Consider the following 72,089-nt stretch of genomic DNA (forward strand, 5'->3'; position numbering starts at 1 on the left):
TCATTTGCACCCTCAAATGTATTACTAATTTTTATGTATGTAGAGGATGGGATCAGCTTCTCCAGAACATAAAAACTTCTGTTGATGGAACAACTTGGTTACCGTAAGATCCAAATACATACCCCTTTGTCTTCTACAGCATACACCATTCTGCAGGAGGGTGATATCACTTCATAGTCTTCACCTTTGTGCTCCCCATCCTTCTTGGAACAATGCCATGCACGCTAGTCAGACAAAACTCCCATTGAAAGCACTGGAATTTTGCTCGAGTCTAACATTAAGAACCAGCTCTTGTTTTGTCTCAAGGACAAAAGGACAAGGAGGATTCTCACTGGTTTTTATTTAACTTGGGGCCACATTATAATGGTCAGAACTATTCATGTCTTTCTCTAAGCAGCAAGGAGACTATGCAGTCTGTGTATCCTTTTTGAGGTTCAGTCTTGTCTCCATGTGAGCCAGTGCTATCCAAATGGCTTACACACCTTTAGGAACAAAAAAATAATAATAAGGCTGGTGTAGATTTTGTATGAGCAAATAGCTGTCCACATTGTAACTTTAGATTTTCTTTGGAATTTTCTTCTTCTGCTCCCTTCATTTGCTTGAGTGGATCACAGCTTCATACAGTATGATTTTATTCCATCTTAATTCATGATGGCTCACATATGTAAGCTCACAATACTCAAACTCAGGTGTGGCTGAAGACTGTGCTACTGTGTCAGTGTAATTTGCTGCTAATCAGTAATTTATGGATGCATCTGTATAATTTGTCACTTTGTGGTCTTATAAATCGACCCAAAGTTAGAAGTAAATGATATGTATACACAGTACTTGCTAAAAAATTAGATATATTATTCCTTTGCTTATTTTTATTTTCTGTTTTTTGGTGAATAACATTGCAGAAGCAAGCACAATGATAGGAAGTGGAATTGTGGGTTTGTAGGTGTCAATGACAAAATTCTCATTGATTATATTAAGGACAGATTTTTTCCATATATGTAAATTTAATAAGATTATGTGTTTGTGACAATAAGGTTATTTGTCTGCCGATGTGTCTACTTTATATTTGTTTTTTTATCTTTTCTCATTTCTATCAGATACTACTCATTTTAAGGCTCAGTATCGTCCCAAAATGTAGGTTTGTTTAAATTAAGAACAATAGAAACACATGGATCAGAAAAAATAATCAGCTAAAATAATAAGTCTAGTGGTTTGAGAAGGCCACATAATAGCCATACATTTTATTAATGGTCATTTTAACAATGATGTGGTGTGCTCAAGGCCTAACACATCCTTAATAACAGAGAAGAAAAACTAGCGGCATGCATACATGGCGAAATGTGAAAGTGCTATCTCAGAGTCATTTTCAGCAGCAGTTTGTTACATTTCCACACTTGATTTTGCATATGAATCGTGTTCTGTATTTTGAGGTGTGAAATGCGAATTACAGATGCACTGAGAGACTGAATGATCCATGAGCAAGTCCTGTGCAACTGGATCCTCACGGCCTTTGGCTGAATTCAGGGGACAGGGCCTCTGGAGAGCAGCGTGGAAGACTGGGATTAGGTTACCTGACAACTTTTACTTTAAAATGTATTTTTCTGGGGCCATGATGATCTTATAAGCACTAGTTATAGGAAGATATAATAAATCCCTTGTTAGGAAATATGTGGCAAAACAAGATCTTTTTTTTTTTTTGAGAAACAGCCATAGTAGGCTTTCAAGGTGATAGTGGTACCTACGTTTTTTGAGCCAGCCTTCGAAAACTGATGCCTTTCTCTCTACATTCATCATTCAGAGCTATTCCCAAAAGTTATTCTTAGTCCTACACAGTGGCTTACAGCTGTTTATAGGCAGTGATACCGCTGCCTCAGAGCTTGCTACTGGAATGTAGTTTGTGTAATATGCTGAACTGCACAATATAAATTGACAGTAAAGCAGTTGCTCCCATGTAGACCCTGCATCTAACAGGGAGATCACATTAACAGAAATGAGTAGCCCAGAGAATTCCTATTTTGCAAGACTCCTTAGACCACCTTGAGTTTAAATGGGTATATATCAGCTTTGTATTGCATTGCAGGAGGAATAACTCCCCAGACACCTTCTTCTGAAATAATCTTTTTTCATGTTAGGACAACATCAGTTGGCAATTTTTGTTATAGATGTGAAGAGGAATATACCTGGTCTCTACTATTGCACTGCTAGGTCAAACTTCAGCTTAGGCCAAGTCTTCCTGGGTGATTAATAGACACTGCAGTGATAGATATACTTGAATGGTACCTCTGAAGCAGCAGAGTGACAACAGTATGCTGTTAAGGACACAGTGCTCCAGAGTATTAAATGACTAACACTTGACACAATATTTATTCACTTGTCGTTTATCATTCCTGAAGTGTTTCAGGGAATATCTTGTCATTCAAGCATCTTGCAAGAGATGATTAGTATTTTTAAGAGTTTTCTCACTGAAAGTGATTTGTTCCTGTTTGTGACTTTGATTCCAGCTCTCTGGAGATCAGTGCAGACAAGACCTCCCTGAGTATGTAAAGAGCCTCATGTTGCCTTTCTGCTCCCGTGATCCCATTAGCTCTGATGGAAGGGTTCTTACATGCAGACTCAGGTGATGATAATTATTGAACTCAATGGCACGCTGTCACTCTACTTTACAATATCACTTAATATGATGTTGTCTTCATAACACCAATACTAAGGCAACTGAGAATTTCTTGAGGCTAATAGAGTTTTGCTTATTGCTTTGAAGTAGTGCCAGAGGGACTAATAAAAAAGTTTTGGAAGTGTCTCATGCTGTTAGTCTGTCTATTTAATATGGCCTTGGTCATACTTCTGTTTACAATTTTTCTGTAAACAAACAACATCAGCAATACAGTATAGTCTTTCTTAGCCCTCTTTGCCTGGCTTTTCTTTCCCTTAGCGATGCTGCTGAGAGCTTTGAGGCCCTTTGGTCTTTGTGTCTGTGGGCTGTTGTGCAAGGAGAGCTTGCTGTGAAGCATGAGTTTGAAGTTTCTTCCTGACTTGCACCCAAACAACCTCTCTTAGATAACGAGCAACCATTTGGGCTGATATGATCACAGGGCATGTCTGGTTGCTCTTAGCTATAAAACTAGTTTTCTAGTTTTCTTTTACTTTTCTATTACGGTGCCCAAACTTTTACTTCATCCTTTTTTTCCTACCCAGAGCAGCTGATTCCTTACTATGTTATTTCTTCCTTGTCTTGGCTGAATTTCAATACTAGAAGATCTGGCTTATTTCAAATGATCAAGACTTCTCTAAACACGCATGTCCATAGTACAGTAGTATCGACTACAGAAAACCCGTTCTGGAATGGAGAAGAAGATGGGAGTGCAAAATAGATAGCAAAATGTACACATATCACTCTTCCTGAAAAACTGCCCAGAGATTAATTTCCTTGAGCTTTTTAGGATGTTGTGTCACTTCACACAACTTTGGATTTTGTGTTCTTTCATAGTGTTATCACGAAACTACATTGATACCACTAAGACATCAAAAAAAGGTTTGGAAGAATGTAAAATGAGCACTAGTTTCAATAGACATGTCTCACCATATAAATAAACTCAAGAGAATAATAGCATCAGCTGTGCTGGGATTCCTTAGTGGGATCCACTAGCATGACCATGATGGATTATAGCCTTGGTGTTGTAACACTGTGTATAATAACCACTTGGCATAGGATTTAGGATATCTGCCATGAGCAGAATCATTTGATTGCTCTGAGGTTTATGCTTAACATGAAAGCAAAACTTTCTTATCAGAGATGTGGTGTTTGTTAATACGCTAATAAATGTAGAATTTTCAAATATAAGAGTGACAAGGGTTATACAACTAGTGTGTTAAGATAGTTCACAGCCACTTCCATTTTACTAGAGTATTATAGGCCTGTGAGCTGCAGAGATGGCTGAATAGATCGTCACATGTCATTACTGGACATTTGAAAGAAAATAATTACACTTGGAGAGAGACAGAGAGTTTTATGAAGAATGGTTGATTTTGTCTATCAATATTTTCAGAGAACAATTTATTTGAATGTAATTGTATGAGTTCTTATCCTTTCTTAATTGTACTTTGAGCTGCAGACAAAAGTAAGGTCAGAAGCTCCAGGCCAAACGACATTTTTGTTTAATTCCATTTGCATAAAATACACTAATTGTAACTGTTCATGTTTTTGCTAAGGAGCCTCAGTGTGATTTTGGAGTTTAGAACTAAACCTGAAGTCACATGAGTTTCATTTGTGGATTTAATGTGAGCATGCTCAAGCCTCTTCTTCTCTAAAAAACATTGTTCTGGTACATTGTCACATACCTAATGTAACATCTTAATATGATGTAATACCAGCTGCATGTTGTCATATTTTGGATCAAAGGTAATATAAACACTATTATGTAAATGTCATAGAAACACTGAATACCAGAGATAATGAAAATACCTCAGGGAATTTTTTTATCATGGCAGAATTTTTATCCTGTTTTGACTCTAGTAGTTAAACAAATGTTGCACTTCTTCAGGTTATTTCTCTTAAAAGGTAGAATTGATGGTGGAACTAGACCCCAGTGGTGGAGTTATATTTACAGTGAAAGCACATGTTTCTGCTTCTCCAACTGCAGGACATCGCAGCATGGCGCTTCTTGGCACAAACTCTCACAGTCTTGTAAGACCACATTCAGGTGGTGCCTTCAGGACATTCCCACAACCCAGTCCCTCTCTGTCTTCTGGGTTGGCTTTTATACTCTTTTTCCCTTTTTTCACAGACAGCTGAACATACATAAAAGCAGTTGCAGCAAAAGATCTGGTCTCATGTTGTCTTCCTTTTGGGCAGTGGTCCATTCCTGTTTCTTGGGGAATGCGTGTGGTTTTTTCAGCCATCTTTTTCCCCAAATGAATTTCAATAGGTTCTCACATTTACTCCTCAAAAGGATGGCAGGTTTACCCACTGTCATCAACATATTTTAAGTCAAAACACAGCAGTATTAAGCTTGCTTTCTTAAGGGACTGATCTAACAGTTCTTAGACAGATGAGTAACTCTTCCAAAATACCAGTCTGACTCATTACGTTCTGCCCACATAAACCCCCTTCTAGTTTCATTCGGCTTAGTGGCATTTTTCACTTCCTGTCCTAAACTATTAGACAGTGTTTCTGTGAACTGTAAACAGTGGAATAGTTTCCACCTGAGAAACTTCTGCGGTGGGTGATGTGTAGAGACAGTTTAAGCAGAGCATGCTGGAAGGCTTTGCAGTGTCAGAGGTAAAGTAGCTTCCAGGTGAGGGGTCAAATTAACTTCAAAATCCTGCAAGGCCTTTTTTACAGGAAACATTAAAATAGGACTGTCACCCATCACAGATGGTCATCCTGATGAAAAAGCATATTTCCCTGTTATTTTACAATACAGTCAAGGCAGATATTTCATCCGTTTCTGCATTTGATTGCAGCGACTCTTTCTTTGTGCTTTGTTGCCCGGAGAGTGCTCCTCTCCCCAGACCACTGTCACAGGCCACTAGTCTGTGACAAAGCTCAGTCTCAACCTCCCACAAAGCTGAAAAAGGGAAAGTCACAAAAGAGCCCTTTTTCCTTCCTTTTGGGTTTTGCCTTTTTCTTCACCCAGGCTGCAACAGGGACTGTGCACAGCATGGGGATAGCTTGCAGCAGATGAGAGAGGGAGGCATGTCAGAGGCAGGAGCTGGCAACAAAGCTCCTGCCCGTGATGTACAAGCTGAGTGTCTCACGTCAGAGATGCTGCTGCTGTCTCTGCCTTTGCCATTTCTGCCCCACTCACCTTTGCCTGCATTGCTGCCAGTTCTTCCCCTACCTGCACTGTTTTTCTTTGACCCGCAGACTTTCTGAAATGTGCCAAGCATTTTGTTTTCCTCCTTCACACTTATGAGATGATTGATCCTTTCACTAAACAATCATGTAAGCAAGGCTAAAGACTCCAACTATTTTGGGACAATTAATTCAAATAGAAGTAGCATTTTTGTTCTGTTCTTAGAAATATATAAATCAACTGAAATTATGTTTACAGGAATAATTAAATGAATATTACAGAATTTTATACAGCCGTTTTCAGTTGACTGACAGCTCAAAAGTTCACTGATGCCATCATCAGAGCTGAAAGCTAGCTAAAGCTAATTCATTACTACTAATGACATAATCTGAACTTCACAGGACACCGTGAGAGAGTAGAAAATCCACCTGAAAATCTGAGGCTGGGATTGTAGCTCACACTCACCTTCAGGTTCCTCAGGGGGTATTGCTTAGTGATTGATAGTTTCACTTGGCATACTAAGATTGCTTAATGTCAGTCTGTTGATACAGAATTTCACTGCAGTGAAGACACAATCTAGACTAAGTCAGGGCTATGACAGAGCCCAAGAGTCAGAGGCTTCCAAGCATCCTCATCTCCTTTCCTTTCTCCCATGAAATATTCACTGAGCTTCTTCACTGACAGGGGGATGGGATTAAATAGTTAAGGTTGGATCCAGTTGTGAATGAGAATGTCTCAAAGTTTAGATATCTCTATAGTTGTGTTCTGCAAGTGATTTGCTGCACGTGCAGAGAACTACCTCTCTCCCAGGGTACCCGGTCGATGATACCCATCTCCTCTTTGCATCCTACCAGGGTCTTCTGCTGTGCTTTGATGTGGAGCTTTACCTGGCAGACATGCACAGAAACCATCCTCTAACAGGGCAGAGATGATCACAAGCCTCAAATGATGTTTGTGCATTTGTTCTCCTTTTCTTAATACTGTAGTATTGCAGTTAGAACACCCAACAAGGAAATGGGAAACTGAGGTAAACTTCCTTCTCTTTCTGATGGTCAGTGGCAGAGTGGTATTGGTGTAAATTCAAATGATTAGATAGGATACCTGCTTCAGTTGGGTACTAGTGTTTGTCTCTGCCTTCCATAGTCTTCATGACCAATCATCTTGAGACTTCTGGACTAGGAGACCTCAGTGCATCTAAAGGGCCCAGTGTTGAAGATATTCAAGCTGACATCACCTTCCTGCATAAGCATTTCCTTGTAATCAGAAAGATGAAGATGTTTTATTGCTTCATTCAAGGAAGGAGCGAGAAGGGAAACAGTCTGTTTCCCTCCTGAAGGCAGAATGGGAGAGAAACTAACTTTATTCCAATTGATGTATTTGGCTGGGGAAAGCTGGAGTCTCGAGGTCTATTCCTCACACCAAGGACCTTCTCCAATGGCTGTTTCATTCAAACATCAAGAACAGCTAGATGCAGACACAGAGTATACCTATCTCAACTTGTCTCTTGAATCAAAGTTTGATTTTTTTTTACTAGTCTGATTATTACCAATCTAATTTCTTTATAAGGAAGCACCACTTAAAACTCTAAATGAGTTATCTGTCTATATCATCCATGTTTTGGAAGTTAGATTATGTTTAGGAGCCTTAAATGTGACAAGTTGTCTAGTTGTTCTTTGTATGCATTTAATTCTGTGCTACAGTTGTGTATGGAAAAATATGATCATGATGTACTTTATAATCTTAACCTAAGCAAAGCAGTATGTTTTTTGGATAAGTTCTGTTATTACTTAGCCTCACATGGTGGAGAATGCGACTTCACTAAGCTTTTTTTTCATCATAGTTTTACACAGTTAGCTGAAGTTAGTCCTGGAGAAACTCCATTAAATCTAATGAAATTAACTTCAGCATTGGTTTGGCCCAGTGTGTTTCTATTTTGAAGTGATAAATTGTCCATAAGAAGCATAGTCTTTTACTTTGCATGTGTTTAATTTCACAAGAATGGCAACAATCATTTCTGAGGCTTAACATCCTCGAAAGTATCTTTGTGGGTCATGCTGAGAATGAAAAATGTTATGTAGACATAGCATCAAAGGCACCAACATAAAGCTATAGTTTAAAAAGTCAGCATTCCTGTGGTATTAAAAGGAATTCATCTGAGGAAAATGGCAGAAATCATTCCTCTGAGAGAGGCAACACTGAGCAAATGTATGCACGTTAAAATGTCTAAATGTTTTACTGTTGTCTATAATTGAATTAGGTTCCAAGTGAATGAAGGGAAAATAAGACTGTTTGAAAAAGAGCAATCAATTACACTAGTCGATGGGGGATCAAAGAGGGAATGTGACAAACTGATGAACCTGTGGCTCTCCTTCATCTGAAAATAAGGGGACACTGGTCATGTTCAAATAAAGACATCAAAGAAATTTTCTTCAGAATAGCATCCAGGGCATTTTCACATGTACAAATCATAGAATCATAGAATGTCTCAAGTTGGAAGGGACCCATAAGGATCATCAAGTCCAACGCCCTACTCCTTGCAGGACTACCTAAAACTAAACCATATGACCAAGTGTGTCATCCAGATGCTCCTTGAACCCTGACAGGGTTGGTGCCCTGATCACTTTCCTGGGGAGCCTGTTCCAGTGACTGACTAACCTGATATATGCTCTGACCACAGAGATGTACAAATACATCTTTGACAGGGAGTTATCATTGCTATTTGTGAGGGGAGTGACCAAATCAATAGTTTATTAAAAAGACGCGAATAACCTCACTTCATACTGATTCCTTATGTGGTTTTCTTACCATGCCAGGAAATTCTGTGCTGAAACCAGGACATACAATGACATTCCTACTGACTAGATTCAGTTCAGAATTAAAATGCATTAGTGAGTGCTTCTATTTACTGAATGAGCCATGAATTACAGCTCTGTTCTCAACACTCTTTCAAATCAAGGAAATAAGGCACAGAACTGTTAAGCTGCTATCTCTCCTATTGAACTATTACAATACAGGTGCTAGAACATAGATACTGTGATAAACTCATCTGAAAATTACGCTGCTCCTGTGGTAGCATTGTTCCACTTTGTAAAACTCTTCAAAATCCATGCAAAGTATAGCAAACCTAATGGTAATAGCTCTCTAGTCCAATGGCTAGTGTATTTCCTGGGGAGATGCAACACCTTGGTTTCTGTCTTTGGTCCAAAATGCAGTTATTGAAAATGGAAAACCAACAGAAGATATAAGAGCAAAATATTCTACAACCTGATGACTAAGGCACTTTCCTGAGAAGAAAAATTAATGAATAAAACCCAGATGTCATAACTATCTTCTACAGTGTTTTTCTGAGTGGAGGCTTTCATTTTTTTTGTCTAAAATGCAGTGCATTAGCTTAGTTGGAAAGCTTCAATAAAATATTTCTTACAGAAACAAACATATTTTTTTGTTTGGATTCTTTTCAAACTGCATTGTATTCTGATTTAATTTTCCTAAGATCAATGAGTTTAAAATCTGTTCTTCACAAGTTCCCATTCCAGTCAAAATCATTCGATTACAGAATAATTTACGTCATAAGTGACCTCTGGGGGCCATCTAGACTAATCTCCCGCTTGAAGCAGGACTAACTTCAAAGTTATATCAGGGTGCTGGGGCCTTATATCAGGACCTTATCTAGTCAAGTTTTTAAAATCTCCCAGAAGAGGATTTTGCCTTAATTGTTCCTAGAAAAGACTATTAGCTCCTGATTTCTTTATTCAAATATTTTGGGCTGATATATGATAAAAAGCTGTAGTGATAAGGCAGTCTGACTTAAAGGCTAGCCATCAAGGACAATTTTAGCTTGAAAAGGCTTGGGTCTCTATACAATGAAGAAACAAGATGTGTCCTCTGCCTGGTGTTTCAAGATAGCAACCTACACTAGCTGTTCTGAGCCATCCTCTGAAGGAGTCTCCCTCTGTGAGCCTAAAGAACTTTCCTAGGTTTGAGTTACCCTTTGATCTTCCATATTTGCAGACTGTTCTTCAAAACAAGCTTTCAGGAGACTTCCTGTTTCATTATTTTGAGGTGTTTTGATCGTATTTATCCTTATACAGGAGTGCTTGTATGACTTCACCACATGGGTTCATTTTATGCTTACTGTATAAATTAAGACTTGTTTTGATTTTGAGCCAGGCAAGTCACCATTTATTTGTGTGTCACCGTATATTTGTATGTGCTTCCAGAAATTACATTGTAATCAGTACCACTATTTATTTTGAAATTCATTCTTCGTTCATTTGTTTGTGTCACCAAGAAAAAAAAACAACAAACTTTTATAGGCTTCTGTGAACATTTACCAAGAGAATTAAGATAGCAGTTTGTCTCTGCCTCACAATCAGAGCTTTAGTCTTCAGTTTCTGTTCTTGAACAGATTCTGATTTTGATCTCTGCCATTCCTGCAGAAAATCATATGGACTCTGCAAGACATTTGCTTTCTTTACAAGACATGATACCCCACAGCCTGATGCCCTTGTGTTGTGACTGCCTCCACATTTATTGTGTTTGCTGTTGCTGTCTCTACAGTTTATTTACCCTTGCATTCAATCTTTCTGACTTTGCATCCACTTTGTATTAGATATATCTCAGTCCTTCAACTATTTGCAAGCACTTTGGTTTCCAGTTCCATTTCACTGAAAACATTCACTCATTTTTTGGAAAAGTCAGGTCAGTTTCACTCAGTGACATTCCTGTTGACACTGCTGCTCCTAAAATAATTTTGTTTCTAATTAAGGTCTTCATTAACCATTGCATTCACACTACTTAGTTCAATTGGTTAGATTTGTAATGTAATAGTCAACAGTATCAGCTGCCTGCTTTTTGCTTTTAAAGAACATGTGTCTTTCCTTTCTGATCTGCTGTTTCTCCTCTTTCCTGGTATCATGCACCCTAGATGTGAAGTCTCTCTCAAAATTTGCTGTTATCTTTTCTGGCCAAAGGAATATTTATTCAATCTTATTGCACTTCCTGTTTTGAGCAATTGGGTTATGCTCCATGTGATTTCTCCATTGCCCCTTGAACCAGTCAAGAGGCCTAAACTGGAGGAATAATTTTTCTAGAGATTCTTAGTTGGTGTCTGTCATCCTAACTCTGAGCCCTACCCTAAAGATACCGAAAATTTCAGCTACCTCCTATATTTGATTCCCCATAGATTTCATGTAAATTCTTTTTAGGCTATCTCACATACTATTTAAGTTCTTTGCCTTCCTGTAATACTTTAATTTTAAATGTATTTGATTTATTCCTTCTTATTCTGTGTATTTTTCTTCTACTCTGTGTCCATTTCTCAAGTCTACATAGAATAATATACTTTTATTGGTGTCAAATTATCTATAGCTTGGTCTTTCTCAGAGTATGGCTCCATTTTGATGGTAGAGCAGACCTAGCAGCTCACTGTCAACAAAACCCAAAATTTCTCTTTACCTTCTCTGGACTGTCTGTGCCAGCTCTGTTTCTTGTTTAACTACTTGATTAACGGATTCAGCTGATTAAAGAAGCTGAAAAATTATTCTTTTCCCAGGTTAGTTTTCCTTCACCTTAGTGATTGCAACTGACTTGCTGAAGTACCAGATGAATACTGGATCTAGGGAAAAGAAAGAGGTAGCAGGTGGAAGATGGTAGCAAATGCAAGAGTCTACCTCTGTGATGGTGGGGAATTATTGGGACAGATCAAATATGCTCATGGAACTGCAACTTTCATAGCTTTTTTAAGCTAGGCACTCTGCCTAGCAAAATGTAACATGCTTTTCTGCTCTTTCTTGTGCCTTAATTTCTTGCTTCATAAAATTTATTACCTATTATTTAAGATTTCTTGATATCCATGGTCACAATGTGTTGATGTCTATGATGACCATTTCATAGATCTTCAAATTTCATTTAATGCTGTGCATTTGATTTTATACACAGTGACTGAAATCTGTTTTTCTTGATACTTGTTAACACAGTGTTAATGAGATTTATTAAATCTACAGCAGATTATCAAAGATCAGATTTTGTAGGTTACAGGTATTTGTTATTTGACTACTCTCTTCTCTTTCAAGCTTTTCCAGATCTCCTTTTCCTCCTGTGATTTAGTTTCTCAAGTCTGGTTTAGGTCATTCCTTCCTCTTCATAAATATTCAAGGGGAGCATTAACAGTTCTTGGTATGTTCTTGACCACTTTGACTATTTTCCACCTATCTTCATTGTCTGAGTCTTCCACAAATATATCCTCTCTCTGAAGATTGACTGTGCTTTCATTTCTTTGTTTTTTTTTCCCCTTTCTAACTCATTATATCACTCCATCTTTATAATCTAAGAAACAAAAAGCTTTATTTTCATCCTTTCTTGCTCTCAATCTGATACCTTTTTTCCTCACATAGTTGTCTTTCAAAAACCTTTTTCAATTATTAAACCTTATATCTCCTCCACCATGACATACAAATAATTTATTTTTGTTTTAAAAGTCTTTTGGCTCTTTTTAAAAAAAAAAAGAATTATGTCTCTCAACAGAAGATGGACTTAAATTCTGAAGGCAACCGGTCTTTGATGCATGTTCACTCTGGGTCATTTTCCTACCATATTGATTGCATCACATTGTGAGTGATATTTATAGTCACTTTGTCAGCTCTCCTTATCTCATCTCTGATAGTCTTCTCTCTGTTAACACCCTCTGCGGTTTTAACACAATCTTTTAAAGTTTCAGGCTTGTTAATCTGTTACACCAGCCTTTATTCTGGCTATCTTTGATACCTTGTGTTATAACTGACTCACGCCTCTTTTGTGTGGTTCTTTCATATTGCAAGTTTTGTTTTCTCACGCGTTCTTATTTGCTCTTATGAAAGTGTTGTCAAAGTCACAGTTGGCTTTCAACAGTCAGATATTACTCCTGTCTCTTGAATCAATAAATATACAGGGCTGATCGTGGTACTTAAATTTTTTTTTTTCAGTGACTTTCTTTAGCATTTTCAGATCTCCAGTGAGTTTATTGACTCCAGCTTCTGATCAATAAAATGTACTTCCAGGAAAATCTGGAATTGTTACAGTCATCTCTACCATTCTGCACCACATTCCTCCATCATAAGACTCTCAGAGAGATTTTTCCCCACGATTGTTCTCTTTAGACATTCAGTTTTCTTAGGCACCATGCAACACAACTATGATGAAAAGGGCTATTGCTAGGAGACTGTTCTGTGTTTCTTGGCCATGCTCACCTGACATGTGCCAGTAAGATTACCAAATCTCATATTCCCTCATCATCTGACAGGAGTCAGTATCTGCTTGAAACAAATGGCTACTAGCTCAATGTAGCTCTTGGCAACATTTTATTTTGTAAGTGGAAAATCATTCTTTTTTCTTTTGTTATTCATTGTAGTAACATAGAAGATGAACATTTTTTTTCTTTTGGCATCCATTGAAGTTTTATGGAAGCCATTGCAATTTAGTATCAATTAATATCCACTTATAGCAAAGTGTTGACAATAACTTTCCAAAATTGTGAATTTGACATTTAGCAGCATCATTTAAGAGAGCAAGAGGAGCTTTCCAAACTACAGTTGAAAGTAAATTAACTGTGATATAAATGTTTATAATTTTAGTCACTTACTGAGTAGCTAAGGAAGCTTTTGTTACGGCTGGAGACTTCCACATGGATGACATGAGATACTTCCTCCCCAGTTACCTTGCCAGACATTAGGTTTTGCCTCAAGTATTTCTATTTAAAATGCTCATTATTTTAGCTTGCACAGTTGGAACTAAAATTCTGTGTACCAGGGCCAGTGTGCTCTAGTGATTTCTCTTTTTATTTCAAATTTTTTAACAACAGGCTACTGTTTTATTTCATAGCCCACTGTGAAGGAGTCCAAAGCAAGAGGTTTGGGGAGACTGGAGATCATAATCAAATAGCAGGTATCTGCCTCAATCAGACCTTGTGTTCATTTACTAAGGCAAAACTGTTACCATAGCAGCTGTCATTCATACCCTTAATTTACACATCTACCCAATGGCTGAATCTTAGCCATGTAGTTAGTTTTTAATATACTCATAGAGAACCCTCTAGCCTATTTGCTGAAGAATCTCTTGAAATGGCATTTGCCTGAGCTATGAAGAACTCTAAAGTTCCTCCAAGGGGGTTGTTTTGTAGAGAAGGGATTTAATCCTTTCTACTGACTGAGGGACTGGTCTTTTTCTTACACATTCCAGAGAGAGAAGCGTGCATCAGATGTTTGTCTTTTTGCACCCCCATCAGTATTTGAAGAGGTATGAGGCAATAATTTCTCTGTTAAGGCATTCCCTGATGTCAGAAAACAAGAGAAGAGTCCACAGTTACACTAAGTGATTGAGTGGGAAACTGCCAACACTTGTTTGATGAAATCCATAAGGTTATTGTTGAGGCAGTGTATATTATACAGACGAACAGTCATGAGCTTCAATCTGGAAAGTAGATGACGTGTACTTGCATCCTTCACAGACAGGCTAGTTAAAAAAGTAGTTAAATTAACCTCCTTGTTATTTCATTCTGGGCAACAAAAAGTGGAGGAGCGCTATATTTACTAAATGACCAGGAGATTAACTCTAAAGTTTCCCTGTGCATTACAAATATTTGGAGTTTCTACTTTTCTTCCGTTTAAGAAGACCACATGTATGAAATTGCTGTGTTTATGATGATCTTTCAACATACAAGACATGTCTTTTCATCTCCACCTGAGCACCACTAAATGTGTTATTAGTAGACACATTTATGCAAGTCCAACCTGCATTTTAAATAAAGCCTGAATAAAAGCTTTGCACAGGTAGTTATTTAGCCAGCTAGATCCCTTCCCTTCCCTTCCCTTCCCTTCCCTTCCCTTCCCTTCCCTTCCCTTCCCTTCCCTTCCCTTCCCTTCCCTTCCCTTCCCTTCCCTTCCCTTCCCTTCCCTTCCCTTCCCTTCCCTTCCCTTCCCTTCCCTTCCCTTCCCTTCCCTTCCCTTCCCTTCCCTTCCCTTCCCTTCCCTTCCCTTCCCTTCCCTTCCCTTCCCTTCCCTTCCCTTCCCTTCCCTTCCCTTCCCTCTCTTCCTCATTTGAAAATATTTCCAATATATAAAGTAAGAAAAATATTAGTTTACAAGAGGAATTTTTATTAGATATAGCCTTTTCTGCAGCCCTCCTCCAGTCAACATCCACTCCACCCTGCTCAGAGAAGGGAGTGTGACAGAAGCGTGTCAGGTACTTCAGATCCTCCAATACGTGGCAGAGTTAATTAGCTCTATTCTGCGAATTGCCTGTTTGTCCAGGGGTAAGAAAATGACCCCTTATCAGGAACTCGTGGCACTTTAGCAGTGGAATGCACAGACAGACTGCAACAGGGGATTTATCTGGCGGTGTTACTTCCATGGAATGCTTCTTTTCTGCCTATAAAGCTGTTCCTCCCTCCCCACACCCTGCCATCCCTCCACTCGATACATGTCTGCATAGTCCCCCGAGTCTGTGATTTACTGCCTTTTTTGGAAACAGGAAGGCTAAAGCTATTTTCAAGTATAAAATTCTATTCATGTCTGAGTTAGGAAATGAACTTTTTTTTCCCCAGCTTTTTTTTGTTTTCCTCTGTTTTATGTGAAGATTTTCATAGACATGCTGTTATAGGTAAAATACCTTCAGAACATATATGATCAAAATCAAATGACAAATTCAGTGCTGGGTTATGTAATTCTGGTATCAAATGAAAATCACAACCCTCTTGCTCCCTTTCTGTCCAGGTAAATCTTCAAGCCTGCCTGGTCTCCATGCCTGTCATTCTGTAGGCTTGGCTATTAAGGTATCAGTGGCATGAAAAGAATTTTATCAACACAATAGTGGGTCTTTATATCTCTAGGGATATCTCTAAATGAGTCTGTTCTGGTGATCATTAGGTGTAAACCTCATACGCAGAATGCTTCACCTATGGTGAATTTGACTGTCCCCTTTGAATGAAGTGGTATTTGTTTGCTTTACAGAGACAATACCCCATAGACAAATATTTCCATCACTTGGCTATATCAGATGGGTTATCAGAACTATTCACGTATCATTGAATAATCGAGGAGAAGAATGTTGAAGGATTTAAGACAAGTTGCTGTGGAAACTAGAAAAGAGATGAACTATATGTGATAGATGGAATAAGTCAAGGCCTTTTTTAATGTATACAATTTTTATTATTGCTAAGAGAAGTGAAGTTGTGAATGACTATCAAGAGAGAAAGCCATCTTTGAACCTGTCCTGATGTATTTTTCTCTTTCCCTTTTGCTTTCTGCTACTTCCTTCTTGAAGGAATACATTGCATTGCTCGTGTATGATGTGCACATCTACCTCCAGCATTTGAAAGTTATTTATGTGTGCTGCTGTTCAATGGAATGGGCAGTTGTCCAGTGTGCTTGCATAATGCTAGCAGTTCTGTATGAAGAAATGTGAGATTTTGCTTTGCTTACAAACTGACATTTGAAATATGGTCCTTCCATATTTCATCTTGGTTTTTTAGGCATCTGTAAAGGTGTGCACACAAGCAGTACTCATGGCATGTCTAAGACCTCACAAATGCACACTATTCCTTAGTCTGTTCTGATAGTTCTGCCCATGTCCTTGGCGGTGTTTCTCACAAGAGGTGTCAGGTAGCTCACTCTGGCTACCTGCTTCTTGTCAGATGCAGTTCAAGGCATTAACCATCAGCTACATAACAAACCTTCCCCTTGCATGAGAGCTGAAATGCCTTCCCAAACAAAAATATGCATTGTTATTTTTTTTCTAGGAAAGCATAATTCATTTTAACCTTTTAATTCATTGAATAAGCTCTAGTGCCTCATCTGTCTTTGGGCGCTGACCTTGTCATGGATTACTCCTGGCCTAGTTTTTAAGTTATTCCTAACCCATTTCTAATCTCAGTTGTCCGTGTTAAAACGTGGGATTTGGAGGGCAGGAACTTCATTGTCGTACCTGATTTTTGTAGAAGGCCACTGATTCTGAGGCTCTGAGTTATTGTTGTCACTTGTCCTTCCATCACCCTCACACTTGCTGGAAATGGGCAAAAAGTCTTGACACAGTATGAGAGATGTGACAATGAAAAAAGAATGGTATTGACAGATGTGTTTGGTCCAGTGTAGTTGTCTCAAGTGGAAATGTCTAGTATATTATGGTTTTCAGAGGGAAAATTCACATCTGTCCAATACTGTCCCAAAACCACATCCAAAAGCTGAATATTTCATCATTTCATTGACATCTCTACCTAGTGTTACTATATGCTTATGCCAGAGTTTTACACAAGACAGAAAAAAAATGAGATATGAGTGACATGTTTGGCATTCGGTGTGTCAGATCCCTGGTGTATATGGGATAAGAACTATTCAGCACATGTGCCAGGAGGCTTCTGGGGAGCTTCAGACCCACTGTGTACTTGTGGGGTCGATCACTGCACGCACAGTAAATCCAGTGTACCCTGCGAGCTCCAGGCTCACTCTGTATTCACTGAAAGTTGATGTATCAGTGTGCAGGGGATGTATCCAGAATCTCTGCTGCATAGCCAGGAATTCCAGACAAATACAGCAAATTCTGCCTGGCGGAATTTCTAAACGTAAGAAAGAAAAAGGCAGGAAAACCCAGTGACATAGTAGCTCTCGTACTCAAAAGACCTACTCACCTCATCACGTAGGAGCATGCCTTTCCCGTATTCCGTATTCCTCTGTTATGGGTCAGTTTGCATCCCACCTTGGATGAGGACCATGCCCGTATCTGAGACTAAATCCTGAGCCTGTATAATCTCTTGTAGTTCCACCAGCATCAGCAGGGGGTATGCTGGTTTACTTCTGCTCCTGATTTGGTCCTATTCCCTGGCTTTTTATTAACTGATTGTTGTTCCTTTTTTTTTTTTTTTTTTTAAACAGTCACAGAATAGTAAATGATAATAATAGATTACTGCATGGATGGGTGTATCAGCATATGTTTGTGGGGCGATGTGAGAGACTGAACTGTGGGACGACCTCCCTGACATTCTCCAAAGCCTTGTTTCTTTTCCCAGGCTTTTTGGGAGGGCGTTTGTCTGAGGAGGGGAATTCATTAGGTATGCTGGGGAAGAGATTTCTTATGTTTGCTTGCAGATCTTTATAGCCTTCATGGAGTGGGATGCACAGTTCCCATAAATACGTGATAATGATCATTTGGAGTGTGAATGTTAATTTGTGTAGTGGGTTCCCAAAATATGGGCCATGTGCCTGCTGAGTATGTTTTATTTTAAAATAAATGTGCATACATAATACACACACAGACACATGCTGCCTGCATATGCATCCATAATTAAAAATCTAAAATTATAATTTGTTTTTGAAGGAGACAAAGCAACAGCTCCCCCAGTACACTTGTAACCGTTGAGCAGGAGCCCAGCCGTCAGGATGGTTTTGTGAGCCCTGCCGGAGATCACAGTCCCACATGGACAGCTGCAGCTACAAAGCACCCCAGTGACCTAGATTCAGCTGTAGATTACTGTCTGCTTTGGCCTGTGCCTCCCGTTGCTGCAGCAGGAGTCTGATTTTGTTGCACAAGCTAACTTGCTTACTGCTCTGACCCATTTTGCCATAGCAACCTCGTTTGCTGTACCAGAGGCTAGAAAAACCACACAGGCAACTTTTTCAGGATTCCAAGATTAAGTTCACGCTCTGCTCTTTTTTTTCTTCTCCCCCCTCTCCCCCCGAATGTGCTTAGCAGACATGACGAAGAAGAACTGATACTTTCCAACAGCATTGGAAGCCAGGAAAAAATTTAGGCAAGGTATTACTTATGTACTTCTAATACATTGTTCATCCTGATGAATGTTTTTGACTTATTTTTCTTTTCCTAGCAAAATTAGCCAGATGATTCTCTTGCCCCAAATGTCTCATTCTTGATTTCCCCTCATCCATCCCCACCCCCTTCCCCCAATATCCTACCCATTTTACTTTCATAAGTATATTTCATTATGTCCTATGTTTTTGATTTTCTGATAATGCATGAATAAGTGCAATCAGATGTTCAGGAATAAAACTGCTTTCACTATAGTATGTTAGCTGTTGTCTGTGCATTTTTATGTTTACATGGGTGTATGTGTTAGAAACAAGAGGAAGCAGTTTAGAGGCAGCTCTCTTCAAACATTAATTTAGCCTTTCGTAGACATGATTCTGACTGGGAAAAAACCCAAAAGATAACCCAAAATATGATGGATAATGGTGGTGAGATTTGAGAAAATCGGATGATGATGATTTTTCAAGACTTTGTCCTATTTTTTTTAATGTTGCTGAGGAAACACTTCATGTTTGCTAAGCTTGGAGATGTCCATGTAGATGTAAGCATATGCAAAAATACACAAAATCATGAGAAAGTCAAAAGGAAACAAGTGTTATTGAAGAAATTGGCTTTTCCCTCCATGTTTCACATATTTCTGAGACAGTCTTAAAGCACCTGAGCATTTTTGCTAGCCAGCCAAAGGAACTTTCCTCAGCACCTCCCAAGCCCAGCTGTGACTGTTCCTGCCCTCATGGGTGCTGGGAAAGGCACAGTCAGGCTTCCAGGCTGACAGGCATCAGAGGTACATTTCATTTTGCAAAATGTTTTGGGAATCTATTTTGCAACCCACACAGAGTGTCCCAGATATTCACAAGTCACGAAATTTTTGAGTTTGCTGGTGGCAATGCTGCTCTGGGTGAGTGGCTTGGTTTAGGCTCATTTCTGCTATAGACAGACAGCTCCTGGTTGTGTTGGTTCATTTATTTTTAGCTTCTAGAAACTGGTAAGCGGGTTCATGTTTTGCTAATCAGTGCTGGTATTGTATAAGGCTCAAGTTCCATATCTCTCCTGGCTGACTAGTAAAACAAGGTACGAAAGTAGCAGGACGTAAGACTCTCAAAAAATAGTGCAAGGTGCCAAAATGGTTCTGATGTAATTGAAAAGTACATCTCTCGACATTCCTCCTTCAGAAGGACTGTCCTTATCTCCAGGAACGTAGATGTTTGAGCTGTTTGAGCTGAGCACCCTTTCAAGCATTGCAACTCTCATACAAGGGAAAGGTTTCTTATACAGCTGACAGTCAATGCCTTGAACTGCATCTGACAAGAAGCAGTGACAACAGCCAGAGTGAGCTGCCTGACCCCACCTTGTGAGAAACACCATGTCCTGCCAAGGACATGGGCAGAGAACAAATCAGAACAGTCTAAGGAACAGTGTGCATTTGTGAGATCTTAGATACACCATGAGCACTGCTTGTGTGCATGCCCCTGCTCCACAGTGAATGGGAAGCCATCCAGCAGTCCTGCGAATGCAGCATTCCTTGCCAGCACGTTGTAAGGCCATATCTGGGCTTACCTCAGCATAGCATGTTGTCCCATATCCTCAGAACGGAATGGGAAGTTGGATTCTGTGTAAATGCATTTCCTAAGAGGTTTCAAACCGTGATGGCAAGCAGATCATACATGAGCAAACCACTCTGGAGAGGGGAGAGAGGCAAAGATGAATGCACCAAGGTCTATTACATTCGGAACGTTGCAGACTCCTTGTCAAAATGATAGATTTTTAAAAAATAACACCACTGCTGTCATTTAACCCTGTAAAAAGACCCAAGCACCTCAGATCTTATACTTTATTGACAACCTCTCCCCAAAGAAAATAAAAAAAATATGTTGAAAAAAAGGCATAGCAACTTCTACTTCCTCAGCATCTGGGTATTTGCCATAATTTCCACTCACCTGGACTGAAAGTCATCTACTAGTCCTTATCTAGAGGATGTAGAACTGACTTTTGATGCAGACAGGTCTGACAGCTGCCATAGCCAGCAGACTGCTGTTGATGGGCAGCAGTCCTATCATCTATGCCTGGACTGGCTCTACACCTTCCTTCTCTCCCGTGCCCTTTGCCAGACCTAACTGTAACTAGCCCTCCAGGATAGTGTTGTACTCAGCTTTGAGGAAAGTAAATCTCTTTATTCCTTCATTAGTGGAAAAAACTTGAAGTTCCCTATCCAGACCGAGCCTTAACTAAGTCAAATTAATGAAGTCAAATTGCAGCAGGGCTTCAACAGAAATGGAAAAGAGACACTGAGTTGACAGTCATCACGATGTTCATGGTACTTTAATTCTAAGTTTTCTGTTGTCCTCTAGGCTGATCTAACCTACATGGTGAACATGGAAGTTAACAAGAAAGTATAATGCACAAGGCATGAAAACCTCAAAGACAGAATGTCTTTCTCAAAGATTTCGGAGACCAAAAAACCTATATTTATCCCAAGGAATCCTATTTTCCAAAGATTGTGCCTGAGTGTCATTTTCTGGGCTTCCTGAAGGATTTAAAAAACTGTTATGTGTAAAGGGAGAGATATTCTCTCTCACACTTCCTCTGCCATATGCCCTTCAGTTATTTCATGGACTGCATGGGATTCATTAACCAGTCTTGTGGATGGTCTCACCTTAGTGAACTGATAATGTCTTTATTGCTTCCTGGGCATCTAATGTTCTTAATCATAAGGACTATTAGATTGCTTCCAAGATGAAGAACCATCAAAGGTGCAGTTTGCCAAATGTGGGTTTTAAAGGAAAAAAGGGTATGTAGCCTGAGTTGAATTTCAGTGGTCCTTGGCACTGAAGGCTTTGTCATTCTGCAGGACCTTGAAAACCACCTAAAAATTAGATCTTTACAGGCATAAGTATTGTCTTTTCTATCATTTCTCAGGTACACATGGTTCATGCTCTGGACAGCAATGTAACATACTCTTACAGGTTATATTTGATCACTTCATTGGAAAGACTTCAGAGACTAAGAGTTATAGGTTTTGTACAGGTAGGTGTAGGAACTGTCTCTCAAACAATTTTCTCATACCACTGACTAGAGAAATGTCCACCCAAAGAGCTATCAGATGCAGTCTGTGACTGGGAATCCTCTTATGGCATAGAGCTCCTCTAAAGTTAAAGAAAACGATACTACCACTGTGGGAAACTGAAGTTGATATCGGTTGCAGAGATACAGCAGAAATATATAAAAAAAAATTAAAAATCAAAGACAATGCCCTTTTTTGACTTCCTCTGAAAAATGAACTGAACCCCTTTTCCTGAGTGTCTATTGAGGGGATAAATCATAAACTGCAGATGATAATTTATGGATGCTAATTTTACTGTTCTCACACACCACAGACAACGGCTACAATCTACATTCCCCAGTACGCACCACCTTTGATCTGGAACAGTCTTTTAACTAAACCTTCCTATTCCTACTCATCTTTAGAATCCAGTGTGTTTAACTTACTATTTTGCATATTACCAAAGCACCTAGAGTCTCTAGATAAGGTCAAGAACATACAAATGAAGTTTTCCATTTCTCTGTTATATACTGGTGAAGGATCGGCAGTTCCTTTTTCTAAACACATAGTTACAGAGAAGCAAACGTTAGCTAGAAAGAAAATGACAATGGTTTAGTTAATTAGAACAATGTAGAAAGCACTAGAGAGCTGTGGAAAGAGATGGAAACAAGTAAAGGAGAATATGGCAAACAGAAGTAATGAAGCTGGCACAAGAGGACTTGCAAGAGAGAGGTGGGAGGGGATGGAAATACAGGTCTCAAGAGCATGAGGAGGAAGATCCTCAGCTGGGAAAAATGAAGCCAGAGTTGGAAAACACCACCAGTGTCCAGTGCTTATGAAGACGTGCAGCTGCTTCTGCTTTGGATGAATCTTTTATGCAGCTGCTGGCTCTGCTTAGGAATGTCTTCTGCCTCTGGGACCATATGATACACATCAGTGTTGGGAAGAGATAGAGCACTGGCAAGCCTCTATTTCCATCCCAAACTGTTCTGTCACACAGGATGAAAAGAAACATTTCTTGTTTGAATAATAATTTAAAATAAATATTTTTTATTTTCAGTTTAATTAATTGAAGATTCTTTGTTTATTTTTATTCATGCCCACTGTCTCCAGCTGCATCTGAATCTGCTCACTTTTCCCAAAAGTCCTTTCACAGTAGGTAGGACTGTAAGCAGGTACATTTAAAATCACATAGAAAGAATAGTTTTCTTGGCTAATATTAATGCAGAAGGAAAAAAAAATCAAGGTCATTTGCAAAGCCAGTGCTTCTGGACAGGTGATGATATAAGATTACTTCATTTTTGTGCTAGGCATTAGTGTTTGGGACTTGGATGGGCCTACCAAAAGGAGAGAAAGCAGTAGAAAAAGAAGTGAGGCTGAAACACTGAGCCTTGAAGTGCTGGGCTTGCTTTTGCTGCTGCTCCTGAAACGATGTGAGAGATGGAGATTGTGACGTGCTGTGCAGCATCTCTGCTCTTCCCCACCTCTAAATTACTGATGGCAATAAGAGTGATTCTGTTTTTGCTTAGAAACCAGCAGTGCACATCTCCTTTGAGCAGGGTTTGGTCTGTGCAAACACTTCAGCAATGACTGGACTAAATTTCAGTAACACTTTCCTGTTTTAAAGTCTCTCTGTTCTTCATGTAATAGGTGCAACAACAGCAAGGGTACCTTGCATGATGAAACACATTGAATAAGAGAAGGATGGACTGGGCTTCTTAAGGCAAGGATGGGGGATACAGAAGGCAACTGCAGTGAAAAGAAGAATGGAAGCACCAAACCAGGCTTTGTGGAGTGGAATGAAAGGAAGCAAAGATTTTTTTCCTGGGGTCAAGGTGGAGTTGATGGATAAAATGCAAATGAATTTAACAGTTCAAGCATGTCTACTCACTGATTAGCCCCTTGTGGGATGCATACTTTTCCAGACACAACACCACTCAGTGTACTGCTAAAGACTGAATACCTGTGAAAAATGAGACTTGACATCCTATTAGAAAGAAGATTCCCTTTTTCCCAGAGTTACACCATATTATTCATAGGGTTGTAAGCTACCAACATAATGGGCTTTACACATCACCTTTTGTGTTACAGGAAATTATCTATGGTCAAATTAATGCTTCTGATTTTACAGGCGAACGATATGATACTATTTAAAGCTTTTCAGAGCTTGTGATGTGACCCTTGTATGTAAATTTTTGTACAGAAACAGCAAAGATATAGATAGCTTTCACTTTTAATAATTCTGTACATGTAGCATAATAAATGGTCTGGTCAAAAAAGACCAATATTGGAGGTATCGGACCCCTGTAAATCAGACAGAGCTGTGTTAACAGAACAGTCAAGAAAATTTCAGTTTGATAGTTTTAGTTCTGTCCAGTGCTTTCTAGTAGCAGAAATATTTGCAGGAAAAGTAAAATATTAAAATGTGGCAGAAATACAAAAACATAGCTGTACAAATTGTTTTCATATGCCTACAGTGAAAGATGCCAACATTTCTGATAATATTACTTAACAGCTATGGGCATTTTTCCCCATCAGTCCATCTTTAGACTTTCTAAACTCAAGCATATAAAATTGTGATGCTTGCAAATGCATGAAGTTGTTCACTAATAAGTAGACATTCAGTTTTTACTAAGGCTTATGTTCACATTAACAAGTGTGCAGCCCTGTCAGAATGGGTGTGTAGAACAAACAGAAAGCTGAGCACCGGGTGTCTGAACCATGCATTTTTGCAGTGGGGGTTACTTTGAATTAACTCTTGTCTAGTCCTGTGAATCAATTTTAGTTATGATTTAGAAAGCAGGAGAGGAAATCCTGAAGAACACCTTTTGTCCTAGCTTCATCCAAAACCAAATCTAGTTCAGATGCTCTGAGACTGCTCTGTGATACAAACAAAACCATTCATTGTAACTAAGGATGCACAAGCACATTCCTTTAAAAAATGCAGTAACGTGCTAACGTAGATGCATCCTGTTTTACTGAGCGTCAGCAAATCTATTTTATGTGACGCAAGAGGCCAAGAAGTTCAGTTTTTGTCAATTATTCTTAAAGCTCAGGTAAGAAACTTCCATCCCATTTTAGGCATAAGAAAGCTGGCATGCATACAGAGCATGTAAGCTCCAAATAATAGTATTGATGGTTGTAGTTTGAAGAGAGCTAGGCACGCCTTCTAAAGGTGAAGATGTGCCATGCTCTGAATAATCTGGTGTTATTTACAGTATTCTGGTATGTTCTTCATGATAATTATTCTGAGGTTAGAGGTCTGGTCTCTAGAGATGACTGCAGTTTAATGAGGTTTGGTCGCCAGTGAGTCATCTAAAATTCTTCTTAGCACAGAAAGGGATATAAAAGGATGTTTTTATTTTTCCACTTCATAGAAAAGAAATCCTAGAATAATTTAAGTTTGAGTGGATATCAGAAGGCCATCTGGACTAGACCCTGTTCAAAGCAGAGCTAACTTCAACTGTCTTCCATGAGAACAAACCCATGCAATCATAAGCCTTCCTCCAGCAGCTTAAAGAAGTCTTTTCCCATTTCCTTGTCTTGACTGAGCAGTCTACATCAGATGCCCACCATCACATCCACTTGTTGACCTTGCCTCTGATCCCAGTTCATAAGCTCACCTGCTGTCCCTCAGCCATTCCATAGCAAATCTCCATACAGGGAAGCTGTTCCTCTGTGTAGTGATCCCTTCCATCCTTATTTCACCTGCTTGTCCTTCCTAAGGACATTGCAGCACTCCAATCATGTGAACTATTCCATAATGTCTCTGTGATCCCAGTGAGGTCATACATCTGTGACTGGGCCTCGACTTCTCATTCTTCCTTTGTTTCCTGTGCCCCATGAACACGCACTTGACATGGGCTCCAAGTTGCACTGTTTTCTCAGGGAACAGTGAGATGCTCTTCCCCAGGTGCTTCCTTCCTGCCTCTTATTCCTCCACTTCTCTTCAAACTATGGTTTTCATCTTCCAACAAAACTAGTTTAAAGCCTGTTTCACTAAGTTGGCAAGACTGTTAGCAAAGATGGTCTTGCCTTACTTTGTCAGATGAATCCTGTATTTCTGCAGTAGCTTTGTTTCCTCAGAGAGGATCCTGTGGTTGCTTAAGTGAAAGCCTTGCCTGCATAAGCCAACATGGGTGCCTCCATACCCTGCAGAAGGGAGTCTTTTACTACTGTTATTCACTGCTGGCTCTTCATGGCACACTGCCTTTAATACATGAATCAGGCTGATTCAGCACAAACACCTTCACCAACAGAACTTGTTCCTTCTCACCTGCCATCAGGGCCATACAACTCTTCTGCAACTGTGCACCTGCAAGTGGAGAAAGAGCCTCCTTCCTCTTGTTAGAAGCATAAGCTTCCAAAATTCACCATCATGGAGTCCCAAATCTCCACCCCCCTCTAGCCTGGCTGTCCCTTCTTCTGTAAAATGCAGAATCTAGCATTTTGACCTTGCAAGGTTTCAGAAAAGAGCCTGTTGATCTCCTGCTCATCCTTCCTTGTGCTGCATAGTCTGGTCATTTCCACTCTCAGACCTTTTACCAGGTAGCTCAATGATTTGACCACAAAACACCTCCCACCAATGAAGTGACTATCTATGGCAGCCAGTAAAAGCAGCCTAAAGCATCCTAATAAAAGCCATATGCCAACAGAACTAGTGATGCTGAAGGAAATGCAAGTTATAAACAAAATTTGATATTTAAGGGTATCATTACCTCTCTGAGAGGATTAATTTTTTTTCTTGTTTTGTATTTTATACAAGCCCTTGGACAGTTCAAACTCAGATGTAGAAATGATTTCTGTAATCTGAATATGGATTTTAAAGAAAAAAACCAAGTGCAGGAACACTCCCTAAGATAATCAGCTTCAGTTTTGTCTTTTTAGATAATTTCTCTGTTTGTGGTTCCTGGTTTTCACAGTGTCACTTTATATTTCTTATGAACCGTTTTGTCTCCAGCTGTTTATTACTGCATGCACAGGCAATGGTAGTTGGAGGTTGCAAAGAGCTTCTGACTTTGGATGCTGGAGGTGCACACAGGCCAAGACATTACTCTCTTTTTCTGTCATTCTCAGAGAGCAACAAACAGGCAAGACATTAAAATTGTCAGTGGAGAAGAAGAAAAAAACCCCTGATTATCCTACCACCCAATAATCATTAGAAGCTACAAAAACCTGATGTGTACATAACTAGGATGCAATGTAACTTTCCTTTCCATTTTTAGCTAGAAAATAAAGTTTATTTGTTTGTTGTTTTATACCTGTGGAATTATCTGAAGTAGTGCAAAAGGAATGCAATATAGGCATAAAATATGGCTGCACTAGAAGAAATGGGGATTTAATAAAGTTTAGGGAATAAGATTATGTATTTTGGGTGTCTCTCTGAAGATGATTCCAGGGATGTTAAATATATATTGAATGTGAGACATCTCTATGTTATTAAATAGCTGTTCATCAGAGTACTTCTGTCACAAAAGTGAGAATTTTCTGAACAGTTTTTTCTTATGCTAAATTTTCGTCACCATTCCCTGGGAAGAAAGTAGGGAAAAGGGTGCAAAAATTTTCTTACACCAGCTCTGAGGAGGGGAGTGTGTCACATCCATGCTGTATACACATGACTATTGTATATGCTCAAACAAGTTGCAGGGACATGGGGAACCATTCCAGGTTCCCTGTGAAAAATCCTGACCTTCCTGAAGTTAGTAGACTTCAAGGAATTAGAAATTCACTCATTTACATGATTCAGTGAGGTATCTATATTATGTTGCCTTATCAGGTTTTGGAGGTATTCTTATAAACATTGTATACATCACGGCTGGTCTTTCAAAACAAAGCTTCTGTTTCATATCAAAGCCCTGAGATTCAAAAACCTTTTTCTTTACCTCTTTTATGCTTAAGTAAACAGGGAAACTGCAGGAGTTAACTCTTGTAGCTCCACTAATTGGAGTGTGATTTCTCCAGCATAAAATAACGCCTGTGTAAATGGGGCTGGGCTTCATTGTTAAAATGGCTATATGGAAAAAATTGTCTTTTTCAGGGGGTCTCAGCCCCAATAACAAACACTTCCTGTATTTACACCAAATTAACAATCCTGTAAGAATAAGAAGCTTATATACCAAGGAGTGTTTGTTTCTTCTTCAGTTTTTAGTAGTGCTTCACCTCTTTTTGAAGCCAGACTCTGGGAATTGGGCATGGAAATCTTCAACAAAAAGTCAACCTCATGCCATAACAGAAAAGCCTACATAACAAATTAGGCAAGAAAAATACATGGCTATCCCTTGACTTATGAGGAAATTAAAACTCCTTTGGTGGATAAATAGCCTGTAATTGTTATGGAAGTCAGGAGGAAGATCCAGTAAGGAGTTTAGGTAGTTAAAAGAGAAACAAGAATCAAGTAATCTCTAAGGAGAAAGACAACTTCTCCCTCAGCGAGTTGAAAAGTGTTCATGGCTTTAGCAACAGGCTTTTGGGGGGGTTTTGTGTGAGGCTTTTCATATGATAATGGGTAGATTCTATGGCAACCATTGAAAACGAAGGACCTGGAAACAAAAGCTGCAGCAGAAGAGGATCAGTACATATTCACTATGTCTGCAGAAATAACGGCAGAGACTCACTCTTCAGAAAGGTATCTGATGGCAGCCTGTCAAAGGAAGGGGTTTGTTTTAACTCAGGCAGAGTTAACTCAGTCTATAGTTAGTGCCAGGATTTCATTACTCCAATTTTCACTCTACGTTTTTTTTCCACACAAACCCACATCTATAGTAGATGTGCAGGTAATGATCATACTGTGGGGTGAACAACATAAATGGGAGACAGAAAAGAACAAGTTTAGCAGCCAAATGCTGCTAGCTTCCTCATGACTGGTTACAGTCTCAAAAGAGACTTCGCATATAAATAGTGTAAGCAGGATTAGGCCTACAAGGGGCTAATGTCATGTGAAATCAATGCTTAATTACAGGTTACGTGTACTTACTTATCTGTTGTTCCAAAAAAGAGTTTGTCATCTGAGCAAATGGAGATATGAAATATCAAACCCAGTTGTTTGCAGAACAGCAAATTACTATTTTGGAGATTGTGCTTTTCCCACAAAGATGGACTGAAGCAGCAAACTATGCAGTGTCATGTAAAATGATGATGCCAGGCATGAAATAGCCTACAGCACGGGGTAGTGTAAGTCTTCCTATTATTGACTGCAGGAAGAATATAAGTTCAAGTCAAGTCTGGCTTTGGAAGAAAACAAATCAGAAATCTCTGAAGTGAGAAGTGATACAAAATACAAAATAAGGTTAAGAGGAAATTAAAAGATCACCCTTTCTATTTGCTTTGTAATGTCACTATTTCTGTACTACTTAGTTTACAAACCATCACAATGTAATACGTTGAACTGGTGATTGCAGGTGGTCTTGCTATTCTTGTTTCTAAAGATTTGCTTTTTCCATGATGGTATCACAGATTTTCAAGAAATTATTTTATAAATAAATATCTGACAAACTTTTAAAAAATCTTTATACCAGGGAAAAAATTTTGCTGATGAATATGATGATATAGTCTCTGTTTGAAGTAATACTGTGACTTTATTATCATGGGTTTCCAACAGAATGTTATATTACGAGAACAGTACTACAAAAAAACCCAACTTCATCATGTTTCTCTCTCAGATGACTAACAGTAATAATATCTATGAGATTCAGAATGATATGCCAGTTGTTGAAAAGTATTGGTATAGATAATTTTCCTAAGTCACTTGTTTTACAAAGCTCAGGTTAACTATTGTATTTATAAATAAATGAATAAACTCTCAGTGAATGAGTTCCAGCCTCCTAAATCAAAGCCAGGGTAGGATTAGGTTCAGATTCATTGATAAATGCTTTTGAAAACTTCAGGCGCACTTACGCAGAATCCAGGTGAAAAGAGAAAAGAAAGAGTTGAAAAGGAAGCCTGAAATTATAAAGAACAGTGCTGTGAATAACAAGGTTCCATTATCAAGGAAGGATGATTCACACTGCAGAATTATTTCTCAAATTTAACCAGTTTATTTAAATATTTATTCTTCTCATACTGATATGCTCTTAAGCTTTCTTATGAGTCCTGTGAATAGGTACCAACATACACTTTTTTGTTCTTGTTTGTATGATTGTGTCTTTGTTGTTCTGGATACAAGTTCATTCCAGTCTGTTAGTCTTTTGTGGAAAGGTGATCACACAGCGCTCTAAAAGCACAGGGCCCACGGCTCCCATGACCCAGGCTTCCTCACATGCCTCAATAAAATGAGACACCCTCTCCAGTGTCTCCTTTCCACTCAAGATGTCTTTTGGTCTGCAAAGTAGTGGAAGTGAACAAACATGCACATTTTATAAAGTTTACAGAATAATGTTTAATTTTATTTTTTTAACACAAAAAATATGTAGATGTAGTCAAACCATAAAAGCTTCCCCCATTTCCCTGAGTCATTTTTCTGATTAGTCTCAAGCTGTCTTTGAACTTAAGGAAAGTCTCTTTAGCTGTTCAATGTTCCTCCTCCTGCACTGGGCTCTCCGTCTTCCTGACACCTCTCTTCTAGTCCCTCTGCAGCCTCTTATTAATGACTGGGGATGAACTTTTTCCTTCAAGCCCATCCATTCACATCCTTTATCAATTATTCCTGACTAGCTTCATCACAAGATTCAAACTCTTTGCTTCTTCACCTAGGACCTATTGCTTAATTCCATCTCCCTAACTTCAGACTTAAAATAAAATTAAAAAATCCCAGGTGGTAGCCTGCATTCTATTTGCAGGTATTCTCCACTGAATGGATGTTCATCAGACTTTGGCAACCCACTCTTGTTAATCCTCTCATAGGTGTAAGTATTTCCTTTGTCAGTTCTAGTGAAGGTTATTTTAATATAGAGGTGAGGAATAATGGGGATAAAAAAATCCACCTTTCCCATACAAAACAGGTTTTGGGAGGTATCACTGTTTCTTGATCCTAAAGAATTTCCATGTCAAACTGAATTTTCAAGCTGTACATAGCCAGAAGTCACTACTTAAGGTAAAACATATGCTGTATTATCATTTTTAGGGTGAAAGATATTCAGCCAAGTAGCTGTTGGAAAACTGGAACAGCAGAGGAGGTGAGTTAATCTGTGTCCTGTGCAGTATAGCTAAGTTAACATCCTGATAGCTGCTTTTCCCCTTATTCTATTTATCTTCTCTACTCATTTAATTTATCTTCTTTTCAGTTGTTTCATTCCCTCTTTTCTTCCATTTTGGATACCAAGGTGACAGGTGTTGCTGAAAGACTCAGTTGGTCCTGTTCCCAGTGTAGGTGGGAGATTGATGAGGAGTTCTGCAGTCACAGAACCCCAGAATGGTTGAGATTGGGAGGGACCTCTGGATGTCATCTGGTCCAACCCCCTGCTCAAGCAGGGTCACCTTGGGCAGTCAGTTTGATGTCAGATTTTTGAAGATATTACAGAATTCAGTGTAAAAGAATTACACCAGAAGAAAACTGGAAGTGCAAAAAGCTTTGACACTGATGATTAACTTTAAAATATTTTAGGTTTTTTCCTTCAAAAAAGTCATGGTTTGAGCCACAGCTTGTGGAAATTCCACTTTTTCTCTCTTCCTTTTCTCATGTCTCTTAGTGGATTTCCCCAATACATTTCTGAAACACAAAAGCAGAAGTAATGATTGGGGATTTGTGAAGAATTCTGACCTAAATATGAAAAAAAAAAATTTGCTCATTTATTTACAAAGAGAGATGAGTTATTGTCTGTTCCTTTGCCTGTGGTTCCCCCACAGGTTTGGACTTAAACAGATAATTTAAGTTAAAACAGAATGCCCAAAAGTTTTCACTGCAATTTAATAGAAGGTTATTGTTCCTCCATCAGTAACAGCAGATGTGGACACTGTCATGTCACCAAACATTTTAATCACACACTTATTCTTTATTCCATGGGAGAAGATTACATTTCTGCTGAGTTAAACAGACCTTATGAAACAATGTGAACTTGATATCATTTTCATGTAAGTGTGATGGATATGGTAAAACAGGCCATGCCAAGTCTGGTTTATGGTAACTGGATATGAACATAAAAGTCTCAGCTCAGGTCCCCAGACAAAGAAAGGTACCTACTGTCACTGGAGATGCTCAAGGCTGCAGGGAATTATATTCTTCTTAGCTTCTATCTCTTGGCCCAAAAGCATATGGTTTCCTTGCAGGATGCATGCCGCTTCTGTCAATCCATCTTTGAAATACCATATCATGTCTCAGACAGAACTAGATGACTGCTCTTTGATACCTTCTACTGAAACAGATCAAAGACGGTCAGAGAATGTTCCTGGGCACTGAAACTCAGTCTTCTGTACTGCTAAAATCTTGCCACAACCCAAGGTATGGTTTTGGCTCACACCTGCTAACATTCCCTAAATAAAACTTGGGCATAACTTGGCAATTAGTAGTAGCCGAAAGCAATTCCTATAAGTGTTTGGATGTTACCACTGTATTTTGGTGTGTAAGAGGGTTTCACATTATGGGTGCACGCTGCTCTATGCTATTTGGCCTCAGTGCGAGAAAATGGTCCTTTGCTCTTTTAATTCACTTGTATGGACATTTCCAGATCCTAGTACTGCAAAGCCAATCACAAATACTTTGGACAAGTTTGACCCAGAAGAGTAAGCTGACACTAGACAGTGATTTGTATCATGTGGTTATGATGTTTTTGATGTGGTACGAGGAGTCCTAAAGCCAGACTGAGTCTGTGATTGAACCACATCCAGACTGAGTTAAGAGCATAGTTTTCCACCCAGTGTGGAAATGCTTTTAGCATTTCAAAACAGCAACTGTGTCTGAGGTGAGAAAATTGTGCTGATTCAGCTAACCTGACATAGGTATACATTTAGTGGAGTCAGTACACTGCAGTATGCAAACACTTCTATTTTGCTTGTAATGTGCCATTTTCAGTCAATGGAGATCAATTTCTTATTGCATTCAGTCAGCTAAATTACTTTTAAATGATTTCTTAATTAAACTGGTTACATATTTATGTCATGTATCTGATAATTTAATTCTTTAAATGGAGATCAGGCCAAGTGGTCATGATAACTGGTCTATATAGACCTATATATAGCTTTAGTAAGGACTGAAACTAGACAAAGTGACTGGTGGTTTTCCTTGTTCTTTGTTAAAGGTTGTTGGTATATACATATAATTCATACTATAGATGTCTTCTACTTCAGTTAGGGTCTACAGAAGGCAGAATGTTTCTCTCAACCCAGCTTCTGCCTACTCACTGAAACATTAAAAATGAAAAACATTCAGATGCTTCTAAATCACAGAATCTAGACTCAGCACAAGAAATCTGACTCTGCACCAAAAATGCAGCTGTTCATTTATGCTTTTATATTCTCTATGCAAAGCTCAAATAATGCCAAAAGAATTAAGAGAAATCAAACTTCAGTTTGGAGGATGTTCTGTGTAAGAGACTTTTTGCTTGTCTTCTGCAATGGGCTGGAAACATGAGTCAGAAAGGGAGGAAAGTGAGAAGATCCTTTTGAAAATAAATAAGGGGAATGGGGTGTTCAATCCATTGCTTATTTTCTTTCATGTGATCTGTAAAAGTACAAAATGTAGCTTCTTTGTGGTAATAATGAACTATATATCTGACTCTGCCTCTTTTACTCATAGTAAATACTGTCTCATTCTGTTCTACTGTTAAGAGCAGAGTTTCTCTGTCAGTGACCAGAATAACCTGCAGCAAGAGAATGCTACCAGAACTGAGTCCAGAAGGGTCTTTCTACTCCTGGAAAGAAATAATTAGTAGCAGAAGAAAACTGGATTTTAATTTTAAGGGGGTAAGTTATTATATTAAATTATGTTAAAAATTACGGCAAAAAGCAAAAAAAATACTGCATTTATAAGACATTTTTTTCAGTGGATTCTGTTCAGTAAAACCATAAAGCACCACACCATCTTGATCTTACAAAGTCCTTTTCCTAGTCCGGTAGAATTGAGGTTTCTGTTTCTGATCCAGCCTACTCACAATGGTTGTCTCTTAACTCTGTAAGGTTCCTCCTTTAAATGCTTGGCACTCAGTCCAAACCAGTGTATAAAAAAAATGTTACAGTATAGCTGACAGAAAGAACAGCTTTCTCCTGGAAATAGAAGATGCCCTGCTTAATTTAATTTTAAAAGGAATTTTGCTGGCCTAAGGGGAAGAGACAACATGTGTGAAGGGGAGAGGGAAGGGAAAAGCCATCCTGCAGGGAAATAACAAAAATGAGAAGCATTTCTGTTTAGCAAAAAGTGATGAAAGAATAATGAAGAGAAAAGGAGAAGTAAAACTACCCTATTCGCATGTTAACTTATATTAGTTAGTCTCTGTTTACTTTGTGAGAGAGACTGCCATCAGGCATTCTGTCATATGGGGGAAGATAAGACACTAACATTAAAAAAACAGGATCAGATCCTCTTTAAGACAGCAGCATCCATGTCCAGAAGAGGAAATCCACTCTGCTCACATGAGAAGTTGAGAGGTCAGCTGTTGATTCAAAGGGATGGTGTTCATAATGGTAAGAATTATTAAAATAATATTACCATGACACAAGAAAGCAGTTTTCTTGTGTAACACAGTGCAAAGAGTACAAACCAAACCACCATAAAAACAATGAAAAAGAAGCAGACACTATCCCCACCATCTCCCCCCCCCCCCCCCCCCCCTTAAACTGAATGTGGCATATTAAAACATGCTTTATGCTTTGCTTTAAAAATAGCAATGCTATACTTCCTGGACCAGCTGAAAGGTAAAGAGTGAGAGAGGTACTCATGGGTGCTCTGGCATGATTGCTAAAGGTTGAAATCACTTTGGCTTTGCGCCCTTCTCTGTGAGTTATCTGAGACCCTGTGTGTCACTGTACCTTGGATACCAGGTCAAAGAGGCGGAAGGTCACAAAAATGCATTGTAACCTTTTTTACAGGCAATGTGGCTGGAAATACTATCCTGTTCCATTTTTTAATGAAAGTTTTCTAGTCAAAATGTGTCTATTGACCTAGAAAAGTTAGTTTGAAAGACTTAAAAAAGTCCCGATTAGATAATTGTATCTTCTGGCTTAATGGAAATAAAACCATATTCACTTTCTCCCCTTTGGTCTGTATATTTCTATTTTACGTATCAAATGTACTATGTCTGTCGGCATCTTGGACTGGTATTTAAAATTCTCATCAGTAAAAGTAACTGTTTGGGGAGGATTTATTGCTCAGGTGAATTTAGCTTGTTCTTTTGCAAACATTCAGATGGAGATACAGGCTGCAAGTTATGTGTTGACGTCCATTTTGTGCGTGTGTATCTAACTTTCATTGACATAATATTCTGTGGAACAGTAGCCTATTATAAACGGGAAAAAAAAAAGAAAAAAACAAACAGGAGGGCTAACTAACAACAGAACTGTGTCCAAAGATACAGCCTCATATCTGTGTTTTCACAGGACTCGATGTTCTCTTCATATGGTACTTCATATAATAAAAACGTGGGCATGTGTTTAGCTTTAGGAATGAAAATATTTCTCTTCAGGTAGGAATTTTCAACCACTCAATGTTAAGCATGTGTTTAAATGCTCTACTGGATGAGGGCCATCATGATGTTTTCTTGAAAGCACCTTTTGGCACAGACTTAATTCTAAAGGCCTTATTCCAGGACAGGAATGTGGAAATTTGCTCCTACAGTCAATTGGCAGTGACTTTCCCAAGGTGAATCTGTGATCTATTGAAAATTGTAGCTGATCCTACAAACTCAGACGCTTCAGTTTTTCACTTCATCTTCCTAGGACTGGACGGGTGAAAAGGCAAAGTAGAGAAAATAGATATCCCACTGCTCTCTTTTGGCCCAGTTCTCTGTGCCACTGAATTCAAGTTAATTCTGTAATGGAAGGAAATAGAATTTGCAAGGTAAATATTTGCAAGGTCTGAGCACGTTTCACCATTTCAACAGTTTTTCATAGGCTTGCCATCAGTAAGTAAAAACAATTGTCGAATCGTTTTGTGTACCTTGTTGACAAAAATCAAGTTACGTTAACATCAGTATTAGGAGACATTTAAGAAAAAGTGTGCAGACCTTTTTCTTACCTTGCACACTGTCATACTGCAGAGGTACCACCAGCAAGTGTGTTGCTGTTGGAGGCGATAACAGTAAGTATCAGAAAGAAACCAGCTTGAGTCTCAGGTCCCTGCTTGAGTTTGCAGGTCCCTGCTTGAGTTTGCAGTGCTGGTGGATAAAAAATTCTTTGCCATCAAATGCGGTATGGCTGTTGCTAAGACTAAAATGGGAATCTATGAAATTAGCTCTGATTCCTCACAACAATATTATAATATTGACATTGTTCACAGAGCATGTGAGATAAAACACGTTTCCTGTGAATGTTCATGCAAGCAGAGTGTTTGGGAAAACAGGCATGGGCATAAAGAAGCCAATTAATTTTTTAAATTCAAATTAATATTTGCAGACCCTTTTTCTCCCAGCATTTTCACAGCTCTGAATAACACTATTCTAATGACAAAGTTTCACATTTTTGTAATTGATCTCTCCAGTACACATGTTGCAATAGAAAAGTTCCCTGTGGATTATTTCCTACCTCTTATATCTATTTCTGGAACCTGAAAAGACCAGCCATTACATGTCTCTTTTAGGAATGGAAGCTTTGAATTTTGTCACTACCTTTTAATGATCTGTCCTTTGGAGAAAGAGGCTTTGGAAGAGGGCCACTATTAAATACAGTACAAAATACAATCCCATCTTGTTCTACAGATTGGAATGGGGGACACTGTTGGAAGAAACCTGTTGTCAGATTTTACTGATCATCTGTTTTAACATATATTGACATCTTTTCACAGTCCCTGGCACTGAACCTGTCATGCACCCAACGCAGGAGCAATTTCAGATTTGAGGTGATCCATTACTCTGATTGCAAGTAGGTGGGGAGACTAGGTGAGCAGCTCGGCGGAGAATGGCAACTAATTCATAGCACCAAAGCTAGAGATGATCATATAAAATAAAACAAAAATAAAAATACAATAACTGAACATGAAAAGAAAGAAACAAACTCTAAAAGAAAATGAAGAGAACTGTGAGAACATGGCCACAGCTAACTCAACCTCTACTGAAGTCAGCAGGTTTATTTTATTTTTAATTGATTTTAATGGGATTTGTACTGGATGGCAGAAGCTAAATACATGGAACTCGGTTAAGATGATAAGGAGTTATTTAATAGGTAGTTGTATGTAAGTGCCATAACCAATTAGTGTGGTTGACTCTGGGAGGCTGGAAGACAGAAAGGAACCAGTAACCAGAGTGCCAGACTTGCAAGAAAACCTTCAACTGCAAAGTATTTGCAGGGGTTTATTGAAAACTTTCTGGGATTGAGCAGGAAGCTCTTGGGAGTTTTCACTTACTTGTATGCCAACCAAATACAGAAAGCTAGTACTAAAAGTGGGCAAATTCTGGGTTTGTACCTCTCCTTGAATAGCATTTGACACTGAATACATCCTTAAGTGATTTGCCTAGCTTAAGTTAAATTGACTCCTCACTGGGCCTTTCCACTTTTCAGGAAAGCTATTCTCTCTCCTTGGTAAGAGAGAATTGACTGCTGTGTCTCTTAATGTTACCTGGAGTCTGCCCTGAACCACAAAGTAACCTTGAACAGAGAATGTAAACATAGCACTAGCCCTACTTTAACAAGGTGTGTCTTTGGCCTGTGTAGCTCCCATGAATGGGAAGGCAGGTCTTAGGAAACACCTTGCAAATTTTCCTTTGAACTTTTTCCAAAGTATTTTGTCTTATCTTATGGTAACTTTTTTCCTCTGGTGACTGGTTTACCTGGGCACCAGGGACAGCTGTAGTGCACTAATCACAACATAGACTTTTGAGTTAAATTTTATGTATTTTGAGGTTGTTTGCCATTAGTCGCTTCCCAGGTACTATTCAGTCATCTTACATTGGTAGTGATGATATACAGAAAAACAACTTCCATTTTCCAGAAGGATTTTTGCTGAAGTATCTTTTTTAATGGAAGATGTCAGATTAGGGAATTTTTATTGACAGCATTCAGTCAGCTAGTATTAGCCTAATTAATGTCTCATTGTGGGTGTCTGAGTATGTATGCATATTTCAAGTAACGTTTGCACATACAGCGGAGTTCCCATGCAGTCTAGATGTGCTCACAAAAAAGAGAGAAGTCTGGAGAAGAAGCCCCTGTAGCTGTGTTTCCAGCACTCCCTGGTCCCATTGTTAACCTTCGTGGGCAGATTATAAGAAGCCTGACTCCTTCACTGGGGAATTGGGATGGCCATTTGCCCCTTCCCCTCATAGGTGTAGTAAGCCTGTTTCATCATTCCACTCCTCCCCGTGCCCATGAGAGGCACTGTGCCTGTCAGAAGCGTAATATGTCTTGACATTTGTTCCTTAATATAGCTCAGCCTCATAAGAACCTGTCATGTGGCTTGCTGTGCTAAATAGACTGCATTTCCTTCAAACACTTTCGTTTCTGCAATTCTAAGTGTGCGATGTGCTGCCCTCAAGGAAGCTTACCTCTATCTCTTTGCTTCAAATTGAGCTGCTATGGCAAAACGCCTTCCAGAAGAGAGGCTTCAGGGAGGGTTAGGTTAAAGGCGTAGGTTTGTGAAAGAGCTACTTTTCAAAGGATGTGCAGTTAGGCATTTCAGATGCTGCTTCAAAGCTTGGAAACATTCTCAATAATGGGGAGATAGGAATACCATGCAAGAAAAGTTGGATGACCTGGATAGAAAGTGGGATGGAAATTAGCATTATGGTAGACGGGGTCATGCACTGAAGGACTGCTAAGGCTCTGGTACATCATCAGTGGTAAATAAGGGAAGAGGAGAAACTGGGTGCATGAGTCAGCTGCAGGATGGCTATAAAATAGCACTGGGAAAGAAGCAAAGGCAATCCTAGAACAAAAACTTGAGAAAGCTTTTCCATCAGAGGTAAGAAAGCACGACTGCAATGTGCAGGATCCTGGGGAGGTCTTCATCTAAATATTGTACACAGTTTTATTCAGCCAAGTTCCAGCAGGATGAATTGAAAAGGGAATGGGTGCAAAGAGGAGATAATTTATCAGGCAAGTGGAATACCCATGTTACAGTCAAAGTCTAAAATAACATGGCTTCACTAAATGAAATCTTCCTATCAATAGGTCAAAGTCGGTAAAACACAATGAGGGAAAAAGAACAATTTAAGGTAAATGACAGTGCTGGCACAAGACCAAATAAGTGTAAATGTGCAAGAATTCCTTGCATTGTGGTGGAGAAGCAGCTGAACTGACCCTGACAGTGTCGCACACCAAATGAGCAGGTGGTTGGCTCAAACCAAACAAGCTGAATTTCTCTCCACAACACATCTAGAGGTTCTGTGGAGTTTCTTCCCATAGACTGTTGTGAATAAAATAGTTTTCATGAGCTCAAGAACCAGTCAAATTAATATATGGAGGAAAAAAGCCCAGTAAGGTCTATGAAATGTCTTCCAGCTGAGGAAATCCCTGAGCTGGGAACGAGCTAGGAAGTCCTTGAGCTAGGAAGCTGTGATAGTTTCTGGGGGCTGTTGCCACATGCTTGCCCCATTGTTATTCACTTCCATGGTCATTCATTGTTGATCACAGTTAAAGGCAGAACACAGAGAGGTTAAACAAAGTTTTAGTATGAGCTCGAATGGCCAATCTTGTGTTTCTACATAGCTTCAGACCAGCTAGCTCAGTTCTTGGGAGTGCTCTAATCATGCGCCAAAAAATACGCTCAGTTTAGACTAATCCACCAGTTTGCTTGGCAAACTATATGGAAAACACACAGGTCACAACATGAAAATATGAGACATTAGTCCCAACAAAATGTTTTTGATCCAGTTTCCCATAAAGCAAAAACTGAACAAAGAAAGAAACAATGGACCTAGAACCCCCCCCCAAAAAAAAACCACAAAAAAAAAACCCTAAACCCCTAACTTTTTTGTTTCTACTAAATATAAGTGCATGGGATTTTTGGCATGAGGAGCTTCTTTCCTGCCTGTAGTTTCCAGAAAACAGAGATATCTATCAACATGCTAGACAGTGACTTCAGTGTGAAAGGACAGGCTGTTTTAAAAGGTATGATGAGAAGAGCAGAAAGCAGCAGGCTTTGTCATTTGAGAAAACGTAGTTCAGAGGGCATCCGAGATGCAGTTGAATAAGACAAGATGAAGCAGTGTATTAGAACTTAATCATGAAATTGCCAGTTTTCAAGAACTGAAAATGGAGAGCTGTAACAGAAATTGTTTTGGCGCCTTTGCTACAGAAGTGACCGCTGCAACACAACAAATGAGTGCATTGGTGGATGAGGCTTGTGGATGTGAAAGGGTATCTAGGAGTCAGTTCAGTAACATGAGCAGGTGATCAGTCTCTATGTAACAAATCTTCCTTGCCTCCTCCCTTAGAGGACACCTATCCATTTCTGTATAACCTGTAGTTCTTGTCCAAGAATAGAGAACAAAAGTGAATCTTTCAGGAGTTAATAGTTTGGTTTTTGGATGGTTGGTTGGTTGGTTGGTTGGTTGGTTTTTTTCCTCCTTTTTTTTTTTTTTTTCTCCTCCTGGTAAGGGTGGGGGCGGGGCTAGTTATTGCTGTACTACACTAAAGTGAGACACTCACATTTCTGTATTCCAAGTATTCTGCCTCCAGCAGTGAGTGGTTAATACTAGCCACACCCAAAAAAGAGAAAAGATGTTTTACATGAACAATCAGAGAGTAACCTGTTTCCAGAAGAAAGTTCCTCTTTACTCACTGTACTTGGGAAAATCTTTTCAACGACTTTATTTATATATTACTGTTCACTACTGTAATTCTAGATATTCTAGTTTTCTATGCAATAAACATTCTTTCCTATTGACAATTATTTGCCTCAATATTACACAAAAATGTATCAAGAGCATCCACGCTTGGCTCACTATTTATTAGTTACAAATGTTTCACTGCTCAGTGCAAGGGCACATGCACTGTATGTGTTAAGGAGAGAAAAAATCTGATTGCCTTTCTGCTCTCCACTGCCTCAGCCTCTCTCTGCTCTCATCAGGATTTATCTTTTTATTTCTTCTCAGTGAGTCCTGACCTTCACATATTTTTAGTGTTAATTTTTCTATACCCTAACACTGATCATGACTTGTCTACAGCTGCAGTAATATTTCTGGAGTGAGGAGACCAGAACTTTGCAGAGTCAAGTCCAAGTGAAGTAGCACCACATTTTAATGCAGCATCTTTTTTTTTTTTTCCTCATTTTTATCATTTCTGTGCTTTGTAAATCCTAATGCTCTGCATGTTTAGCTGACTGTCACTATTGATAGAGCAAAGATCTTCACAGAACTGCCCACAGTCAAGCCTAAGTCCATTTTATGACTTGAGGCAGCAGATATGAAATTCTTTGGCCGCAGTTGAACTGTGAGACCTGAGAGCATGCTGACTGCATGCTGACTGCATCCTGACTGCATGCCAGGACCCACATCCTCCCTGAGAAGGAAATCTGAGAGCCATGGACCCAGGTCTGAGGCCAGGAGGAGAGGGCACCTCAGGGAGCACCTCCACCCTGCCCCTCACACACAGCCCGTGAGGTGCCCAAGCAGCACGAGCTGCTCCAGCCCTGGCATCACCGAGTTCCTTCTTCCCTTCTGCTGAAGGATAACACCTGCCTGGACTCGAACTGCCTCTTGAATGTTCTTATTCAGAGGACTTTGCAAAGTTGGGAGGAGAGAATAAGAAAGGAAAATGGAAACAGGAGAATACAGGTGTATGCGGTAGAGCTGGCTGAACAGGGCTGTACCTGGCATAAGAATTCTCAGTCCCAATGGATTGCATAAGGCTTACAGCAGACTTTGTTGTCTTAACTGTAGATGTCATTACTTGTTCCTCATGTTCCTATCACAAAAGATGGAAAAGGTATTATAAGATAAATTTGAAAGCATGCATTAACAATTTTGCTATATTGCTTTGATTTTGATAATTGACTCATTTTAACTTTGCTTGATTCATTCAATTTACTTTTCTTTGGAGATTTTTTCATCAGTAAACTGCCTATAAGATAACAGAATTTCTTCAGATAGCATATTTTTTATCAAGCTACTATGGTTACTGACTATTTTGATGATGACTTAGTATCTTGAGAGAGAAAAAGCTATTATTATTCCAAAAATTTCAAGATGTCATATTTTTTCTTAATTAAATTATACTGCAGATATGTTTATTTACTAACAATTGCGTAAAATTTTAACTTTTTAAATGCTGATATTTGTTTTTTCAATGAATATTTTTAATAAACATGTTCGGATTTCAGAGTACATATAAACATGTCCAGATTTTAGTAAACATATGAGCTTTCATTTAAATACACTCTCTGCTCCTGGGTTCTCTATTAAAAAATAATCTTTTTGTATATGACATTTTTAATTACAATTACTTCTGAATAAAAATATATTTCAGGCAGGTCCCATGTTGTCTGACCTGCAAGTCACAAAGGGAAAAAGCTTGTGGATTTTTTTTTTCTCCTTTTTTTCAACATTTACAGTGATTTCCACTCATAGAGTGCCACATATTCTCTTTGGAGAGCAATACAGGATGGTGTCTTTTTGACATCATTTGGAAAATCATCTGTGATTAGACTCATATTCAACTAGCATTTTTTTTTTTACTTATGCTAAGAAATTATGTAGGGTGTTCTTAAATAAAATATTCAGAAAAGTCACATGGTTTTTTCTTGAACTACTCTAAACTTATTTCACCAGTGAAAAACAAATATTAAACTCCAACATTTCTTTTTTGTTTGTTTGTTTTATATCTGTTAATTTCTTCCTCCTCCTGTTATTTTTTATTGATGGGAGTTAGCAACATTGGCTCAGGAACAGCTACTGAAATTGCATATAAATGTGAAAAAAAACCCTATTAGACTTAAAACATAAATTGCCTCATTCTGTCTCTGGTCTGTGATTCCTTTTCCTTTAGCCTGTTGTGTTTCTCTGAATGTATTCATTTTTGGAACAGTTACTTACCATACCAGATTCTCATTTAAAATGTAGAAGCTTTTAAACAAAATAAGTTCCATCTTCAGGCATTAGCAGCAAAGAGCATCTGGATAGCAGAGCCAAATGAGAGATGTGCAGCAGCACAAATCCAGGCCACAGTTTTTTAAGAAAAACTACTCAATTCTTCTCTCCTGTCTCCAATCTGAGCACTGCAGCTGTATTGTGCCTTGCACTGTGGATGTGTGACACAGTGCAAAGGTTGACACAATGCTGGGAAAGCAGAAGAAAAGTGAATGGGACTGTAAAACTCCCTCTTTTGGCTCAGTGGGGAGTCTTCAGAGTTTACTTCAGCAGAGATGAACTGGTTTTGAGTTTTCCTTAAACAAAGCAACACAGTAAGAGGAGCAAAACTGCCTCCTCTCCTTTTGTTTGTGTCTTTTTTTTACTTTAATCACTCTGTTAGCATGAATATTGTACAGTTTCTCATCCCATGAATATAAACAAAGCTAGTACTCCCCTTGCTTCCTACAGGATTTCTAGCAGTTCTCTAATATTTTTCTATTAATGACTGCATCTCTCAGTCCGTTATTCAACTGCTCCCACAAACCATACATCCACACAAGCACACATACACTTTCAGTAGGTAATTTCTCTACTGCAAGTCGTAGAAGTAATTAAAAGCTACAGGAACCTCAGTTACTCTGTCCAAATGGCTGTAGGCACATTCATAATTTGTACCTACACCCTTTTATGTCAATGATATTTTATTTTACCATCACGTTTCTACTATCGATGGCCCTAAATTGCCCTTCTACTAACGTTCAGTCCCTGTTATCACAGATAAGAGATCTTTTATGTCTTGAGAGTCATATATAGCAGTCTCAAAGGATACCTATATTGGTAGGACTTTTTATTAGTGTCTCTTTTTGTTAGTCTTCTAAAATATCTTGTGCATTATAGAACTTAATCTCTTATATCTTGAAAAAATAGGTTTAGCTTGGAAAACTATATTGAAAATACTATATGAATGGTCATGCTTGTACTTTTTAAATGAAAGTAGATACACATTACTTTGAACTCCCTAGCCCAGTTTACTGAGCCTTGTGAAAGACTCATCTCATCACTACAGAAGGTGTTGATCTGTTGGCCCATTCAGTATTAGCCATGATCCTAGCGCTAAAAGCATGAGAACTCAGGTGAGAAGTAGCTTAGGATCTCCAAAGCCTTAATCTGCTTTCCTCAGAGAGCAAGGAAGCCATTACATACCTACCATAAATCATTATTTGCCCTCAAACATGACTTCATTAGCTACCTACAGTGTAGCTGCCAAACTCACCACAAGTTGGAAGTCACCCAAATAGCAATGATGCTAACAGAAATGAACTAAATTATAATCACCAGTTTATGTGATAGTGGTCTAAACAGATTACATCACTGTTAAAAAAGGAAAGAAATAATTTGGGAGAAACCAAATGCATACATGAGGTTTCATGTAAAGCCAAGTCAAAGCAATGTAAAAGTCCTGTACATGTCCCCTGCAGTTTCGTCAACCTTCTAACTAGTCGGATTATACCATTATCATAGTCCTCCCTTCCCCTTCCTTTTTTTCCACGCTTTTATTCTTGCCTGATATTGTAAACTGAAGCTCTTTGAGACAGGATTGTAATCTCAGTTCTAATAAGTCTATTTGGTGTTACCACAACAGAAATAATATGTTTTTATAGAATCAGAGCTACTGTCCCCACACCTGTTACATCAATTCACTTTGGGCTCTCATTAGAAAGGGAAGATCAAGCAGAAGTCAATGGGCAATACAGACATTTGTAGACCTCCTTGTCTATAAAGATGTCGCCACAGGGATAGCTCTGCTAGGAACTTATATTGCAGGTCCACTCTTTTCACTATATCTCTGCATGCTCATAGGAACTCAGGATGGCAGGTGAACTACTTTTCTATTCAAATCAAAATGTTTATCACAGTTATCGTTCAAATCAAACCGTCACCTTCTTGTTAGCATTTATCATCACAAATTACAGGTTACATAAGAAATATGCCAAACCAAGAGAATTAAAGCAGCTCCATAGAAAGAAAAGCAAAGTTAGGCTTTATGATTTATATGATTTATAAGCAGTAGCAATCAATACGACTTGTAAATAGACAAGATTTCACTTAAAACAGCCCACAGCTGTGACAGACAGCTTACAGAAAAAGTAAGACATCCCAATTTATGAGAAGAGGTTGTGGGAAGGAAAAGCAGACACCAGAAAAGGGGTAAAAGAAGTTGGCTCTCTTGCAGATAATATTTATTCATGTGTTCAGCTTTAAGCATGTTTCTAGCTCCATGGAGCATCTCAAGACTCTCCACATTCTTACAGTTACACACACACTCAAGTGCTTGGTTGGCTCAGAGTGCTAATGGCAAGAAGCAGAGGCTCTCCTCACATTGCTACCGAAGTATCACTGGAAGATTTTGGGTAAAGCAAGAACCTCTTTGACAAATTTTTGCATCAATAAAATGTTTCACCTCACCAAGGTATTGCTTAGACTGTTTGTCTTCACCTCCGAATAAAACTGGCTATGGGCCATGTGTGGGCATAAAAGATGTAGAGATACAGGGCTAAGCAATGGGCTTGATTGCCTGTACTCTTTAATTGTCAGCACGCTCCTTGGCAGTTTTGATCTGTATCAAGCAGCACTCCTACAGGCAGTGCTCAGGAATGATCAGGAGATAGATCTAGGGATGTTCCCAATGGACAGTGGGATGCAGGGGATAGAGCATAATCTGAGGCCGGGCAACAGTGCCATGCCACCAACCCTATGGGCCAGCAGACCGTTCCCCTGATCTCTTTGATTGCTAGTATATTTGCAGACAAAGCATAGTCTGAGAGTGCAGGTTTTTGTGTAAGCTAACCATCAGGTCATTTGAAGAGATTACCTGTCTGTCAGAGCAGCTGGGGCACAGTGAAGCCGAAACCCTTGGCATGGATCTGGCTCCACTGCTACCCTCGGAGCCCTGCTTCCCACCTGCCCCGGCTCCCTGTCACTCTCAGCTCCTCTTTTCCACTCTGCAACTGGGCCGGAGACTAATTTGGCTGGAACTGGAGAGGCACAGATGGTACCAAGGTACTGTCTCCAAACATACAAGCTGCTGTAAACCTTGGAGTTTTTGTCGGTGTCTCCAAAATGGCTCTGTTAACAGTTTGTGCAGTGGAAAGGGAAAGAGATGTGAGAGACACTGAGTTCTCAAGTTGTTAATATGAAGTCAGTGCAACATTTTTGCCCTTCATTTTTTAAAAATATGTACTCAGTACATTCCCAAGTTCCCAACAGCTTTCATCTGAAGTACAGCAGCACATTAAACTGTGCTTACTGAAAGGTAACCTCAGAATAAAAGAGAACTGGCATTTGTCTTGGTTTAAAAATGGGTGGAATGATGCATCAGGAAAGAAAATATGTGGCAACAATTGATATCTTGGGTTTGTAAACAATGAGATAAAGTAATCAGAAAGCAAAGACAAAGCTTTTCCCAGCTTTGAAAGCCCATTTATTCCACTGGATATGGGTCCTGCTCCCTCCCCTATTCCTTGTATCCTCTCTGTTTCTGAGAAACAAGAGTTTATACAACATTCAGATTCAGTCTGAGAAAAGGAAAACTTCACGTTGTCCAAAATTGATACTTTCTCAAAAAGACAGGAAAATAAAAAGCACCTACATTTTGTTTTTAACTCAATTAAGTAACAAATATCTTTATATTTTTCACAGTTAACTCTCACATATTAAGTATATAATAAAAGATCAGATTAGGAATTGTAGGTGTCTTAAGGCAAGAAAGCTTTAATTTTTTCTGATAATGTCCATGATTTTGCTCTTGTCTACATTCCTGAGGTATATCATGGGTCTTGGATCCAAAAGTTACTTTCTTGATCTACTGTTATTATGAGTAGATTATGAAATCTTGTATGAAATGTAAAGATTGTGTGATATGCATAGTTTTCTCCTACTATATGTGTATCTTAGCAGCTAAGTATATACTGGTATATTTTCTGGTATATACAATTAAAATGTAACAACTTTATTGTGACAGAAAAAAACACAGTAAAACTCATTCTCCACCCTGGTTATGAGCATACTATACTTTCTCTCTGTGAAAATGTAAGCAATAGAAAAAGGCAGCATTTTAATATCTCATATTTGTCATACTTGAATAGCAGCAATATTACTTTCCTCTCCCCTACTAATGATGAATCATTCACCCATTTTTCATGAGTATTCAAAATCCCAGGAAATTTAATATGTTCTTCTTTGTAATAATTGATTTGCCAATCCATTTAAATACAAACTACCTTATCTATCTATCTATGCATGTATCCATCCATCTGTCCATTATGCTTTATTTCTTTTATGCTTCTTAGTTGCTGTATTTTGTGTTACTTCCAAAAACATGGAAGATGTAAAAGAACAAATTTGTTCTGTTTATAAAATGTCTCCAGGAAAGACTTCTATTAGAATTTCATTTCAAGTATAGACCTAAGAATCTACAAAACTCAGTCAGAAGTTGATAGGCATTAGAGTCCTTGTTATTGATGGGCCTTGGGGTCAGATTCAGCTAATGCTAAGGGATATTCACTCCTGGGAGTGAGCTGCTTAAATCATTTGGCCGCCTTCCCCAGCTAACAGGTAGTTTCATGATCAAGTGCTGCATTATCTAGCTCTGAAGTTCCACTCTGATGATGTTGAAATGATATGATGCACTCAGGCCTTGTACATCACAGTGTTAACCTCATAAACTCACTGATTAGCCCGGGACTGGTGCAGGGTATAGAGAAAGCTGGTGGTTTGACTGAAAGGCAGCTGATAAAGACTGAATGGATAGAGAAATTTTGGCATTGGTTATGTAGTTTCTTGCCAATCTTCTACGGGCTTGCTACTGCCACTCTGTCCCAGAAGCTTTGCTTTAGGCTGGTGTGAGAAGAGTCAAGCAACTTTTCAACCTGATTTGAGGAGAACTGGAGGAGTGGATAAAGTGGAATGAAAAACATTGTTCAGACAGTTTCAGAGAACATCAGGAATGCTGTTAAAAATACCTGTTTCCTGGAATCACTATCTCTTTTGCTTGGTACATGCCCTAACACAGCAATATAAATGCTCACATTTTCCTTTGGGTAACTACTATCAGGGAAGTAAAATTTAAATGGAAGGAGGTGTTCACTTTCTGAAACAGAAAGTATCCTTGCCTGTGGTGAGCTGCCAGCATAAGTCACAACTCTTAGCATGGAAAATTGAAAATTAACAAAAACTTTCTACATGCACAAATAAGTTCCATGGGCATTTATCTATTTAGATTTAAAAAGGTCCAAATTTCACATGTACTCCTAATTCTAATGGGGATGTGTGTTAGAAAATGACACAAAGTGGCATAAAAAAAAATTAAATGGAGATTATTTTTTTCCTTTACATGCCTCTATACTCCTCAGAGCTAAATAACTGAAGACCAAAACACAAAACAACAAAAAACAAAAGAAGACAGGACAGTAACCATAAAATGTCTTTTAGATATTTTTCTTTATTACGCAGAAGTTGGAAGCACAGGACGTTTCGCTACAAACTCTTTTTAAGAAATTTCTAGTATGATTTCCCAAATCCAAGAAGTATGGCTAAAATTCTACACACGAGAGGGTTTTCCTGTCTTGTGGTTTATCTGACTAGGTATTCCAACAGTCTGATGGATATGCACTAACCGCAGGGATGAGTCAAACAGAGGAAATTAATTCATCATTAACTAAGAAGAATTCACTTGAGACATGTTAGCAATCAAGATGGGTTAAAATATGCCATTGTTGCCAAAGAGGAAATATGCAGAAGTAGGCATGGGAATAACGCCCATATTTTGCTGGCTCTAGAAACTTATTACAGAAGAGCTGAACTTACTTCTGTGCTAAGCATTTCAGATGCAGTCAGTTGGGAATGACAATAAAACTACAAACCATTCCTTATTATTGAAAGGTAAAATCCAAACAGAATTAATATGTGGAAATCCCCTGACGTTTTAACAGCTCTTTGTATTTTTAATTTGAAATGCATTTTGTACAGTTGATATTGAACGAAGCAACCAAGATAGCTAGGCTATAAAAGCATTCATTAGTGTGTCATGAAGATGAAGTTCAGCTTTAGTCTCTAGCATTAAGCCACACCATCCTTGGCTTTTTGTTCACAAAAGCCATAAGGTGTACATCTCTCATTATGTCCTGCAACATTTTAAAGAATTATATCCCTGAAGCATTACAGCATACAAATCTCCTCAGGATCACAGCTGTTCTAAGGAGAACAAGACCCCTCACTGCCTCCGCCCACAGGGACAGGTTGTAATTTCGGCATTTGCTTTGCCCCAAATTGCAGTAAATGTTGAAACATTTAATGTAAGGAAAAAAGACAGGAAAAAAAAGAAAATGTTTGGAAATGTTGACATGAACTATTTTGAGCTAAGCAAAGCACTGTACTGTTCCCAAATGGAAACGTGACTTTAGGTTAGTCAGTTAATTGCTGCTCAGTTTTGGTGAATGTGAATGGAGAGGAGAGATTGTGGTGGAGAATGGAAAGCAGAGAGGATGTGATGATCACCAGGTAGGAAAAGGCCATCTGGGTCTGCAATTCTGGTGACTGTAACAACTAATTTTTTAACCTAATTTCCAGATTAACTTTATTCATAGCTAATTTATACCCATTTGGCCTTGGCTCAATATCATCTGTTGGTTTTAATTGTTTCCAGGACTGCTGTTTGCCCAGTCTTATATGTAACACAAGAACAATTTCCCCTTATCTGAGTGTGACTTCCCATTTTATGAGACTAGCTAAGCTTTGCTGCCTTTGCCATTTCTCATAACATAAGCTCTTCCCTCACCTGATGGTATCCCAGCTGTACATCTGCTCCAGTCTTGAACACGGAAGACTATGATGGACAAGAACAGCCAGATTTTTCTCTTCCTTTATGTCCCAGTGGTTATCCCCTCCATACAATGCTCTTGGGGTTCACCCAGCATAGCAGAGGAGGCATTTGGCACCATTTAATGGTATGCTTTACTACTCGTCAATGCTTCCTAAAAATTAGTACAGACATGGAGCTGAACTCACTGGATCAGTGCAATTTCAAACTGATCTCAAAGACTTGGGCTTAGAACCGCAGCTGAACTGTAAGTGCACAGTTTTCAGAAAGGCTAAGGGTAGCCAACAGAAATTATGCACTCAGCTTTATGTCTTCTGGCTAGCACACAAAAAGAATAACCCATTTGGCCTTTTCGTTGTCTTATAGCTAGTATTTCTTACCCAATTTTGTTGAGTCAACACTCAGACTGGAGTGACTACTGACTGTCAACAAGTTACTTTAAACACTTTTCTAAAAATTACTTTCTTATTGCTTCCTAGTGTGTGAGTTCAAAATAGCATGCATTTTATGTGTGCAAGTGTATGCCTATGATTGAAGGTAAACCAGACAGTGCTGGGCTTCACGCTTCTGTGTCTAGACTGCCTCTGGTCCCCAGGCTGACCATCTAACACAGGAGCCTCTGAATTATCCCAAAGTAATTTTTGTGATCATGGTGTTGTCATGCCCAGCATTAGAAGGTCAAGAAGGGCCTGGGAGAATTTAAAGAGATCAGTGTCTTCCAATTGTCTGCTTCTCAATAGTATGTAGCCTACCAAAGAGCATAGCATGTTTTTAACTCTAAAAAGCACCTTAAACTGCCTTGTTTTGACATATGAATATTTCTAGATCTCTCAAAATCAGACTTCACAGAATGAATTTTGGTGCTCCATCAGTGCTTCTGTTCCTGAGTGGACATAAGAAAGGAGTTGTGGCTCAAGGCCTGAGCAGGTCTGCATCCTGGTCATCCTCTGCTCAGAGGAATGCAAAAAAGCACTGCCACGCTGCTACCTGCAGGCAGTGACTTTTCAGGTAATTGAGTACCTCAGATTCACAGAAAGTAACTGGATTTGTCTGGTTGGTGACATTCAGTTTCCACAGAGAAGCTTACCCAGAAAGACAAACTTTAAATTCAGAGGAGGCGCACTTAAACTTGTATGTACACCTAGAGTACAAAACCAGGTGACTAGCGCATGTGTTTACTCCTATGGCAAGGAGAAATCCACAGCCAGCCTGAGGAAGTCCAGGCACCCTTTGCTGCCCCCACACATAAAGGACAAATAGCATGATCCCAGTAGGAAATAGGTATAACGAGACAGAAGTTGCACTCCAGCAATTCCTGACCTCTTCTTTGCTCATAGACTTCTGTGTTGTGGTTCAAAACATATCTGAGTTTGCTTGGACAGTAGAGAGCTCTTTGTAGAAAAAGCTATCATCATCACTACTGAGGACTGATGTAGAGGGCATAGCAATTAGAGATGCCACTTATGCAGGAATACTTCAAAAGTATGTTTTGTAATGATTTGTAAGCAAAACAATGACATAAAACTTCAAGGACTGTGGAAGAAGAAACTTTCTTATTTCCTATTTCATTTCACTGTTATCTCATGGTAAGAATTTCTATGGCCAAATAATTTGGCCTGTCCAAAACTCCTGTATAAAAGGTTAGTCCAGACTTCAGTATCACATGTCTACTGTGTATATAGTTAGGCGCGTCCACAGCTGCCTACAGCAGCTCTGTTAAACAATGTTAAATATTAAGCAAGGCTGTTTAGCGCATTGATAATTTTCCTCTGGCTGCCAACATACAAATACATGTACAAAAGATAGGCTACTTCTTTCATAAAAAGACATGAAATAAATTTTAATTCATATTTCATAGTGACATGAATAAATGTAGATAATTGAAGAAAGTCCCTTAATAAAAAAAAAAAAAAAAGGATTACCCAAATGAAAATGTGTTTAATCTCCATGAAGAGAGATCCTTACATTTTTTGTCCTTTGATAAGATTAAAGAATGTGGCTGCACTGACAGGGATTGAAAAGAGACAATAATGTTGTCAATATTTTGTAGCAATATCTTTATTTGATTTTTCCATGATGAGAAGAGTGCCTTGAATACCTTGAATTGTGACACCTGTGAAAAGACATCTATTGAGATTTTTGTGGCCACACAGACTCTGATGTCCCAGGACAGGCAGTTCTCCTGGCACTTGCGCAGTTGCTCTGGGAGCTGGGGGGTCCCTACACGCTGCACGTTGGGGGACGGCTTGTGCCACCTCTTGTCCTGAAGGACAAGCTGGAAGAGACTGGGGAAAGGCTGGGTTGTTGCACAGCCGCTTTACTCTGATCTGCAAAGCCAGTATGCTATGGTAGTTGGATGGGGGAAGAAGAGAAGTGAAAATAAAAGCTCCATTGAAAGGGAGGGGTGGCACAGTCTTTCTAATGAGCCAGCACAGCTTCATAACAAGCAGGGATGTGATGCTAAACAAACCTCAAAGCACTTCATTCTTTTTTTTCCTTCTTTTTGCCCAATCATTTTAAAAGAGACAGAAAGAATTTCAGCCTTTAATAGCAATCTTTGAAAACACCTTGCTTCTCGTGAGAGTCTAGTGCAGCCCTCCCACACCCTTTGCTGTCCAAATAAACTTTACAAGGGAATGTTCTTTACATTCACTGTCGAGCATGTATAGAAAAGATCGCTCCGGCACAGCCCGCTCCCTGTTGACGACAGTGTTTCCTGTTATTGTGAAGGAGTCACGGGCCTGCCTCCAGTCCAGATCTGTGGAGCGGTGGTGTCACAGATGTTTTTTCAGGTGTAAAATTCCTGTTGGCCACACAGGCCGTTCACACAAGATAAAACCAGCATCTTCAGCTTGGCTCGGCATGTCTGTTTGCTCAATGCTGCACTGGACCGGCTCCTCTTCTTGCGGCAGTGATGAAACTAGGGAATGTGGAAGGGAGTTTAAAACCCTTCCTGTTACAATAGGAAAAGTTCTGAAAACCTGAGATTTCACTTTTTGTACTCATTGTGGGTCAGCTAGGGCAGAGGGAGAAGGACAGGGAATTGTGAGTTCAAGGACTGCATGATAGGAAAGGCTTTGCTTTTGCTGAAAGAATGTGGTTGAACTTTCTCCCTGAAGATTTATCCTGTTGTGATTTCAAGGACCCTTAAAAAAGCCAGCATTTGAGAGCCACCCACGCAAGATAGCAGCGTAGCAGCTGCATAACAACACTAACATGGCTAATGGCTGCAAATACAGTGTAGTATTATGAAAAGGTCACTGTGAGAGGGTATCCTGCTGTGCTAGATCTTATGCAGGTGCTGTGGGTGTATCCATAATAATATCATATCACTGATGGCAGGGAATTATTAGATACAAACCTTCCCTGTATCAACCAGGAGAGAACTCTGTATTCCATAAACTTATTTAACCCCGGTATAAGTGCTTTTACAGTGCAGTAGCTACTTCACTGAGTAGAAAACCCATCTCACTGTCACTTTGATGTACTGTCAGAAGTCTGTTTTTCTTTTTCTTTCCAGTACAAAATCGTTCTTACTTCGTAAGCATTTTGTTTGTGTTAGATAGATAAGAATACTCCTCCTTCTTAAAATTATTGTTTTGATGAAATGTAGACTTGCCTGATATTACTTTTGCAGTAAAATGTGACAAGGAAAACTGTGGTCTACTGTAAAAGTGAAAAACCATTGCTGAAATGTGTTTGTTTAGAAAGAAAGCTGCAAGGCCTGGGACCTGCTATTGCAATGAAGGCAGTTTAAGAGTTCAGATGATCTATTTCTTCATTCTTTCACTCAATTGTTTCTTAACAATGGTTCTTCTGTTTGTTGGAGACATTCCTGAAGCTGACAGAACAGTCAATACTTCGTATTAAAAAGCAGTTGTTAAATATTGCACATAGGAAAATAAATGGTTATTCGGCATGTTTCTAAAATGTCATCAACTCTTCTCTGCTATTCAACATACTTGCATCATTCTTTGGTGAATTCATATGAACAGAGGTCTAAGATCAGTGAGGAACCCAGAAAAATATGAAGGAGTGCTGAAGAGAATCATGACATTTTCCAAACATTATCCATCTTTACCTCCCATTTTGAAATTCCAACACATTCTGAGAAACTCTATAGCTGTCGAAAAGGGGTAATGATAACAATATAGTCATACTTTTCCCTTCTTTTTATAATATTCTCTTTTTTTTTGTTTGTTTGTTTGTTTTTTTACCCCAGAGAAAAGAACATCACTGAAGCAACATAAATCCTGGGTTCTCTCTGATTTGTCAGAAAAGTAGCCAGTATGTTATTCAGATACAGTAATTCTCAGCTCACACACATAAACACATACATACACACAAATATATGTCAGTGAGTATATACATATTTATGAATAACTATCACTAATATGACACTTTTGTCTACTCAAGCGATAACAAGTGAAGAGGCTAGATCAGATTGGGCTGTTCATGTAATGAAACACTTTATTTTTATACATCATCTTTCATGCAAACCTATCATGAAATTCTTCAAAGCCAGTTTATCTACACATTCCTGAATGGTGCAACTAAACTGCTCAGCTTTACAGGAAGCATCTGTAGATGTTGCAGGGCAGGGGTGAAGATGGAAACAATGGCCAAGTTTCAGGAGAATGATTGAGTACTGGAAAACTGGGAAGTTCATGTGATGGGATATGCACTTTTTTAGGCAGTTGGAGAAGCTCTGCCCACTGAGCAGATGACTCCTGGAAGGAATTTGACGAGAATTAGTGGGAATGGTTATTTCAGATGGCAGAAGGAATCAAAATAGAAAGCCAGTTCCTTAGGCCTGGGCTGTCTTCTTTCAAGTCTGAAGCATATTTCCTTTCTGTGTTGGATCTTTTGTATCCAAGAGCTTTTTATCCTGCTCTGGTAATAACAGCCCAGAAGGAATGCTCTAGGGGGGAGAAACTGGAGTGCACTCTGCTCACAATCCCTCCATCACTCAGACTGAGGTGGGCATGAGTTGCAAACTTTCTGGCTATTGTGGATTTATACTGCTTGGATATTTCCTCAGCCTACCCCAACGTATCGCCCCAAACTCCCTGCCTGCTCTCTTGCAGCAGTATTCTGCCTGCTAAGGGATCCTCCAGCCTGTAAACAGGCCCCAATTGAGTATTGGCTATTACCAGCAGAAAGGACATGTAACAAATTTAAGATGAGAAATACTAAAAGTAGATTAGAGTGGACTTTGGACACTGACAAATTGACATTATTTCTGTTTTAGGCACTAGTAGGCACATACTCACATGATAAATACCAGAAAAAGTGACATGATTTTACAAAAGGCATTATGTGGAACTGAGTAAAAATCAAATTATAGAAGATTGTATTTTAGTTGTTTTCATTATAAGGCCTCTTGCTAGTACGAGGCAAAACTGCGTACACAACGTATGTATAATAGATGTGATTTTGAGAAGTTATGAAAATCTCCAGTTTCCACTTGAAAATAATAGGTACAGCTAATGTTTGAGCTACAGATTTTAAGATTGCTCTGAGAAGTTTAACCCTTACATGTAAAATTAAATTTTGAATCACATGGTGGAAATCCTTTTGGTTTCATTCTGGTAAAATTCTTATAATGATCTTGCTCTTTCCTAAATTTTCTCTCTCTTTTGGGCTGTGATCCCCTTTATTTTCTCTTGTCTTTTGTACAGTTTTTCTTTAGCCTTAATTTATTTTCTGATCCATAGTAATGTACTATTGTTCGTAATTCTTCCACAGGATATGTGGCATAGCTATTCCATTTGTAGTAAAAAAAAAAACAACCAATACTTCAGTATACATGTAAAAAGCTTAATTTTCTGTTTTCATAAACAAAAATTATGATATTAATAGGATTTCAGCATCACCAAAAATCAGCAGCTGTAATTAAGAACTTAAATGCAGATACAGGTCTCTCAGCTTGGATCATCTGTGGCCTTTATATCTTGCTGTGGATCAAAAATTAAAGAAAAGAAAAGGAAAGGCAAGGGAAGTCGGTACAGGGGCCTTTGATCTGCTGTGCGTCTTCATTAGCTGGGTTAGGTGTTCAGGAATGCAGGTAGCAGCTGGGACATTCTTTCACTATCATCATGAGAGGCAGTGCCTAGCTACAGGCAAAAAGCAAGGGACATTACTGTATATCAGGGTATATCCTTTATGGTTTTAGAATGGGCAAGTAATCACTTATTTCATGCTTAATAAGTCCAGGAGCTTGGGAATGATAAATTGAATTTCCAGTTATCTATTCAAAAACAGACGGTCACATTTCAAAACACTTTATTGCCAGCATGCTAACTTGAAAGGTCACACAGTGCTCTCAGCCGAGGTTTTCTATTGTTTGGAATTTCTGCTTGCAGGCTAAGAGCAATATCCTGCACATTTTTTAGCCTGTGGTACTAGTCACTTTAATCTGATATAAGTATGGCCTGCCACCCCCAATTGGATGTTCTTCTTCCTCCTTTGGATAGGCATGAGTATTTGTGCAGCTGCATGGTGATCTGACTCGCTCTACAAATGCTAGTTCTGGTACATTTGATGGTGGTGGGAATAGGCAACCTAGGGGAACACAGGACCATCCTTTTGGGCAGGAGGCAGCATTTACATCAGATCACAGTGTCTGACAGAGACCCTTAAAGGAAAATCTCTTTCAGCTTCATGGATAAATTTGAAATATTCTGTAGCTTTGGTGTAACACTACTCTTATGCATGTATTGTATTACTGCCAAGTGTAATCAAATCTCTAGAATAAATTTCGCAGCATGTAATGCTAAATCAGACTGTGATTTAAAAGCTGTGACGTCCTTAACAAAACTGTACCTGGGTCTCATGGCAAGGGCTGTTTACTCTAGCAAATGACACATGCTAAACAGAAGAATTTGGAGATGCTTCAAGTTTATTATTCTCCTTGGTTTACTTGCCAAGGCGTCAATGCAAGTAATTAACTGTTCAGTCACATCTAAACACAAGTAGTAGGGAAGAAAGAACATGGGTAATAAATCTTCTTCTGTCTCCTGTCTGATTGTAACCTCCCATTCACCTACACATTTCTGATATCTTAAAATAAAGATTTATATAGTAACAGAGAAGTTAGAGATGCAGAGACTGTTTTGCCGTCATCTGTATCAGCCACTATTTCTCATTGTTCATTTCTACTCCATCACACCAATTTTACCTCTTCAGATTCCTCTAGATAATTCTTCTTGCCTCTTCTTATTTTTATATATAACTACTGAAGCTTTCTTCATCACCTGATTTTTTGAGTTCCCTCCATAAGGCCTAGGTTTGCTCCACTCGCCAACTTTTAAGGGTTGCTTTTCAGTCTTTTCACTTAATGAAGGTTCAGGCACACAGAAGTGAAGAAAAATCTCCTGGCAACGCTAAGCTACAGTTTCTGAGTCTTTCTTTTACCAGCCTTTCTCTGCATCCTCTCTGAGGGACATGCACACACAGATTGTGGAGGAAAAGCTATTTAAATTGTAACCTCCAAAGAATTAACTGGCAGACTGTAATCTAAAAGAATTAGCTCATTTCAGGTAAAGAGAATTTTTGTTGCATGGTCAGTAACACCACTTTCACACACTTTCACACACAGCCTTGATAGAACCTTGTTATTAGGTACTGTTACACACAAGCGGTGGTGAATGCCAGAAGCATCATCTGTGGCAACACAAGTTGCTTCAATTTTCCCCGGCTTCTAATACAGCTTTTTGGATTTTTCTTTATTTTTAAACCACCTCTTCTGATAGCAAACAGAATATTGATTTCTTCTACCTGAGATAAGATTGCCTCTAATCAGTGGTGCTAGAAGTAATTGTTTAGCCATGCTGAGCACTGCTGCAATGCTACTTGCTGTCTCTCACAAAAAGCAGTGCAATGACCCCCAACCCATTCATAGCAAGTGGGAGAGGCTGTACCTCATGCTACCATGTACAAGCCCACTCAGGCTTCAAAGCACTCTCCAGCTCAGGGTTTCTCCTCCTCACTGTGCGCAGTGGCAACAAAAATGAAACTGGTCTAGTTTTTTTTCAGCTGATGGACCTCCTTGAGGTGTCTGTCCAAAGGGGATTTGTTTGTGTATGTGCATACATGTATGTAATACAGCCTGAATCAGATGGTGCCGAAGAGGCCGCTGAAGAGAGTGGAGAAATCACCCATATCTCCTATTTTCCTCCCACACAGCAAACCTCAGAATCTTTGAAATGAACTTGATGGGATGCTGTTTCTTCAAAAATGGGTTAGATCTCAGAAATGGGTGATTCTCTTTATTCTCCTCCACAAGAAGATGTGTGATGATCAGAGTAAAACTAATAAGCCCTCTGAATTACTTCTAGCATCTTCTCAACTACTTCAGGGAATATTTCTGTTGTTTGATGAACCCCATATTTGTCCTGTGAATCCTGTATCTTATAGTTCTTGATTTTTCCTTTCCTATACTTTTCATTGCAATTATTTTTTTTTCAAATGTCTTGAAAAAATTACTGAAAGTATAAATATATATTTCAGATTTCTTTAGAATTCAAATCCTTTCATTATTTATCTTGTAGCAGACCTGAATGCTTTTTCTTTGTCCAATACTTATGTAGCCATATTTTTACCTTGTCTGCAGGGTTAAAAGAGAGAAGCAGCTTTGCTCTCTTGTAGAGCTGGCTTTTCTGCATAAATTCTATGGTAATATCTTCTTTTTATACAGTCACTGTTGCGCTGTTTAAGCAAACATGTTACAATTTGGCAGTCTTTTTTTTCAGGTGTCTACTCATTAATCATTGGTTAAGAAATACCTCTCAAGGCTTATGTCTGAAGACAGCTGTAGTCAAGTGAGGACCTTGATTAACTTCCTTTGTTTTCTTAGTTTGAACAATACATTCTGTTAGCCCATTTGGGTTTTGCAATGCCTGGGGTTTTAAACTACTATTGAATGGACTATTATTATCTTAGAAAACACCAGGAGCATGATTACATCTTGTGAGGTTATTTATATTTGCGTATGGCAAATGAAAAATGGAATTTTAATGTAAATGAGTAGAGAATGATGGTGTATAATTGTACTATCTTCCATGCTGCACAGTTTTCACAATTGTGATGCCCTGGGGTGCAAAGGAATGAAAAATCATGCTCTTGATTAGGAATTCTTTGCCTTTTCAAAAGAAATTTCAACTGATAATTTTTTGTTTCAATTACAGTATTCTCTAGTTGATGTAATTTAATGTAGCCTGATTTGAGTCAGAAACATTGGGAAATTTTTGTCTTTGGAATTATAATTGTCAACTTGTACACTTTGGCAGTCATTTCCTGGAAGCTTGCTTTGGTCTGCAGTAAGTAGACAGTACATATGACAAACTGATCGTTGTGGAAATACATGATCAAGCTGCCTGTTTATTCCAGATTTTGGAAAGGGAATCCTTTTGCATAATTTGATTTACAGATGTTGTCTCTGAGTAAAGCTTTCTATCTTCCTATTTATTTGTATCAGTATTTTCCCCTTTTATCTAATGTGAAGAGATTCAATGGTAGATATGTTGTGCTTGTTTAGAGCTAGAAATATGCTCAGCTTTGTACAATACTCAACAGCAGACAATCATTGCCCTGGAGAGCTTAAAGTCTAAAAATATGTCAGCTAATGCTTCAGCTTTTTTCAGCCTTTAACATTCCCAAGATTTTCTTATTGTTTTGTCTTATCTTAGTACACCTCAATTTTAAACTGTCAACCAAAGCAAATCAGTTTGGTTCTTCTCTGTGTAAACAATCTGACAAAAGGTAACAAATTCATTTTTAAATTTGAAAATACCTGTGGGTTCAGTCCAGCATTCACTGACAGAATCCCATCATTATGGACCCATCAAGGTAACTTTAACCTGCTCCTAGCAATGCCAGTGAAGCACCTGGAAGCACTCAGGCTGCATTACCTGTCTTCTCTGTAGCTGTAGAGAGACGGTTAGTTGTAGCAAACTGCTAGAGCTCTGGTTGCAAATGGGGTCATCTGGGTAAGACATGTCCATCTGCCTGATGCTTTCATGAATATATGTGTATAATTTGAAGCAATGAAGTGCATGTCTCTTCAGCAAGCCTCATTTTAAGGCTGTGATGTGTTTTTTTGCCATCAGGACTGTCAGCAGCAAGGTGAAGATGAGTGTGATCTGCTAGTTTAGTGCTAAGCAAATGGAAGGACAGCAAAAGATGATGTCATGTGTTAATGGCAAAGGGACTAAAGAAGAATGAGGAAAAAAACAAACTTTAGCAGAAAGGCTTTGCAGTCCACTGAATGCTGCTTCTTTATTTTGGTTGTGGATATTTTTGTAAGTGCTTCTGGCTCTGTGGTTTCTCCTTTCTAAGAACAACATCAGTCAGCTTTGAGCTGTGGTGTCTCAGATTCTTTCTAGGGATTAAGCTGCAGGTTTAACTTTTGGGCTGGCATAAGGACCATCTGTTCAGCGTAATTTTCAGGCAGAGTGGAGATATGTGTGTTTTGAGCATACAGAACTCACTGTAAGAAGAGAAGGCATAGAAGACACTTTAACATCTTGTTGTTAATTTTGGTTTTGTTGTTAATTTTGTTGTTGCTTGAAAGAGAATGCATCTAAAGGATGAAATCATCATATCCTGTTTTATATACAGTGATCTAATGGAGGACAGTTTCTGTTTGTTCTTTAGAGTGTTTGAACTGTGTGATAGCTTACAGGGTTGGTAAGAAATGGAGACATTCTCTGTTCCAAAACTACTGCTATACTGTTGTAGCTATAGTAGCTTAATGCTTTTGAAAAGGGAGCATTTCAGTCTGTATTCATACATTTAAATTTCCCATCTCCTCAGCCTATACCTTGTACTGATACTCCTTGCTCTTCAGCTCCATTCTCATCCCATTAAGTCACTGTATATAAAAAGTTGCTCTTTGCTGTCCTGTCTGCTGTGAACATTATGCCACAAGCAACTGCAGGAGCCCTGCACGCTTTTGTATGTTTCAGACTAAGCCCTACACCTGTATTACCCCCACTTGACAAGGACTACTTCTGTTGCATAAACCAGAGCCACTTCTCTGCCTTGACATGCTCCTGGATTACCGAGCTAGCTCTCATGCCTTCTCCTACACTTCAGCCTCCATCTCCTCCATTATCCGTAGGGATGGCCTTCATCTTAACCTTATTAGTCTTATTGTTTTCAAAGGTCCAATGTTGTTACTTTGATTAAAAGAATGTAGATTGTGGTTCACTGACGGAGGCAAGAAACAACCATAAGACTATCCCACGGGGCTCAAATCCAAGAGAAGGGTTAAGGGTTAGAAGGGAAAAAGAAGGAGGTACAGAAAGGGTCACCAGCTACACTGCTACATACAGGTAGCCTCTCTTCCCATTCCTGCTCCATCTGATGTCAACACCAAAGATAGGATATCAGAGATTCATAAGTCACAGAGATCTCCTAGCTATTGACCTTAAGGTATACCTCATATTCCTCAGGTACTGACCTTACTGATTGCCCATCTGCACTCCTTCACTCTTCGTCGTGACCCTTATTCTATGTTACTTCTGTAAAGGGTTAGCGAATGTTAGGAACCAGCTGGAATGAATGTGTAGGGCTTGAAACACTGTGGAACTCATTGAAAAAGAAAAATATAAAAGCTTGTAAAAAATTGTCATCTTTAAAGAAGGCTCTTTTCAGCTCCAATTTGGTATGTTCAGGAGGGCACGTGCTGGAAATTCCTACCTGAAACAACCATGGATTTGAATTGCTAAGAGACTTGATCTACAAACTCAAGCAAATTAAAATGAGACAACTATATAACTGTGAAACTTTGCATACCTGTTTGTCACTTATTACTTTCATGGGCCTCCCTCTGACTGCAGATCTAGCTTAGCTGATCTTGTAGTCAAACCTTACTAAAACCCAATAAATGTAGTTCTGTGTGCTCCTGTTGCTCACAAGGGCCTGAGCCCTCCCTGTGGGGAGGGGGACACACACAGGAAAGAGAGAGGCTGACAAGTGGGCGTGAGAAGGCTTCACAGCTATCCCAAACCATGACTGTAAACTCGTTAAGTCATAAGCTTGCCTCTAGCGAGCACATCAGATTCCACAAAATACAAAGAAGCAGACGGATTTTAGAGCACTTTAGGTATGGAGAAATGAGAAAACAGCTTGTTACCCAGCAGCTTTTTCTCTCTGCTCCTCACAGGCCTTATTAGATCTGCTGTCTGAGCTGCCCTGTGAGCAGGTTGTAATGTCTTTCAGTCAAATTAACTTGTTGAATGATCCGTGTTCCTTAATACAGTTCACCAGATTGTGCAGATTTAATCCAGATTAGGCATGGACTCATGATCCCAACTCTGCAAAGTTAACTGGAGAATGTGATATGCATGCTGGCTTTATTCTTTTAGGCTGGTTTACGCTGGCTGCAGGAGAGCAGAGCATTTCTGACCCAGCATAAAGCTAGAGCAGCACAGACAGACAATACCTGAGGCAACATTAGGTCTGCTAGGACAAAATTACCTATTCAGGGTTGTCTGAACCAATTTGAAGTGACAGAGTGAGTTTCTACTGGTCTAATGCTCTGTGCTTTGCAGCCATGCAGTTTTGTACTTGATGCTAGTTTTGCAGATGCCTTAAAAAACTGCTATGTGCTTTCATACTTGATTTACTATCTCATGGTGCCACAGCATTCAAAAGTACAGAAAGCGGGTATTTGCTAACACAATCTTTTTTCATTGAAGCAAGGTAAGAAACAATTTCTGCTTTGCAATCAGCATAACTGGATTTGCCTATTAAAAGTCAGCCTACAAACAAATTTGCCTATTAAAAGTCAGCCTACAAACAAAGGGCCCCAATACTCCTGTCTTTTTCTATTTTTTTTTTCAGGTAGATGCAACTGAGCATCAGCAAAAGTTGAAGTATGAAATATACTATTTATTTACATTTGTGTTAATAAAGTCTCAGGTATGCTCTGGATGTTTTCTTCCAGCTGTTGTAAAACACAAAATACAGTAATTTTTTCAAATGTAATTAATAATTTACAGAAAAGATGACGGAAAGTGTAACAAGTGACTGTAATCAGGCTCCATTGCTATTTTTTGGGAACATTTTATTTGACACAATCCTATTTTCCTCCAACCTCTCAATTTTTGACAGGTGTCAGTCAAGTTATAAGCCAGACATAAGAATATTACTTTTCACCCCTTTTCTGTACTGCTTTTACATGAAAGAAGGAAGACATGTGGTAACTCAAGATGATGACTGCCTAATGAATTGTGTGAGAGAACTTTTTTTTTTGAATAATTCATTATGAGCATATTGCAGCAGCAAGATGCATTTATTGGATAAAGCTTTGTAGGAATAGTCTTTGGCTCTTAACATTGCCATTACAATAAAAGCATTTTGTTATCATGTGTCTTCTATTCACTCACCTTTTACTGTATTTCTCAGCTATACCATCGTTCAATCAGTGTAAGAGGTCTCCAGGGTGAATACAGAATAACACATAGGGAAATAAACCGCTAGTTAAATATAATGTAGGCACCTAAATAAAGGAGAACAATCCAGATTTCCTGAATAATCCACTGTAAGTTGCTATATCCGCAGAAAAACTCTTTATGTACCTTGAGAATGATTAATCTCTTTTACAAAAAGTACTGTTGCATTGTCTGGAGTAACCATCTAGATGCCTGTCCTTCTGCCCCTGGGCCACCTAGACCTGGACTTACATTTATGCTGCTGAACACAGATGAGATACTATTTGTACAATTTAGCGCTCAGCCTTGGACAACATGTGGCCCTAATAAACCTAAGGTGTCACATGTTTGAGTTTAATGTGTCTGAAATACTATGAGTGCAGTCTTGCATCCCAGCAAAAAGATGTTCTTCTAGCAAGAAACTGTTGTGTATGCAGTCCCTGTCATATGTGCGATAATGTGTAGGGTATGTGGGAGTATTGGGGAGAACTAGGAGGTGTAAAGTCTGTTGGGATAGGGTTGCAGGAGAGCAGGATGTCTGGCATGCCATACTGGTCCCTGACATCTGCTGTCTCCTGCATTGCGCTTGGGCACTACCTGGAAGAGCTCTAGCTCATCCATATGGTATACCTACTCTCCCAGTTCAACGGTAAAACAGCAGTTTGGGCTAGTGGTCAAGCCTGTGTCATGGCCCTGTTTCATTTTCTAGTGTAGAGATCATCTGGGCACCTAATGGTAAATCTAGAAAGAGCTTTATGTGACTGCACACAAGATGGATATTAGGATCTGGTGCCTGATTTAAGAATAGCACTTAAGTGCTTCCTTAGCAGTGATACCAAAGCTCATGTGTTTGAAGGACTTTGAGACTTCCCCAAAATTTCTGACTGGGTGGCTAATGTGTCACAGTACTCAGTATGCCTGCTCTGAGAATCACATTTTTAGATACCTGATTATTCCCAAATGACTTTAGTGATTGCTGAATTTAGTAGTCCATAGTCTATAAAAGACTATGCAAACAAATTGAGAAAGAAAACCCAGATTTATTTACCGTTCGAAAAATTCCTTGGTCGTATGTCTTTGGCCCATGAAGCACTTTATATAGACAGTGAACACTGGTAAATTCTAGCTCAGCTGTGAAGGCTTAGGTAGATTGTCTTGGACCACTCTTCAATCTTATTTCTTTTGATATTGCAAAAAATGTTTTTAGGAATGTTTTTCCTCTGACATTCCCATTCACAGTGACTAAAGCACTTCATGCTAGTTAGAGTTGTGTTGTGACTGACTGTTTGTCTTTTGCAGATGTGTGAATGGAAGAAGAGAGAGAATCTCAGAGAACTGAAGCTAGCCCTGCCCGTTAAGTTACTTGGATTTTTCAGATATATAGCTTGCAGGAAATTTGAATACATTTTAACCCCATCTGCCCACTCCATCACATACAGATTTTGTAATTTGGTGGTACCAGGGGGCCTAATTCACAATTTTTTTTCATAATCCTCCATCAAAGTGCAGCACTGGATAACAGTGGGGCTGGCAATCTATAGCCACTCGATCCAGTCGTGCCCAGAGAACTGGAGAGCTGGGATGATTCTGCTGATTCATCCACAAGGGCTTTGTAAAGCCTTCTTTCCCCTAACAAGCCTTTCCATTTGACACCTTCTCACCTATACACTAATGCTTTTGGGAGCTAGGTGTGAAACCAAGAGGAGAAATACACCTGCTTGCATAGTGATTTTTTAATGCTAATAGTGGGAAGTATTATGTAACATAACTATTGCAAACAACTGGAAGTTTAGCTTGGCAAATGGCAAGTAGCTTCTGCACAATATTGTTCCCTGCATGTGGAAATTCCCAGCATGACAGATTCAAAAGTTTAACATAACTGACACCTTGCTGGAAAAAAGCAGCTCAGACAAAGCAAAATGAGGTTCTTCAAAAAATAGGTGCTCGGACATGAATCTAACAATTCTGAGGAATTTAAGTTGTTTATCCAAGAAGGGGGAGAATAAGAGGCAAGAAAACTTTCCTTTTCATGTTCCTAACATCTTCATTTCATAAGAGCACTGCAGTGGTGAGTTTGGTTCCTTTATACATCAAAGGGTAGCTGTAACCAGTTCTGGAAGTGGGTTAACATGTGATAATTAAGTGACTTTAAATATTAATCATCCTCTTTAAAAGTAACATTGGCAAAGAAAGAGATCCCTAATGAGAAGTAAAATTACATTATAAACACTATTCCATAAAAATGGGACCTATTCAAGTGTTTTCTTTGAAGCCAGATGAGAACCGATCCAGTGTCTGAGTACATTCCCAGGGTGCTATGAGGAAGCTGAATTCTTTTCATAATTGTTTGACAAACTTCTTCCAAGACACACAGCGCACAGACTTAAAATGCATTTTTCCTGTCATGTGTCTGTGTTTATGGGTGAATACCATATGGACTTTGGTCTGAGCTTTGCTCATCTGAAAAATGCTGGGAGAGGACTCCATGTTTCAGTTAACTGTTTCCTGTCGAGCAGACAAAACATGTTCATCTTAAGGAAGCAAAAATGACAGTTATTTTAAGGTAAACAAGCTTATGGCTGAAATTTCATTTCCTCAGGGTCTGGGGTATTTTTGTTGTTGTTATTCACATCTGGATAAAAGGGGCAGATTAGGTATCACAACTATTAGCTTCAGCTTTTCTCAGGGAAATAAAGACAGGCTTTGAATAGGAAGTATTTACATAATTTGAAGGCTAAGCTGAGCCTGAAGGCAGTGATCAACTTAAAGATTTGTCCTATAGTAGCATATTGATGCGAGTGTTGAAATGGGGCAGATGTGCCTGATTGACACAGGGTCAGACAAGGCTGTGTTCTGAGAAGGGATTCTGGAAACTGATAAAAATGATAGAAAGCTTTTATAAAATTGCTCTCTCTTGCAGTTTAATTTTCCAGTGGTTAAGGAAAAAAATGGGAACATTCATGTAGACTAAATTGGATGGATGTGACTTTGTGCAGTGTCCCCTCCCATGCAGCGCAGTGACTACAAACTTTCCCATAGGAAACTAACATCAGTATAAATACATTGTTTGGTTAATATAGGAAATTTGTGAATTCTGCCTTTTAGGTTTTTTTCAGGTCTTTTTTTTCTGGGGTATAAGAACATTGGTCCAATCCTGAAAATGTTGCTTAAGGCCAAATCCTGCTGTTCTTGTGCCAAAAGACATTTAATCGAATGAATGTTGAATTTGGTTCTCTGTCTTTATTCAATTGTTTTTTGAGTTAAATATTCATTGACTTCAACAAGAGTTTTGTTTGGTAAGAGCTGAATTAAACTAAGTAGAAACATCAGGACCCAGCTAAGATACTGACTTCTCCCACGTCCTTAAAGCTCAGTATACTGGAGTTCATTAACTCTTATAAAATGCAATGCTAAAAGTTGATGTATTATTAAGTAATATTAAATGGAAAGTTACATAGATGCATTAGCTTACTTGCTTTCAATTTCTACAATGCATAGTAAGAGGTTGTTTCTTTGTGTAACTTTTGGACATCCACTTATGATTGCAAAACTGTGACAATATGAACTATTGGCAGGGAATTTGTAAAACTCAGTAGTCTGACAGTGTCTTGAGCTGAGCAGGTGGTGGAGGAGCACGAAACTGGCTAATTGATGTGATTCTCAGAGTTCTGCTTATTGTCTTGATGTAATTTGTAATTAAATGATTAAGTATGAGGGAGAAAATCAGGAAAAGGTTAGAAAAATTTGTGGTTTTAATTCAATAGGGAGCGAGTGGAATGGAATAAAAATTCCACTGCTAAGAATATCGACCCATTTCTGTACTGAGGTGGGCTTAGCATAAGGGTAACTAACTGTGGTAAAAAACCTGAAAAGCAGAGTCTGAATGTCAGACTACTCTGAAGTTTAGAGGCAGTTTCAAGAATATTCTCCTCTACTCCACATGTATGCAGCCCTGACTGATCAGATGGCAGCTGACAGCAAAGAAGTCTGCTCCTGTCCCTACCAAGCCACATGTAGAAGTGTAGGGGCAGCAATGGAAGCATTGACAGCATCATTTTACATCAAGAAATGGCTCCTCACACTTGGAAATGCTTCACTGGCTTGCAGAATTAGTTCCCCACATTATGTCTCTGTTATATCTTAGTTCTGATTAAGGGCAATGTGAAGTCTTCGTTTCCTAAGCAGAGCAGTGTTAGAAGATATAGGACCTCTTTGTCAAATTTTCTGCTGGTCTATGTGCCATTTGTTGTTGCTTGTGTATACAGTATTTACATCAGTAGAAGAGTGTTGCTTCTTTGCTTAAAAAAGTAATCTGAATAGCTTTCCACTCCAGCTGAAAAGCTCTCAGAGATTTGGTCTCTTTCTAAAAACAGATCATTAAGGCTACATTATTTGTAAGAGTATTTGGCTCTGTTCCATGAATGGATTCTAATTGTTAAATATGATTTTTGCTCTTTGTGCTTTTCTCATTGAGGTTTTGAGTATCTTTTCTTGCTTGTTGCTTTGTTTGAGACTTTTAGCAGATAGAGACCAGAAAAATAAAATTGTATATTATCCTAAGCAGATTCACTCCTAAACAAACCATTCCTCAAAGATTTCCAGAAGGCACCAGCAGCTTTTTAAGAAGTAACAGCCTACAAAAATGTTATTTTTCACAGTTAAGCAGACTTTGGTCTAAAGCTGTGCAAACAAGCCTCTGAATCCTTGTTGCTTTCAGGGACTGTTTTTGGGTGTGTGCTGATGTATAAATCAAAAGCATTTGAAACAATGAAAAATAAAGTGTTTAAAGAAAATAAATACAAAAGGAAAAGTTTTTCTTTTCTCCCTCCTACAGGTCAAGATACCTTCCAAAGAAGCCAAAGGGATGCAAAACTTGAGTATGAGAGAGGGGATTCAAGAGTCCCTGGTCCAAATCCCACTGAATTAGTGGCAAGTTTCTTCTTGACCACAGTCAGTTTTGGATGAGATCCCATGCTCTGATTTTGGCGGTCAGGTTAGCTACCACATCACAGTTCACTTCAGTTTGAAATAGGCAAGACCTAAACTGGAGAAAAAGTAGGTTAAAAATAAAAAAAGCACCAGATCTGTGAGGACCCTGCCAGGCTCTTTTATAAATAATATGTGGCTCTTTATGAAACCATATGTAACACTGGCAATGTATAAACAGCCCAAATGGCTTAAAGACTTTGGTGTAGCATTGATGTGAGAGGCACTAAGGCAAGGTGACAGTTATTAATGCCCTGCCAGTACTGCAAGATAATATGGCCACGGGTGTTTTAAACCAGGCGGTTTATATTAGATCTTATTCTGTTGCTGATGTCAGTGGCAAAACTCCTGGAGATCTCAATGGTGAGAGGACCCAGGCAGTGGTGATGAGGGGAATTCATTTGCTCTGAAGGGAGCAGAGCTAACACTGAACAGTCCCATTACCTGATACTGACTGACATCATCCACCCTTGTGTTCCTAATGGTTGACATCAGTATGCAGTAATAAAAGTACTGCCCGCCCAGGGAACCTAAACACTGGAGTGCAGCTGGAGGTGAAATCTGTGTATGAGAATACCAGCAACGAATAAAAGTTTTTCCTGCCAGGAGCCACTTAGAAGGAAAAATAAACAAATGGCTAACTTGCTCTGGCTGTTCTTTTTAAATCAAATGAAGCTGATTATTTTGGAAAAAAAATCAGTAAGGTTTTTAAACAATAACAATATAAGAAGAGATAAAGGATAAGGCTGGATCACGTGGTGTTAATCACTGATTTTAGGCTTTTTCCTTCAGTGCATGCAAGTACTGACACTCATAGTATTATCTAAAAGGAGTATAAGAAGCATCTTAGTCTGTTATCAGCAATTAATTATTGAATAGCCTGCCTATGAGTAAAATTGTTTCTCTGAAAAATTGGCTCAAGCTTATCCTTTGCATTTAAGTCAATGACAGTGTTGTTCACAGAAAAGCAAGCCCAGCGCAGCCATCCAGTATCCCTGAGATCTGGGAGGAGAACAGATTTTGTCCCTGAGGCTTTCTTTTGCAACTTCTTGATTAGCATTCAAGAGCAGAAACAGTACATAGCTTTGATGAGTGTTAAAAAGTCCAGTCAGTATCAGGGCTACAATGTGTGAGTGTCACTGTCAGGTAGTGCTTGGGTCTGCAGTTTGTTCTCTGGTCCTGATCACTGCCTGCCTACACTGCAGAAATCTTATTCACTCTTGGGCTCCCTTTTAGAGTGAATCAACTGCATCTCTTCTAAACCAAACCCCAGGTACAGTTCTTGGGGACCTCACTCCAGGGACCTCTGCGAATAAGCACTGTGATTGAGGCTACACAGTCCTGCACTTGCACGGTCTTCCAGGAGACTTTGCAGTCTTGGTCATCTCCAGGGCATGCAGAGCATCCCCTGTGCTTAATGATATAAAAGCATAATGTTGATATGCTCCAACACAGTCCTTACACTGTTTCAGACCCTTTGAATAAAATACACAAAAAATAATAACTGTGTCTTATGGCCTGAGGATACCACACAGGGCCCAGGAGAGACCCAGGACCAAGTGCTGTGGAGTGTGGATGCAGTCAATGGTCTTCACCTCTTGGTGCAAAAGCATTTGGCAGGGTAAATATTTACCTGCCCAAAGTGCATGTCAGGTATGGCTAAAATGAATCTGTGTATGAAAGATGATAATTAACATGATCAAGTATTCAGTATATTTTTCAGGGCTCCCCAATTATAGCAACTGACGCAAGCAGTTAGAAGAGCATTGGACTATGAGGTTCCGCAGACCTCAGTCTCTTGGAAATTCCATATGGTAATTCCCCATTTACTAAGGTAAAGGTGCCAGGTCACTGCTAGTTGAGATAGGGGCATTAAGTATGACACGCTACCTCCATTTCAAAAACTACATCTCTCAGTTTTTTTTATGTCCAAACTACAAGTGTGGTACAGTGAATAGTGAAAGCATAGGAAAGAGATTTAATTTGGTTTCTACCCAAGTGAAAAAAAGGCCTTTTGGAATTATACTTGGAGCCAAAAAGGCTGTACGTTTTGGCCATCAGACCTCCTCAGAGGTCTGTGCTCCTGCCTGTGCTCCTGTAATATATGTGTCTTGCTGGGTGGGTTCTTTTCTGAGTCATATTTCAGTACAATATAGCTTTTAAGGCAGGCTAGGGAAGTACTGTTTCGGTTCAAAGGGAAATTTTCAACAGTTGCAGAGAAACTGTATACGAGGTATTTTGTCAAGTCATTGATAAGCACAAAGGACCCTGCTCTCCAGTATTGCGGTGAGCCCTGGGAATGTCATCACTAGTCACTGAAAAAGGGATTCCACAAAGCAAGGAAATCATCTCAGTCCTTTAATGTGATGGTGGATTTTCATAAGGGACTTTTAGGAGCCCCTGAGGGTCTCTTCCACCACATCAATGGTGGAGTTCAGCTGCACCTGCATCCCATTAAGATTGCTCTTTCTATTCCGGACAGCAGGCCACCAAGGTTAAATCTGATTCAAGCATCCTTACCACTGCAGAACTCAATACATTTTAGAAGCTGAACAGAAGTCAGTTTTGCATGATAGATAATGAAGAGGAAGAACAAAGCTAAAAAACTAGGTATGGAGGGTGCTCAGCGAGGCATATTTTCAAAAAATTAAAGGCTGATAAATTCTTTTTCTGGATTTTAGTATGTCATTTCATGACACTTTCCCTGTTTGCAAATTTGCATAATGAAAATGAAGCAATCAAGAAGTTTTAGGCTGAAATATGTAAGTCTCTTTCAGAGCAGAACAGCTAACGCAGTGACTTCTCTTGAGCTGTTAAAACTAAATCTTATATCTTCAAAAGTTGTTTACGTGCTTCATATCTACAAGTCAGAAAGCACAACCCACAAAGGCGGACTTGTCCCCATGACCCACTGACTTTTGACATCTTGAGGTCATGCATCCAAAGCATGCACAAGCAGGAAACGCAAGGCTTCTTCCAACCACATCCTGGTGTGTCTGTAGTGTAAATTAGAGCTGTGAGAGCTCTGGGAAAATTCATCTGGCAGGCATGCAATGTTTCTTTTCTTTTTTCTTATAAATTGTGCTAAAGGGTTTGGGCTTAGTCTGAGTCTAATTAAAATTAATGAGAGTTAAATGTAAAGGAAAAAACAGAGATCACCCATAAGTGATTGGTGGTAGGGGGGAAAAACTGTATATTGAGAAGTCACCTAGCAGGAACCTCCTGCACCTCAGGACTGATGTAAGTGATAAGATGTGAGGCAAAGACGAGGGAACATTTATTAGAATTGCAATGCAGTGATGTAAGAGTGACAAATACTAGGCAAAGAGCCAATCATCTTCATTGTTCAGGATAGGATAAGCACACATTCTTGCTTGCAGAATGGGACTTATGAAAGTGTCCTTTTTTGACGGGACTACAGATATCTCAATTTCCAGTCCTAAAAGAACCCAACTTCTCTTCTTTTACTTACCTAGCAATTTACTTATCTAGCAACTGAATTAATTCTCTGCCAGTCATACCCCTGCCATGTCAGCCAAAGCTGCAAGGAGTTACTCAGATGCCACTGATCCCTGCTGAGAAACTATTATTGGAGTGTCTCAGATTGAAAATCATCTTTCTTTTATCAATCAATCAGGTTTATGTGAACCAGAAGCAAACAGGAAAAATGAGACCTAAAGGAAAAAGTAGAAAGTGTAAAGGCATTCTATAAGCATCTGGCTCAGCATAGTCAGCTAAGATTCAAAGAAAGTAAATTATCTTATGTCATGCGATTCTTATCCGAGGTCCAGCTTAAAAAAGGATCTGAAGTTTCAAGGTGCTAATCTGAATATGAGGCCACCGAACATTGTGCCACATGTATCATGGAAGGACAGGGGCAGTGTGATGTTTAAAAAAAGAGAATTGCTGAGCTCCGTTCCCATATAACTGAAACAAAATCAGATAGGACCATATTTCCTGCACTGGCATCATCAACATGTAATAACAATAAATCTTTGATAGGCATTTACAGAATTCTGCTCAAAGTGTACAGTGTATCCAACTCCCTCCCCCAAACCCCAATCACTGAGAAATAAAAGGTTGGCGTCT

Source organism: Platalea leucorodia (genome assembly GCF_965183815.1).
Source record: "Platalea leucorodia genome assembly, chromosome: 3".
Taxonomy (NCBI): Eukaryota; Metazoa; Chordata; class Aves; order Pelecaniformes; family Threskiornithidae; genus Platalea; species Platalea leucorodia.